The sequence below is a fragment of the Dysidea avara genome, chromosome 11 (assembly GCF_963678975.1).
Source record: "Dysidea avara chromosome 11, odDysAvar1.4, whole genome shotgun sequence".
NCBI lineage: Eukaryota > Metazoa > Porifera > Demospongiae > Dictyoceratida > Dysideidae > Dysidea > Dysidea avara.
The window spans coordinates 15,180,871-15,241,818 of record NC_089282.1 but is presented as its reverse complement, the minus strand read 5'-3'; the positions used below and the strand labels follow the sequence as shown (position 1 = coordinate 15,241,818).

The window sequence follows — 60,948 nt, the reverse complement described above, 5'->3', positions numbered from 1 at the left end:
AAAGGAGTTTGAAAATGAATATAATTTTAAGGAAACTGTAGGCAGTTATTGTAACAGAAGTCTGTTCTGAGGGGAAAATAAAATTATCAATAGGATGAGAAACTTATCAGCTAGTCATAGGTGATATAAATCATTTTGACATTACTTTACACGTTTAACAGAGTAGGGTACTGATTATAAGCAATCTTTGTCATTACCTGTGTGTTAATTTTTTTAATTTCTAACAACTTTATAGTGTTATTTACACTTTTACACAAACACTGATTATTTATTGTAATATTTACACAGTTAGTTACAAATTGTAGCCATCTATCTATGTGTTGACCAAAGATTTACACTATATACCACACTGCACAATTGACTAAAATAAAAAATTATAGTTCTTCCAAGCACTCAATGATCCAGCTGCTGCTTGTGTGCAATATTAAACCTCCCACAGATACAGTTTAGTGACCAACAGATACAGATTCACCTGGCCATGGATTCATATAGCCATAATGTCTTGTGTAGGTGTTGAATATACATATCCCTATGGTATGTCAATTGTGCTCCTTCCCACACCGCCATCACCATAAAATCACATATGCCAATTATGAAGCAGCCATGAGAAACTCAATTCTCCAATAGCACAGGGTAATCACCAAACTGGTATTTCCTGTATACTAATTGCCTGGTACTATTAATAATTATCACTGACAATCGTTGGGACAATTATAATTATTCTATATTACTCTGGTTTGTGTTGAATAAAATTGTTGCATTTTATTAAAATAGGAAGATATACAGATGGCATTATATTTTATAGTATATTTCTATACACTGTTATAGCTATTGAACTAGCTTGTACAACTATTTGTATATTTTAAAAGTGCTTTATATTTTAAATATTACAGTCATGTTGCTTGTGTGCATTGAGCAGTCAAATAAGTCAGGTACTTCAGCAATGTCATTATTAAGGCTCAGAATTGTTTTGTTGGTTCAGAACTTGTTGGCTCGGAACTTGGTGGCTCAGAGCTTGTTGGCTCAGAATTTGTTACAGGGTTCAAGTCCGACATAGTTAGTCCAAACATTGCAAGAACTTCTTCAGCTGTAGCTGACTCGAGACCTTTTGGCATTAAATCTTCATCATCACCTGATCCACCTTCAAACAATGTCACTGTGTATTTCGTTCCCACTTTCAAGCCTTTGTCCTTATCAAATGCTTCAAAAGCAGGTAGTGCTGGCACATCAGATCTTTTAACAGGTTTACACTCAACAACAACTAGCAGCAGCAGACTAGAACACAATAAAATACTTGCCAACTTCATTTGTACCACTTTAGAAAGATGAAACTTTTTTAATGAACAACTTCCACCAAGCAGCAGCAACTGATGAAAGTAGTAAAACTGGACTAATTTATACTACCAGCATATCCGTGGTTTGTATTATGTAATGCAGTTATACAGGAAGGAAGTGGTATCACTCCCCCACTTGTTGAATATGGACTTCCTATGCAGTTACCTCACAGAAGAGTTACTGATGACAATGAAACCCCTAACTTCTAGTTACAACTCACTTGTTTAGCAACTGGCAGCTGGCCTACATCAATAGGCTGGGATAGAATTATCTCTGTCCTTGCCATATAATATGGTTTACAATAAAAAGTTATCTCTTTATAGCTACATGTACACAAAGCTTTGTCTGAGAGGGAAACAACTCAACACATATTTTATAGACCTAGTATCATGTAGTTCCACTTTTCGGTTTTCTATTTTTCCTTTTGTGCAGTAGCACAGTATGGCATAGCGTGATGAAATTTGTACAAGTTTAGTGATGAAACCACAGAAGAGAATGTGACACTACATGTAATCATTAGCAGTGTAGAACATGCAAACACTATTGAGTATTCGGCCTCTTTCAAAGGTAGCCACACGGCTCTGTTTACAATACAGACACTTAAACCATAGGCAGCTTTATACAATAGCACATTCAATTAGCAAGTGAATTCCTAATACTCAACTGTCAATGTATATACCTCAAAAAGAACACCCCTAAAATAGTGGACAATCTCTTTACATATAAAGGACATCTGCCTGTTTGAGTCCCAAATCAGTAATTTAACTAAGGACACCTGACAAAAATCCTATTATGATCTCAATGGTGTTCGTTGCACTGTTAACTCACAAAAATCAACACCGAATGAGTATATTACAGAGTAACAAATCAACACCACGACAGTCTAAATCCATTTTTTACAGTAGACAATCACAAACATAGAGACCACAATAATTAGCAAGTCAATAGACTCAATGGCCATTCGATTTAAAATAAAAATAAATAAAAATACAGTGGCTGGTAAATATGTAGAATACTCAATGCACACAATTATACAAAAAAGTATTAAGTTGGTGCTTGTTCATCTTCAGTGTTTAGTAGAACATACTTCTTTTCATTTTGTTTCTTACTATACACAGAATATGGGACAAGTCTGACAAAGGTCACTAGTATGGTGACTATTCCTACTGCAACAATTCCGATACACAATAAGAATGTGGCCAATGGTCCTTCCTCATGGTATAATCTTGCTAGTACCAATGGTCCTATACTACGTCCTGCACTTCCTGATACTGAAATGAACCCCATCATCAGACCCTGTGATGTAACGCATCTATTACATGTCTTGTTTGCTCCTTATCTTATACGACACAGACAAAACAAATCACAAAGGCAACCCTACTGTTAATTAGTCTCCCACACACAACTCAGTGTAATGATTATAGCAATGGTGTCACAGTAAAAAAATTGTGCACATCACTGTGTTTCTATACCTGTTTTGTGTGCCATGTGTGTGAGCGTTGTTGGTGCATGTACACAATGTGTGTAATGCATGTGAATGTTGTGTAGGTATGTGTACGTGTAGTGTGTGTATAATATGATATGCTTATACAACACACCTGTGGCCAAGGTCCTAGGATCATGGAAAAGATTGTATAACAGAGTAGACTGCTGGAACAGTAACCAATAGTGATCACAGGTAGTCCAATAACATATTGGAAAAAGTAGACTTTATGCTCATGATGACACCATGGCTGCTTGGAAGGATTGCATCCAGGCAATATAGTTGTATTACTATGGCCAATATCTCCAAACCAGTCAGTTGAGTTAGACACAGACCCTCCTACAGATAAAAAAAGCATTTCAAAACTATGACCATATATAAACAAAGACTGATAAAATTACTTAAATGGTTTCACATTAATTAATAGCTTCAGGGCTGATTAGTCATACGAGCTAGGGAGTATTACCAAGAGCTCATAATATATATATATATATATATATATATATATATAGTATATATACTGACTGAGGAGAGTGTCCTACTCTCATATACCCCTGTAGAACGGTAATCATGCAACATTTCTGAATTTGCCTGTTTCTCTGATGTCATTAATTGAACATAATATCAATTGTACACGTACCTAACAATGACGCTAGCAACCGAACTAACTCAATCTCTCGCTATTTTTCAAGCATGTCTTCATGGGTTTCTTGATAGGCCATTTACAAATATGGCTGTTCTGAGTGTCACAAGTGTGGCACAGTGCCAATAGTTCTTGTACTTTATGGCTGCTCATACATCACTAACTCCAATAGCGTGTCATAACTTTATGATTCACCCTTCTACAGGTGTATATATGAATAGGACGCTCTCCTCAGTATGTACATATAATGAACTCTTGGTATTACTTGTCTCTATCTCTGATAGTTTATTACACAACACACCTATCGGTGGATGTCCACGAAAAGGCAGCCATATCAGAAAACCCATTATCATAATAACCATACCACAAAGAAGCACCAACTTTGCTGGAATCCTGTAAAAGTCAATGGTAGCTGTATCAGTAGTAACATCAACAAACTATACTTACTACATTCATACAACTCATGAGCATCAACACACAACTGGAATACCATAGATTCTACATCAATTTGATGCCAAAACAAGATGCTTTACATTGTTCAAGATAAGAACTTCGCATATGCAACTGTCAAACAGTTTAGATTGTTATTATATACATGAATATTTTTTAAAAAAGAAACCTTACTCAGAATACTTATTTATTACAACAACAGGTGTCAAGTTGAATATTTTGAATTTGTTATTGCATGTACAGTCAACACCTAAACCAGATGACCACACAGTACCAGTTCTCCCACACTTTGGAGCAAAAACACAAGCAGAGAAGATCCCCAAAGAGTAACCACCGGTTCAACAATCCCTCCTATACGTTGACATGGGTAGGTGTGTTATAATTGAACATGTACACTGTATGGTTTCTAAAGCCTTTACACTAACGACCACAAATATAACCACATTTGGGTATGTACCATTGTGTATGCCACAGCTCTGTTAATTAAGTTAACAACTTTTGAATGTTAAAATTAAATTTTGCAACTTGGTAGAAGCCAAAAAGGGCAACGCTTGAAAAAACAAGTGATAGTATAATAATTATCACTTGAGGTTAACTAAACAGTTTATAAAATATTAACAACACAAAAAGTGTTTTTAAGATTCATCACCATAATAGTCAGACTGGAAAAAAATAAACATCTTTACCACTAAAGTAAGGAATGGTAATGTGTATATAAACACAGCAAATTTGTAAATTGAAGACATGTAGATATAATGTGATAACAGAGATTACTTCTACTTCACAAAATGTGTTACTTACCATTTTAGAAGGACCCTAGTGCCCACAAAAGCTGCAATAGCTATTATGGAGTTTATAGTTGAGATAAGATTGACATTGAAAGCAGCTTCTTTGTTGGTCCAAGCGTACATATCTTCTCCGATAGGGGCCAGTAGCCTGCGGCATAGAAAAAAGAACTTGCAGTGCTTGAATTACTTAACTGATAATATCCTTTTTACAAATTATTAAATTTGATAACTAATAATGCTGGTATAAACCAATACTGTATATTGATTGTATAGAAAATTAATTAACTTTTTTTTAAAAATTATTTGAACAGAAACTTTTCAAGAGTCAATTAAGATTACAAGATGTTTAAGCTCTACCAGCACACTAAGTGATAACAAATGAAATGTAACTGAATTGTAAAAGATTTTAATTCACCATTTTCCTGATAAGAATTAATACACAAACCTGACCGACTGAACCTATGTGGTGTGTACAATGTAATACACACAAACAATCAAATCCCATACGTTTCTAGAACAGCAAACACTGTCAAAATGAGAAAGAACAGGAAGATACAAGACCAGGCAGCAATCCGGTCATATTTCACCAGACCCTTGGTTGCCGGTTCTTTGATAGAAACTGTCATATCATTAATACTTTCTGTAAAGTAACACACACGTATGCATAATTATAAATAAAGTTACATGTATACTCATCAATTGAGCAATAATTTGGAATTCATGAAATATATGAAATACTACTGAGAAAACATGACTCATACAACTAACAGGAAATAATAGTTTCCTTTTGTCGGTAGACTTGAGCAAATAATCACAGCCGGGTAACCATACACTCTACTTTAGTCAACTAAAATTTTTTCTGCAGTACTACAATCCTATAAAGATTGCAAACAATATAGCAATGATTCAACTCACCATCTTGGCCCAATCTGTGCAACTTGGAGCCACAATTTTCCTCCTTCTTTACACACAAGTAGAACAACTGTTTAAGTGGTATTTTCTTTTTAGTGCCATGTACATTAAACTCTCTGAACAGCACCACCAGTAGTACACCATTGAAAATGCACAACAATGCAATGAGGAAGCCAGGACCAGTGTACAGATTAAACCGTAGATCAATAGCCTTCCACATAACACCAGTGTTACCAAGTGGTTGAAACACTAATCCTAGAGCTATTATGTGTAAAAAACAAAGTAAAAATGGATATATGTATGTCCAAGTAGAATATCGTATACGTATATACAAATTTTCAAGATACACAATTTTTTGTGGATTAACAAATTTCAGGATTTTCGGTTTATTTTTACAGACCATGCATCACGTTACTTACCTATTACATAGCATGGAGCTGATGGTAATAATTGTTAACTTTTGAGGATGAAAATATTAGACAGATAGGTAACCATGAAATCCACAAAGAATATATCTCTCAAAAATTTGTACATACATATATGGTACAATTATTGTGTTAAACTGATAGCAGTTCTTAAGATTACAAAAATGTGTCCACAACTAAACTAGTTGGAACTATGAAGTTACAAAATTATTAAAAACCATTTAAGTGGAAAATTAAGTAACCGATTGAGTGGGCTAAAAGTATTTCTTTGTAGGATGCTTAGTTAACTAACAACACAACAAGAGTAAGGACTCAGCTTATATGTTGTACATACGTATATGAGAGAGCATATCAATTTTGTACCTGGTCCCAGGATAAATCCTAGTCCTTGCACAGAAGACAAAGCTGACATAGCTGTGCTACGTTCTTTCTCATTAGTAGCTGCTGACACGTAAGACCTCGCCACAGCAATATTCCCTATAGCAAATGCAAAAATCCATAGTACACCCTGTATGTTATAGAATGCATGGTAAAATCCCTGGGACATCTGTAATTACCCTAAGAGATATTTGATCTTGCAAGCATGCAAAGAAAGACTAAACAATTGTAACAAGCTATGACATCATAAAAATCATTAGACATATTACCTGTTCCAATGCCTATGATTAACCTGCTGAACAGCAGCACCCATTTTCCATCATGAACAGCTTCAGCATAAGTGTACAGTATTCCACCAATCATGCAAATTATTAGTGAGACAATGACAGGTTCAACAACCGGTCGATGGTTGGACCAGATACCAAATATGGGTGAGGATATCATCTGGCCAAAACTACAAGCAGCTATAATGTAGCCAAGAAAATCAGCAGTTGCCTTATGGTCAATCTGTGATCAGAAATATATTATTGTACACAAATAGTATGTATATTACAAGTGTCAATACTTAACATATTTACATCTTGAAGTTACATCACTTAAGTATCACAATACTTTATGTCCATTGGGTTGCATCACTTCATAGACAGAAACCGTCTAAATGATTATAACTTCCTCAACACAACAATTTACTGCTTTTCTCTCTTTATATGAGTTGCATAGCTTTCTCACAGGTGTTTGATAGGATAGCACACACATGCGCACACACACACACACACACGCACGCACACACACACACACACACACACGCAGTCACGCACGCACACACACATGCATACAACCAACGTGTGCATGCACGCACATACACACACGCACGCGCACATACACACACGCGCGCGCACACAACACACACACATATGCATACACACACATACTGCATTACTTCTAAATAAATTGTTTATGTACACAGAGACCAATACTGAAACATACTAACCTGCTGAAAGTAGGGCCACACTGATCCAAATATAATGGAGAAACCTACAGTATTAAAGAAACACATCAATTCCTATCACTAACAGTACTATTGTTATAAGTTAAAGAACTAAATTATTAGTTTACAAACTCCATTCACTATCCACTTCCTTATTGTCTTATGTTATTCAACAATGAATTATGTTTTTGTTATTTACCAGTAACATTGCACTATCCTTCTTGAAACATATACCTACTTCCTAAATATAATTGGCTGGCAGTTTTGCTGTACAAAGAACAGCATAAAAAATAGGCTCCAATTATTCTGAAGAAATTTTCATGGATTCTTGACAAGATCAGAAAGTTACATTCACTTCTAACCCAGTGTGATTTTACAATGAATTTATTGAATACTTACTAAAGACTCGACAGCCTTACAAATTGGAATCACACAGACTATAGACTAATGCCTCAAGCACCACCCATGCCGCAGGAATATTGTCACCAATTCAGATGCAAAGGCAGTCTAATTTAATCTGCACCATCGGTCAGTACCACCTAATCTTACTACTACAACTGAATCCTAGTCATGCTAAATTTTTCCCTTTGATGCCTGACCAAGGATGAGGTTATGAATAATGTCAGAACGTTAACAACATTGTGGTAGTTTATTACAAAACATTGTATGATATAAATCATCTTAGTGGTATACAAAATGATACAGCAGTGAGTAGATGTTGTGACAACAATAATGCATCATTTCTCAACAGCATACTGAATCAAATTACAAAAATATATTTTACTAATAGGTTTTAATACAGGTTAAAGACTTCCTTCAGTGCCATTTGCAAGGTTCTGATTCCAAATATCATGCATAATATTTACCAGCAGTCAGTCAGTCGGTCGGTCGGTCGGTCGGTCGGTCAGCCAGTCAGTCAGTCAGTCAGTCAGCCAGTGAAATGACGCTCTTTTTTGACTTGTCTCAAAAATTTTCTGATTCAGTCAAATGACACTCTTTCACTCTATCTCATTGATAGATGGTGCTTGTCCTACAAAACTGCTACTAGCTATTATGTTTTTAGTTCACACTTGCACTACCTTTACCACAATAAAAAGTTTTAATTAAAAGAGGAAACTGTTTGTAGGGATTCACATTAAGCAGTCAAAGTGTCCAGTGTTGGCATAAAGGCAACCAAAATTAAATGACTATCACAAAGTTGTAACACAATATATTTGGTGGTAATTGTTGGCACAAGGTGAGGACTTTGTAGTAGTACAAGACTGGCTGCAATATTAGTAGTATACATTTCAAAATATTTAGCAGAATTAAAATCACACTCTCTTGGTAACAATTTGATCTTGAGACATGTGATGGACGACATACAGTTTAGTTGTGAAATAGAAGACAACAAAATGAGCTTTCAAACTAATGCAATTTGATCTTGATACATGGATGGACGACATACTGTGAAATAGAAGACAACAAAACGAACTTTCAAACTAACGCATCACTATAGAAAAGCTATTTCCATCCAACTTAACATGGTCATCTATAAGAAATTTAGTTTAAGAGCTGCATTTGTTTCCGGTACGTTGTCCCATATTCTCATGACTTCTAGTTACATCTTTAGCAGGCAGTGTAGGATGTACTGTATAGCTAGAAGAAGTTAGAAAACTTTGAGCACTCAAATTTGTTACATCAAGATTTTGGAGAGAAAAGGTTTGGAAAAATAGAAATGTTGCCCATTTGCAAGCTTCTATTTTACATTAACCAGCCAGCTTTGATATATTGGGATGCTCCAACATCTACTGATAGTCCAGCAGGGAGTTTAGTGTTCTTCAAGATATTTACCATATACAGCTGTTACCCATTAGCAGGAAGAATATAACATGGTGTATTTCCTCCTCATGTCAGGTTGAAAGGAAACAAGGATAGGAAGCGGGGGAGTTTGTGATTTGGAGGGACCTTTGAGGAACTGCCAATGGTCTAAGGGGACAGCCACTACTACTCACCTCTCACTGACCTTATGGTGATCAATTTAACTTGAGAATATTCCCGTACAAGCTGAACAAACTAGGAAACAAATATGAATTGTTGTATAAGGCAAACCATAGTCTCACTATGACATACGTATGTCAGATTTATGGTATCCCAGGATACAGGTCTAGAAAATTCATTCTCATTGTGGTTTTTCACTTCAGTTTCCACATATTGAGGATGTTGATGATGTTGAGTAGCACGCACAAAATAAAGTGTGCATATAGCATACTAAAAAATACTGTACATGAAATTTCTATGGTATTGCATGTTGTGTAATTTAGCCTCAACTGTGAAAACATTCCACTATTATTGCCTATTTGCCTTCCAGGTACACGGCAATAATTTTTCTGAGTCATCTCACTACTAAACACAGACTGTACGTGGGGTATGTTCTTTACTTTAACATCTTCTCGTGTTCTTAAACAAAGGCACTCCAAATTCCTTGTAGTTTCTCAATTATACAATGGCTTCTACTTCCTTAAGGCTTTATTTAGACTAACTATGTACAAGAACCGCAGTATTGTATTTTATAAAAACGTTGTCTTCTTTAGTCAGAGTACTGCATATTGCCTCAATCCTACTTGTATAACTTTCTAAATATTGTAGCCACAATATCATTGCAATATAGCAATACAATTTAAACTTTTAGGTAGAAATGAGGTGCTTGTATTTGCCAACAAAACTGTAAAACATACTGAAAGGAAATATCAGCAAAAAAATGCAACTATTCTTTTGTTATGAACGTAACAAAGTTGTCTTAGTTTCTATGATGAAATAATTTCTTGCACAGCTAAAAATGCTTTTACTAGAGAAATATGATAAGTTCATCACTACATAGTCAAAAGCATATCTTCTCTTTCACTTTTCTGTCTTCTCCAATCTTTTGTCTACAGCAATCTTTGATCTCTCCTATTTCACATTTGAGTGCTATGGCTTTGTTTCACACCCATCAATAGTCACTAATTCTAACATCATATAAACACCCACTTGACTCGTCTGACAGTCACATATAATCCACAATGGAAGTCATGAGTTCTAACATTATGCAACTTGATTATTTTAACAATGAAACATCCAGGCTTCTCTATACAGGCTCCTACTTTCATAGAAAGATTGTTCTTGTATGTCTGGGAAACGTATCATCACAAATCTGTACACTTACAATAAAATTTCCTACTTCATAAGAACTCACTACTAACCTGCACTATCTAATCTAAACATGGTAGCAAGTTTGCTTGGCTTGCTAAGCAAAATGATTTCTCTTCCAAGTAGAATAGCTTGGCAATGTTGACAGGCAACCACGCCCTAGCAATGTCAGTGATATTATGAAAATATGGCGGCCACTAAAGTTTGCTCATCATTGCAGTAGGGAGAAACAACATAATGTTATTATCTATTACCAAGAGTTTATTATGGACTCTTGCTATTACTGAATCCACAAGAGTTAACAACCTTTAGTCATAATAATCAACACACAAAACTATGAGGATAGAGTAGGGACTATTACACATTCAGGAGAAGATAATTTTATTACCATGGTCTTGACTGGAACTTATTTACACAAAGTTCTTACACCTTTTAAATGGATTTGTTTGCAAGTACATGTGATTTAAGTAATTATAATTACTGATCCATTCATTTTAATTTAATTTTCTGCCTAATACATAGTTTGGAGGAATGCGTGACACACCTTGTTAGTAGAGGAGGATACAAGGTCTAGAAACTCCCGATTCACTTTACATGATGTTTACTGTCACGAAACCTGTCATTAATAGGGCGACGTATGGGAACAAACTTTATGGCTTTAATAACAAAGCGGCCATATCATCACTTAAAATATGCACCACTCAAAATACGTACATTATAGACTTTAACTGTCAACTGCACATGGTCGCTATGACAAAGTTGCTTTATTATCAACATGGCAGTTTGTACCTATTATAAGACAATGACAAACAAGCTCTGGTAGTCTTGTACAGCTAACATATTTTATGTGACTGCATTACAAAATGTCGGTGTACAAGGAATGTACGTGGATGGTATCCTAAAACAGAGATTGGTATGCTGGTTACATCAAGTAGAGAAGAGAACTAGTACATACTGAAGATATAAGTCCAGTACTGATGTAAAAACTTACAAAGATGATTTTATGAAGGGAAAAGTTACTTAAATCCCCAATAGGGAAAATGCAAATCTATTATTGAACCAGTGGAGTCACTATAAGTGATCACGAAATAATTAGGATGTTGATTAGCATAGTCATCAGCGATGGATACCTTTAGGTGGCTTCTGTGCACAATATAATCACAGTACATGTAGTCTGTGCTTTCCTGCTAAAAATATCAAACAGAAACCAGCTTTCCTTGGTTAGGCACAATCAAACCCAAATGTACATATATACCTTCAAGAAACCTATAGCATTTCCTGTAAGTTTCAATCTCACAGAATTTTCTACTGACTGATTGAATGTAAATACCGAAGCTTATAAGCTCCTGATTGATGCAATACTACCTACAGACCAGGATAATCAATAACTAATGCTACAGGCTTGATTTTGACAGTTAGACGTCACACAAACAGACAACACTATCATGATAACACCAGTGGTCACTATAGTTAGCAGTAAGAGAGACAATCTAATGACTATCTGCTACTGAATCCATAACAGTGAATACAGTTACATCAAAACTATCAGCATCAAAAGATAATTTCATTACCATGGTCTGCACCCGGATGGAACTTATTCCTCTTACACTTGCACACGTTGTCATGAGATGATACAAGCACCTATCGATTTACTTTAATTAAATTCTGTCCATGGCATATATATGTAGCTCATAGGAACACACAACACACATGTGACAGTCACATGTTTTGTTGCGCAGAAGAGAACTATTATAAGATGTAGAAATTCCTGACGTGATGTTTATTGCCATAAAAGCCTATCATTAATTGGGCCACATATGGGAACAAACATTATGGCCTCAATATATACTGAAGAAGCCATATCAATGAGAGCAAAATGTGCACCTTAAATATGACTCACTATGATATATCTATACATCCTTCATGGTGATGGTAGAAAATGTGTTTTGTACTGTGACAAAAGAGTAGTTTTTGCTTCCTGTATCAATATATCAAAATGCACTAGCGTAACCATGGAGCAGTGACTAAATTATTTGGTGGAAGAGATTCTCAGTTCAACAGTCCCGGCTGCTGTAATCAGCCCAATAGGATTTGGGTTAGTGTCATAAGCTAGCAAAATTGAAGGTGTTGAATGACTTGGACAAAAATTTCTAGTGTTGCACCGATAATCGGTTCAATCATCGGTATCGGCCGATATTGGCTACTAGCCGATTAATCGGTTTTGATTAAATCAAGGCCGATGTTAATCTCCACTGCACTGTGTAGTATAATGATGTGGGGGAGGCTAGACATAAGTTATTTGGCATTTTAATCAAGTTATGTGTTAATGGTTTAGCGGTGACTACAAACCATGCCCATAATAAACTGTCAGGGTATAGGCCAAGCCCAACAATAAACTGAGGTTTTTAGGTTTCTATGTAGTACCAGCCACTTGTCTCAACTGTATAGCAGTAGTAAAATGTATTTACCATGAGTAACTTTTACTTGTGGTATACATCTAACTTTACATTTTAGCCTAGAATGAACTGTATATCAATGGTTATGTCACTAATATGAGCCATTTAATAATGATGAGGATGAGTGTTAGTGTTATTAGTGTATATCGGATCGGTTATCGGTATCGGCTAATTCTGTTGCTTAATATCAGTTATCGGAATAATCGGCTAATTTGGATATCGGTGCAACACTAAAAATTTCTACTAAGCTGAAAGTCAGAAACTATGACTGCTAAATAAGCAAAAAAATTAAGTCACTGCTTATTCTCAGTGTCTTTTGACTACATTAGGTATTAGAGATGTTGGAGGTTCCACTGACACAATAATGGCATTCCAGTAACCATAGCCAAGTGACATCAGATTGCATGGGGAACTGGCAAGGGAGCATGGAAAATAAGTCCATTGTTCACCATGAAAGTAGTGGAGGGCCAGAAAGCCAATGTGAAGATTCAAACCAATAACAATTTGTGTTGTACATGCCTACTAGATCACTGTCCAATCTCACTGCCAGTTCTCCAGTAGCCAATGCTTAACTACACTGTATGTATTGTAATGGGAACATCAACACAAGCTAAAGGTCTCTTATAGCCTAAAGAATTGTCAGTAAAGCCACCATCACTTCATTTCTGCCTCACCCCACAAGTCAGCTGTTCAAGCCAAGTTGGGGTTACCCCAGTAGTGACCCCACAAGTACCATATCCTCAAGTCTACCTCTGCAAAAAGAGCTGCTCATTGCATAGGGGAACTAATCAAACAAAACATGTGGCAGCTCATTGTTTGATGAAAGGCTTTACATTCAAAAGCAGATAATCTTGTTACCATAGTCTCAACTGGGACTAAATCTTTCTAACAAAATTTTGACATTTGTATACCTTTTTAAACGGATTTGTCTACACTATAATTACTGATCCTAATCAAATGCTCCGTCTAATTCATAGCTTGAATGGAGACATACATGTGACAGCGTGACATCAATCCACTTATCTTGTTAGCAGAGGAAGATACGAAGTCCAGAAACTGATTCACTTTACATGATGTTTATTGCTGTCAAATCTGTTGTTAATAGGGCCACGTATGGGAACAAACATTGTGAAATGTCATCAATAGGGCCACAAACATTATGGCCTCAATATATACTGAAGCAACCACATCAATGAGAGCAAAATGTGTGCCTAAAAATATGACTCACTATGATATATCTATACATCCTTCATGGTGATTATATTACCCAATAGAAATTGTGCTTTGTACTGTGATAAAACACAGTTGTTGTACCAGTTAAGCGTCAATATATCAAAATGTCAGATGAAATGCTTTAATGTCTCTGAGATACTAGAGGTAATCATGGAGTAGTGACTAAATTATTTGGTGGAAGAGATTCAACAGTCCTGGCTCCTGTTATCAGCCTAATATGATTTATAAGCCAGCAAAATTGAAGGTGTTGAATGACTTGGACAAAAATTTCTACCAAGCTGGAATGTCAGAAACTGTGAACACTAAAATTGAAGAAACCTTAAATATCTAAAGAATTGTCAATACTTCCACAAAAGCCACCATCATTATTTCATTTCTGCCTCACCCCACAAGTCAACTGTGTTGTCCTTATCCTTACTGACCAAACAAGTACCACGCCCTATATCTTCAGCAAGCCTACCTCTGCAAAAACAGCTGCTCATTGCAATTGGGAAACTGATCAAACAGAAATTCAACTTTTATTAGACCGTGGTAGCCAGCTTTCTTTCCTATATTAGCAACACACTGCAAGAAAAAACTGAGATTGAAATCAGTAAAGAGAGGACGGTTGCGATAAAAAAACTTATAACAAGCTCATTGTTTGATAAAAGGCTTTACATTCATAAGCAGATAATCTTATTATTATGGTCTTGAATGGAACTAAATTCTCCTAACAAAATTTTCCTAACAAAAGTCTGATATTTGTAAATGGATTTGTCTGTACTATAATTACTGGTCCAATTACTTAATCAATTGCTCTGTCTAATTCATAGCTTGGAGGAACCTATGACATACACGTGACAGTGTGATATCAATACACATATCTTGTTGGTAGAGGAGGATACAAGTTCATGTTTATTGATGTGAAATCTGTTGTTAATAGGGCCAAGCATGGGAACAAACATTGTGAAATGTCATTAATAGGGCTACGTATGGGAGCAAACATCACAACATGTTATCAATAATAGGGGACAAACATCGTGACATGTCATCAAAATGGCCACATATGGGAACAAACATTTATGACAAGCCTTTACCAGGGTCACGTATGGGAACAAACATTTACGACAAGCCATTACTAGGGTCACATAATTATGGGAACAAACATCGTGAAATGTCATCAATAGGACCACATATGAGAACAAACATTTATGACAAGCCATTACCAGGGTCATGTATGAGAACAAACATTGTGAAATGTCATCAATAGGGCCACATATGGGAACAAACACTTATGACAAGCCATCACTAGGGCCACATATGAGAACAAACCTTATCACATCAGCAATGTAGCAGCCATGAAGACAAAAAGTACATTGTAAAATGTGTGGATTTAGAAAACTACAACATTACTACCAAAATGGCAGTTTGCAATCTACTGCAAGGCAGTGATAAAGTCAAGTTTTGGTTGTCTTGCAGTTAATGTTTTTCATATGCAAAATGCTACATGGAAAACGTGCTTTACAGTTTGGATTGGTCACAGTGTACAGTAATTATTGGATGCTGAACTAGTGCCGGCAACATCAAAAATGAGAGAGGACTAAAGAAGGAAGGTAAGCTCTGTACAGTATATTTATTACTTCAGAAATGCCACAAGCAAAAAGCTACTGTGGAGGAATAAGTCACTTGCACAAATGAAGCACTATTATGCAAAAGCCATTGGGGAAATTGAATGAACATATTGCCTCCAGATCCATAGTGCCAGGTGACAACACTTGGATCAGCTTTGCTGCTTTGTTCTTTGGTTCCAATTTGTGAATAGTGTAGTAACTTAGTCTTTGTGTGACAACACGTGGACCTTAGTCCTGTAAGCATTAGCCTTTTATAGCATCCTACCATATAGGCAAGAGTTCATATTACCTGGTCAAAACACACTGTGTTCAAAGATTATGCAACAACTATCAACACCAAATCACTACTGAAAGGTGTCAATTCTATTAGAGAAAAGCACTAAGAATACTTCCCTTGATAAATCAACACCTATTGAAGCCAGGTGACAAATTTGTATGGAATTATACTGAAGTATACTAAAGTATTCAAGATAAAATGAACACAGTGTGTTTTGACCAGGTTGGATAATCTCTCTCCTCTATATTATGAACTCTTGTATACACATAGGGTTACTAACCACATGATCTGTGAAGGCTCATTACTTTAAGGAGCCAAGAAGCTACTAGTCTAAATCCAAGGGACCCGCAAAAGCGTGAAATGTTGTAGATTGCTGGTAAAATCTGGACTAGTTAACAATAACTAAGATCTTATTGAAATCTCACTTGAAATCTTAAAAATTTCGAAAATCTCATTCCCAAGTTTGTCAATCCCTTGTCTAAATCATTGGAGTTTCGCTAGATGTAATACACTACAGAAAGAAAAGAATTTATTGCCATCGTTTTTGTACATCAAGAGTTTATCAAGGAGTGAGGATGGCCAAGACAAACAACAAATATTGCATAACTTTTGAATAAAGTGCTAGCGGAACAATCCACACATTTCATTTGTTAAACTCATCAAGAGAAGCCTAATGGCACCTTGTTTTTAACCTATGAATAAAGTACACAGCAACTAAAGTGGTAACAACAAATTTGCACAGAGCAGCACAAGACAACTACAGTAACCCTTGGTGCTCCGAGGGTTAATTATTGCTCATAAAATACTTTATAGGCAAAAAAAACAAAGCTATGTATGAAGCAGAAACCTATTGGAGTCACTACATATGCAAGTTATATATGATCAATTAGGATGTTTATCAATAATACCCAATAGAAATCATTAACTGGTTTTTGTGCATATCAGTAAACATAATATGTGACCGGATTTGCGAAAAGGGTCTTCCACACACATCCAATTCTATGAACTCAGAAGACCATAACTCAGTATTCATGAAACATATTAACCTGAAATGTTCTCCAACTACTAAGCTATATTGGTTCTCAGTACTGACCAAATTTCAAATAAATAGCCATTTCCAATCTGAAGTTATGAGTTGTCAAAGTTGGTAAATTGGATGTGTGTGGAAGACCCCATTTCGCAAATCCGGTCACATATGTTCTAATCCATACCAGTAGCCTGTGAGCGCCAGAGGTTCAAAGGAGTGTGAAACTTCCCTGAGGCTGTGTGCAAACAGCTGTCGAATTCCATCAGCAGCAAAACTAACTTGTAAAGGAAGTTACTAATGTCACCATCCACCAACACCACCCTGCTAAGCATTACTGTTACTACTGTAGTACAGGCTTCTATTATTAAACAAATCCATAGCTATGGCAGCTGTGCGAGATGAACTCCAGTAAGAGGAAGGAGCCCTGCCTGAGGAAGAAGGAAGTGCTAGCAATTGGAAAACACTTGTGTGAAGTGGATGGATACTGCAATAATGAAAGAACTCAGCGCTTAAGGACTCCTAGGTATAGCTATTGTAGAGAGTTAGAACAGCAAGAAATTTGAATTATGTTGTAGCTACGTAAGCAAACAAATTACAGGTGCTTAATTAATTTACGAATGAAACATGCTACACAGTCTGTTCACTATAAACAGACAATTCCATCAAGGTATTGTGCTTTCTCTGTAATGTACACAGAGAACAATAAGAAATGATGACAGCAAACTTTATTTCTACTGTATCATAAACAAGTGTCTGTAACTCAAGTGCCCTTTACTGTATGGACACAAATCTTACTCTCCATGCAAGGGCATCAGAGTAGGTGCGACCAGTGAGGCTAGAGCTCCACCACTTTTTGGCTGAAATAATAAAAATGGTTAAATTTGATGAAGCCAAAACTGAAAGTAGAAAATGTGTACTAATTATGTATAGGGAGCATTTATCACAACAATCGATAGAAACAACACTTATCTAACCTGTCTTTCACCCAGAACACTAGAACAGTTTCATAAATCATATCCACTCCACCCGTGTTAAGCGCCTCTAAAATAATCACCATGGCTTTGTTTCTTGTTTTAGCTACTTTGGAAACATTCCTTACAGTTTAACTCTTTATTAATGGACTCTAGTGATAAGGTTTAAGAGACAAAGGTACACTTGTTAGCTATAGCTATACCTAATTAACACCTTGCACACAATATTACAGCCCAAAATTGCCTCCAAATAGCATCTAAAAAGGTGAAATTTCCTGGGGAGCATCCCCCCCAGACTTCCTTAGATTAGCAGCATTAGGAATGAGCTTTACCACTGTCACTTTTACTCTGACACTCATTCCATGAAGAGGGAAATCCAACAGTGCATAGGATATGAGTATGCTTCACTGTATTCTGAAACAACATAATCTATTTATGCATAGCCACACATATTTGTATTTCAATGCACTTCTATAGAAATATAGAATTTTACGAACATGGCAGATTTGCACTCAGCCAGTAACTAATAGTAGGGACCAGGGGGGTTGCATTTTCCCATAGAACATTGACAACTACAAACTAAGCCAGTCTCAGTATATTGGTTGGGCACAATCAAGCCTTATATAATGCTCCAAAGAGTTTTCATGAAATAAAGAGCTTGCTTAAAAAATGAGTATTACAAAAAATGCTTAGCAACTGTTGCTAGTCAGTTATATGTGTGGACAGATTTCAATGGTAAAGAATGTGACAAATACCCTTGCTTTCTCACCTCAAGCTACCCACAATGAGTATTATTGTCAGATACAGCACATGCACCCATGCACACACACACTTCAGAAAACAACGTTAAGGAAATCAGTTCTGCACATATTTAGTATCAGTCATTATTGAGTTAATTCTGTGATGTACTCTGTAAAACCAATTTTAAATTTATCAGCCATATGTGAAGACTACAGCCACTAAGTACAGAATGGCACCTGTTTGCTAGAATATTTGTTTGCATAGCCAAAAGCTTGCAAAGGTTTAATATTCATGAGTGATCTACCAAAAATTAGTACTGCGTTTGTTTATACTAAAATATTTGTTCCTAACCTTTGTGCAAACATGAATGTGTGCATGTGTGTGATTGTACCAATTCTACATCCACGTGCAACTGTACATATATCCATGATAGGGTGAAACATAGCTGAAAATGAAAAAGAACGGCCTCTTCATTTTCAATTATTGATAGTCGTTGTGTGTGTTCAAGCACCAAAATTATGTATTGAGGTACATATGTAAGGGTTCACCAGTCATAATATGTTAAACAAAAGCAAACAAACAAGTAGCAATTTGGAATTTTAAATTCCACAGAAATAAGAATTAAGTAACAAAACAAGGGAGGTCATCCACACCTGCAGCTACAGTACATCTATTTAATCCCTACTTCAGTACTGGATATACTATTTACAAGCTATAAGACTAAGAGTACACTAGTACAGTTACAATTGTAGGCAAGCCTTATGTATTTAACTCCAGGCAACCCAGGGTGTAGATATACAATGGATAATAGTGGGGACCTGTGTCATAAAGAAACCTTCTGCACTAAAAAGTGATATGTATGCATGATGTACACCCTGTTGTTCACTTGCAAGGAAACAAGGGAACCCTCACCCTGCCTGGTCTCCAAACTCTCCACCACACAGTGAAGAGGTAGGAGTAGCACTTTTAGCATCAAGTGGTGTGCTATCAGGCCCACCATAGGCTGGGAGGGGGAGGAGGAAGGAGGGGGGTTGGCAGTATGGGCACATGACGTATGCACACACACCCACTCACATATGCACAACACAACACACTCATTATGTATCTCATACTACAACAGCAAGTCACTAGATTTACTGATCTCTTGTTCTACCACTGTATTCTGCCCCAAAACTCACTTATAGAACTACAAAGCATAGTAAACAACATAATGATGATGGAGATATATCTTTTGTTAAATATCCAATTCTTGGGTTTCATAACAATCTCATCATCTTGCCTGTATGGGAAGAGAAGAACATTAAAATTTAATGTACCCTGAGCATGTATAAAATTATGTGTATTATGCACATGCGTTTATACTGACTATCAATTGTCCATCAAATCATGTGTATCAGGCTTGCGTACTATCCACTCTTTTGTATGGCAGTGAATGTTGGACACCATTTCGTCGTCATTTGAAAAGATTAGATGGCTTTCACCACAGGTGCATCAAAACGATGTTGGGTATTTCTAACAGACAATAATGGGAGGAGTACAATAAGAAGACGATGGGGAGAAGTAGAGACTATAGCCACCAAGTTGAGAAGACATCGATTAGAGTGGGTGGGACATGTGGCGAGAATGGATGATCATTGAGTTTGTTTGTTTGTTTGTTTGGGTAGCTACCTCAAGTGTGGCCATTTCATGGACCCAAGAGAAGATGGAGAGATGTGCTGAAGTTAGATTTGCAATCTCTTGGAATCAGTGATGCATGATAGAGCAATGGATAGGAAGCAGTGGTGACAATTGTATCTTCAATCGATAGACATGATGAGCAGGAATACCTACGTACAGCTCAGATGTGGACTGTGCAGTGTGCAATATGCCAGAGGTATTTTCAGACTGATGGTGGTAAGGCTCATCACAAGTGTAGTGACAAGTTCCGCTGTGGTGGAGGACCATGTGACCAGAACGGGCAGTGTCAAGCCTACTCTAAGACCCATGTGGTTAACATTCACTGCCAGAGTCTGTTGGTACATTGAATGAATTACCCTTTTTACTAATTCTTGATCCTAAGAATGTGATGACTATTTAACAGACTGTGTAAGTAGCTGACCAGCCAAATTTGGTCTGATAGTGTAGGTACATACAGAGTCCACTTGCAGGTTGACTCAAGAGAAGGTTTAATTTCTACCAGTACAAGGAATTTGAGTTGCAACGCACTCATTGTAGCTGCTACAGTAGACAAAAAGGCATGTCTTAGGCCTAAGCGACAGCAAAGAGTGAATAAATCAAGCCCATAGTTACCTGTAGTCGAGTTATGCTTGGCTGAAGGTATCAATGGCTATTAGAAAACTGAGATCAATTTTATATAAAAACTTACTGGAAGTCGCTCTGAAGGCATTTTTGGGTTCGACTATGCCCAACCAATCCCAAGCTGTCGTAAAGGCTGAGTGAGAAAACCCAAACCATTATCACTGTTCCTTTTTGCTAATTTGACTTTATGTAGATTAATTTTTTTTTGGACAGGCCCAGTTACTGTTATTGTTTGAGTAAGAAAACTTGCTTCAATAACCCAGCTGTGAATGGGTACCTGGCATTAACTGGGGAAGCCTATGCCAACTGTCCATGTCTAACATAACAGCAAGATTTAGGTGGACTTTGAGTACCCACACCTTTATCTATGAGATATGGTACAGCCTCCTGCAGGGTATCGTACAGGAGGATTTGTCTGCACTGACTCATAACACCTGGGTAGTGCACAAGTGGCCTGGTGTTTCACTGTATAGGTCTAACCGTTTGTACATAGCAGCCGAGAGCTTTGTTTTGCTTTGTTGGTGAGCGTGTGTTTGTGTGCATGTGCATGTGTGTGTGTGTGTGTGTGTGTGTGTGTGTGTGTGTGTGTGTGTGTGTGTGTGTGTGTGTGTGTGTGTGTGTGTGTGTGTGTGGTGTGTGTGGTGTGTGTGCTTGCGTGCATATAGAAGTACACACAACAACACTCACTGTATGGCACCATACTGATTGGGTGAACCAGATGATGCAAGAAGTTCGGATGACGCATCATCATTGATGGGTTGATACTGCGATGTCATCACTAGAAAGAACCAGTAGTAATAACAGATTCATTCATAACAAACAACAATTGTAAGAGAACAGAAAAATAAACCTAAATGATACAAACAGCTGAACAGTCAACTATCTGTCTATATGTCATATTGTCTTGAAAGTGATGTTCTCAAAGGAGCTGTTCTCAAAATGTAATGCATAATAAACACACTAGTGTCAAGCTATAACACAATGTAAACTTTATGTGATCCAGTAAGCTTTGTAACCGGCTTAAATTAAGTCACAAGTGTAAACAGGAGTACCTTGTTTGCCACGCACAACACAAAAAGGGTCATGCAAGCTATCTACCTAGTTAATAGACTGAAATCTACCCAACCAGTTAGCGGATGAGAAGTTTATGTCGCTTTGTTATAACTTTTCTCACTATTTATAATTTCTAGAAGCACGGTCAATCAGGAATCTATGTACAATAAGGTTTTTAAAGGGTAAAAAAAATTCTTGGGGGGAGGGGGGTTCAGGATCCAATCTTGCATTTACATTACTTAAACAATGCTCTTGAAGATTGACGTTTCTCCCTTGAAAAAATCTGCTATACAGTCTAATTGTTTCTCATTCCCACCTGCATCACTTTTTCACCACAAAACTCATTATTGTAGTTCAAGGTTGAGTATTATTTTGCAACACAGAAATCAGCAGTAAAATGTCAGCATTGAGAGATACGTTGCAACAGCTAGCTAGTGATTTGGATTTTCTCCAATAATGAAAGATGGTCTCCCAGCCACATGCAAGTCCCCGGACAAAAATCTGGCTAAATTTTCCTGGGCAATAAAGTACACTTCAATATCTCAGTCATCACACAAAAGAAATACAGCAGCTAAAGCTTTAAACAAAACCTTAGTAACTACTCACCTGAAGTAAAAACATTACCATGATTTGCCCTGTGATGAAATAAGCTGCAGTTTTAGTTGAACCTTACCACCTAAGCAATATCCAACAGTTGGAGCGTAGAGCTGTTAGATGGCTGGGTCTTAAATAAATTTAGTAGATACAGCTCAGTAACTAACATGTTACAACAGCTTTTTGTGCCAGTATGCCGTAAGGTAATCCTTACAAGACCAATATGTCATAGGGAATTAGGATCACATGATAAGCCCTATGACCTTTAATACAGCTTCCTCATACGCCGTAGTTTACACCAACAAACAACTTGCTAACTTGTAGTCATAAAACCATACCCATATATTATCTATGATGGTACCATAGATTATCGAGAGAGTCTATGATGGTACGCTACAAGACTGCTGGAATATTTACCACACCCATGCGGATAACTAAAACACTTCTCGCAAATGTCACGACACGTACACAGTCTTACCTTCAACGTCTAAATATAGCCTTTAAACAATTGCAATCGTTAGATAGAACTTGTCCCAATCTGTGGCTGTCGACTCGGTGGCTGTAGATTGGAGTTAGCGTCACATAAACCAATGGATTGTGGGATTCGGTTATTATTGAGTAGACTGGCGGCGGCCGCATTTTAGCGCGCGTTTCTAAGAAGAAATGGACCTCGAATGGGAGAGAGTTATTTGTGGGCAGATTTTTCGACAGCCATTTTAAGGTGGGAATGTTGTTATGTGACCCGAGATGACTTGGGACATAGACTGTCTAGGGATCCGGTTAGAGATTTGGTATATGGTATTCTTGTTAGATTTACAACCCTTCTACAGTGTAACTAAGCACTGTAATTAGTTGTTGTTGTTGTTGTTGTTGTTGTTGTTGTTGTGTGTGTGTGTGTGTGTGTGTGTGTGTGTGTGTGTGTGTGTGTTAGTCTCATGCTCAGACTGCTTTGTGTTTGGGTGAGGAAAAGGCACTATAACCCCTACCTCCAATCCCTCCACTAAATTGGTCATCGCTTGCAAATAAAAATCAAGATACTCTAATAGAACAGTCAATTAGCAATCACTTTTGTAATTCTTTTAAACTGCAACATAGTGACATTACTATCTAATGTGTGAAAAATTTTCAGGGAGGCAAACTCCTAGACTCCCACTTACTCCCAGACCCGTACTATATGTTTCTACTATATGCTTTAAATCCACTGTGGTGCTTTCATTGCCTTCACTCTTTGGCCTGCTCCACTACCCGAACATGTGGTGTGTGCACATGGTAAGATACATGCATGCATACTAGGCTACATTAAGATTCTACATTTTTGGATTGGATACTTTTTTTTTGAAATAACATGCACATTAGTGTAACACCTGAGATTGTAAATGATCTCATGAACCCATATATTTTTGCCTGAGCTGTCAATGTTGAAAGAAGTGTGTCAATTAATTAATTAATTAATCACTTAAGAATGCTATAAATCTGGATGAAGTAAGACTTGGTATTTTTTTGTGCCATATGTAAGGGTAGCAGATTTTTTTTATTGTGCTTGTCAATTTTAGGTTTAGTGCCTATTAGAAAGCTTTCCTGTAGCCTAAAAATCAATAAGTGCACTAGAGGTAAGGTCTGGGTGATGAGATTGCAATTATGCATTTATCAATATTAAGTCCAGGAGATTTACATATTTGAAAATTCAAATCTGGAACTCAAATCCCCCCTTCCAGTAAGACATTATGAGTATTGAAGCTCAAAATGCCTGACTATTTGGGGCATGGTTAGCAATTGATTTTGGTGGGGCTTACACTATTCCTTGGATTCATTATGTTTTAAGACAGTTGTGGGGTTACAGAAGGCAGACCTAATACATGTATGATGAATGCAAAATACACAGGGCTGTAATTGTGGACCCCTTACAAATTCTGTTGTATATACCCTAGCAATTTTGGATGGAACTTTTCACTTTGTTTTTTATTTCAGAATGAGTGCAAGAGGACGTAGACGACTTCGTCTCAGCTCTAGGAAGCATTACGAGCGGGACAAGTACCGGAAGAAGAAAGCAATTGCTGCCAAATTGGCAGCGGAAGACATTGACTCAACTTGTAAACTCTCCATTCCTTTGATGGTTATCAACCAGGCACCATCCAAGACTATTGAGGGTTTACATAACAGATTGAAAATCATGCAAGCTATACCTGATGGTTAGTTTATGGCATATATAGAGCTCTAATTTTCAATCATAACTTTGATAGAATGGATAGATGGTTCTCATGACAAACGCTTATGTGTTTACAAGCTGCAAAGCTGTGCTGCAGGAGTAGAAGTATCGTATTGTTTGACGATTAAAGATGATTTTTCATGGCACCTTTATTATCGTGGACAATTGGCAAAATGCTCACTACTTCATGATGTCCCTAAAATTATAAATTCAGGTCAGTACACAGGTGTATTGGGTCTTGTATACTATATTTTCTTCTTATCTAGTGTCTGCTGTGGCCGATCTATTAAGACATATTTCATCTTGTGGTGTATGTAATGGAAGTTCCGATGATGGGTTGTGATGATGTACTATTTGCTGGTTAAATTGGTGGGAATTATATTATTCTCGACATTAGCCATTGTATTGTTGGCATCATGGTTTGGCAGTTGCTGTCAATTTTTTCCAATTCACTACATTAAAATTCTCACCACTAAAACACGTACACAGTACAGTGCAACCTAACAATCCTCTGCTGAACCAGTCTGCAATAGTTAAGTTTTAGCACTTTTTAAGTAAAAAGATTTGACATCCCACACAATTTATATCTCTACATAATCAATCGCATCATATAGTGAATCACACAACACTTTGTACCGGCTTTGACTATAAGATAAAACATACTTGTAAAAAATGTTTCATGACATTCTGGTGTTGTCTTTATGTTGTGACTCTAATATTGTTTATTAGCTGAATAATAGTGTTCCTGATTGTCTGAAGGTTTGTCACAATCCAACATATATAGCTTTCTACTGTGACGTTGTGAGCATTTGTGTGATCAGAGGAATGAATCTATTCATCATCTTCTGTTCATATACAGAATAAGGTACTAGTCTGGTATAGAATGCTATAGTAGTGATCACACTACTCCAATACAAATGAGAAATGTGACCCTAAGACCTTCCTCATGATAGACAGTGATGGTCCAAGGATATGACCAAAACTTGCTGATATTCTAGATCTGCTACTTCACTAACCCTAAATGCCCACATCACTTATATGCTTACATGTACAATGGTATACCCTATATAGCTAATGCTCACATACTTTATAAAAGTAACATCACTATGCATGCTACCATGCAGGACATGGTTCCTAATGCATTAATTTTGTTGAAAAGTCTACAGTGGTCTTGTTACTGTAAAATGAAATAACAAATATTATCATAATCTACATTAAAGGGTATTGAAAATCGATGTGATTGTATACCCAAGTCCATGACTGAAAAGCTTCACTCTAGCAGTATATAAGATCATACTCAGTTTTGTATCACCCACATCTATTGCCTATATTCTTCAATAAAAAAGTTGAAATTCAACGCACTAACTACATGCATCATTTCCAGTAGTAAAGTTTCTTAAATATTATTATGCATATTCTATAGTTGACTGATCTATTAGAGTATCTCAATCTCTTAACACAAAATTCAAGAGGGCTCGTGTCCCATCTGTAAATCATTCCGATAGATAAGTTTTTATGTTACTATAATTTGTTGTGCTGCATTGCATGCTGTTATTAACTCACTTTCAAGGTTAGTATGAAGTTCCTACTGAAAGCTTAGGAATCAAATCGAAGGTAGTTTCCTGAAATCCTTGCAAGTCTATGCCTCCTTAGTCTTAATTGAGTGGTACATCCAAGTGGTTTCCATGAAAATAATGTATGGGTACTTCTTCTTTTGTATTTAATTTAGTAGCAAAAGGTACTCACTACAAGTGCATCAGACAATACTTATCAATAAACAATTTTAAAAAAAATTTAAAAAATAGACAATTAAGCACTCCTAGGCCTGACCCCACATTTCAGATTGGATGGGTGATCCACAGTCAAAGCTGTAAATAAAGTAGCAAAATCATTGAACTAGCAAGTCACGTCTCAGTGTACATAGTTTGTAAGTGTACTCGTGTAGTGTACATGTACTATTATACAGTTCTGCCTTTTAACTAGCCTGCATCCTTTCATAAGGATCATGTACTTTACAACTACATTATAGTTAGACGTCAAGAACCAGGGTTCTACGGGATTTAGAAAACTCGAAGGCACTACTAAGGGCCTGAGGGTTTTCTAAATCCCGTAGAACCCAGTGGTTCTTGACGTCTAACTTATTTAGACTACAACTCGTTATTGTACCTTGAGTTGACAGCTGCTTGTAAATGGGAAATGTATGGCTAATTACTAGAAACAAGCCCTCTACACCTCCCTACATGGCGGGACCTCAGCGTGGCTGTTGCTACCCGTTTAAACGCCCATGCGTTGCCAATGTTACAGGCGCGTGCTATGTATCGAAGTACTGGACTCAGCGACTGGACTACAACTCATTGTTGCTGTTGTTGTGCCTCGACAGCTGCTTGTAAGCAAGTAATGTAGTGTTGATTAGTACAGACAAGCCCATTACACCTCCCTCTAATTCAGTACGGCTGTTACTAGTCATTTAAATGCCCATGCGTTGCCAATGTTACAGGCGCGTAATTATCGTGTTTCGTATCGCCTCAGAGCGTGGTCTCTATTGGACATGACCGTGGCTCTACGAGATTTAGAGACCACGTTTTCAGCCAATCAAATTTCAGTATCAAACTTGTTGTAGTCTAAAACTATATGGTCTAATGTTAACCTTTCACTGGCAATGACTATACATATAAGTTATGATGACAGAGAATGGTGTGTTGTAAATGAAGTAGTATATACAAGCTTCATTTTGTCCCTGTATACTGACTGACTGATATCATCCAATATGTGTAATCCTGGTAACTGCTGCACATTAATTGCTATCAAAGCGTTTCTAATTCTTGATCACAAAAATGAACTATACTTGATCACAAAAATGAACTATACTCTAAATGGTTGCCAGACTGGGTGTTTTTATGCAGTAGTGAGATAAATTCTATTTGTAAGTTCCATATGCACACATGATTACGTATATGTTAAAGCATAGCCGCGAGTGCTATATGAAAAATAAAGTACGAGGCGCGCGGCCGAGATGCTAATAAAGCACGAGGCGAAGCCGAGTGCTTTATTAGCATCGAGGCCAAGCGCCGAGTACTTTATTTTTCATATAGCACGAGCAAGGCTATGCTTTAAATGATTTATGGAACTTTCTAGTCGTGTAGCTTCACCATACACTAGGACTCGTAATTAACAAGCGTTGCACGAACTATTAGCAGCCTGAACGCACACAAACTAGTTTAACAAAGAAACTCACGCGTATTTCACCATAGTTTGGCATAGTAGACGTTCATCGCGTCTTTTGGCAGGTTTTGCTCGAAACCCACAATCGATTCTATTGTGAGTCACATGGTGAAGTATTTCCGTGATATGTCCAGGAGTTGTCCGTTTACATTAACAAACGTAACAGCAACGTTACCTTCTCCCACCCATCATCGAAGCATTTAGGTATGTCTATAAAAGTAATCCAGTGGTAGAACTCGTATTGGCTGGGGTGATTGATCACTCAGTGTGGCGAGGCTATCAGCCTTCACCGGCTTGGGTGATTAGTCGTACTGGCGTGAGCCCCGTAGGCTATTAACCTACACTAAGGCCCCTTGGCAACTGTACTTTATTGCCCACAAAGAGTGCTTTATTGCACCACAAAGAGTGCTTTATTGAACGAATAAAGCACTCTTTGTGGTCGATGAAGCAGTTGGCCGGCTGAGAGTGTACTTTATGAAATTTAAAGTACACTTTTCCCTTTGATCTCGCCCACGCAAAGTTCTATAAATACATATAAGAGATCCACTTCAGGCCTTCTTCACACCAATAAAAAAAACCTGGCATAGTAAAGGTCACATTAATAACATCATAACAATAAATGGCAACATATAACCAGACTGATCAGTATTGTACCACTATGTGGTCACAAAAAAGGGGTCATCTGCATACCCCAAGTGGTAGTTTCGAAAACCTGTGTGAAAGAATCTTGTTTGCTCTTTTGTAACATTATGAAACCACCAACATTAAATACTCTCCGGTTGTGATACTTTTGTCTTAAAGCATGTTCAAGCTTCACAAACTCTTCTTCACATTTTCTCACAAAGCGTAACTCAAGTATACTATAAAATGTTATCAGTTTGGGAGAGTTTTCTATTAACACATTAATACCCTCGACAGATGCTGATGCTACAGACAGAAACACATGTACCAGTCCACCATGAGCTGAAACTGAAATCATAAAGCTATCAAGGACATCAATATTTCTAGATTCAATACACAACTGTTGCAAGTTATTGTTACATGCGAATGACAGTGGAGGTGGAGTTCTTAAAAAAGGACCAAAAACCCGAAAGCATTTGAGCTCTTTACAACTAGTAATGATATCTTGCACTAATGGAAAATGCTGACCGTTACATACTTTTAAACATTTAAGTGATGGAAAGTGACACAAAAAGAGTAAATCTTTATCTGACAAGTCATTACAACTTTTACAACTGTTACTGAAACTACCAGTACACAACCCTACCAGACTTGAACATTTTTCATACAAACACATCATCTTCTCCTTGTACTCAGCCACACATGGGCATACAACACAATACTTAGCTGAGAGGTGAGTCAGTCTTAGCCTGCTCAATATTTCCCATAATTGAATTTGGCTTTCTATCTCACTAACTGATATACGCAGTAGGTCAAGTTCTCGCAAGTTGTGACAGTGACTAGCAATAGCACGTAAACCTTGCAAACTACTCAAACACTGAGTACAATTATTCAACACAAGTTGTTGGAGGTTAGGACATGAAATTGCAAGACGCTCTAGATGACTGGGAAGGAACAAGGTACGCCCTGCAACATTAAAATGGGTCAGAAAACGAAGACTGGTAATGGTACTGTTGAGTTGTGGACTATGCAGTGATGTAGTAGATGCCTTGTACACCACCTTGCCATCTCTACAACAATCTGTTAATTGTAAACAATCCAATCCATGTATATCACACTGCTTAGCTTGTACAAATGGAAGATCAGCCATTTGGCCAAAGCGTAGCTGAAAAGTTGGTACAATAGGATAAATATTTAGCCGTATATTATGCTTATAAACTCTAAAGTTAGCAGTACAACCAACTGGTACTTTGGAATTCCATTGCTGCCAATTATTTACCAAGTCTTGAATGGTTTTTTGAGAAGTAAACAAATCAGTAAAGGATACCATATTTAAATTAGCTGGTCTAAACCCCATATCCAGCACCCACTCATTTACCCACACAGAAAAGGACCTAAATTGTAGCCCTGTATACAATGTTAGCTCTTTTAAATTTGATCCTATCAAAAGGATTGGTGTGATGTTGTCAGCGTCCCAACAAATATCTAACGTGTGTAAATGTTTCATGTGTCGTGCAGCCTCTCCTAGTTGTGTTAGTTGGTCAGGACTCAATTTCATTACTACTGGTAGACTAACATGTGTTACATTGTTGCAGTATTGTAACATGTCACCTAATTTTGGTGTCAAGTATCCGGGAAATGCTAGTCGTTTGATGTGTTCGCCACACCTCTGCAACATGTTCATCACACAAAGTTCCTCGCTAGTGTCATAATATTCCCACACAAATTCACGCCATAGTGACGGTGTTTCGCTGGCATTTCGCAGTCTCTGTGAAACATATCGTAGCTTTGCTCTGTCTCGTGACGATAGAAATGATATGACGATGACGATTAGTTCTGTGGGGAGAGATAAGAAGGTAGCTTCCACGATAGTCTGGTCTCGTTCCATTTACGATCCCGTATCACTGATTCCTTGTCGTCCTTCTGGGTGGACGGAGTCCCCCTGGTGGAGCCATAGATCCTTTGGTGGAGCCAATCGATTAGAGATAATAATTAATTAAGCGCCTCATCCATCTCGTGTGGCAGGCGGTTCGCGCGTTATCATCAGGTAATTATCGGTAATACCTGATAACTGGTAGCGCGCCCCAGCTAGTGTACTCATTGTAGAGGTTATACGTCGGATATTGGCCTTTCAATAACGGATTCTCGAGAGGATTCTCGAGCTGGCTAGTAGGGATGGTGAGATGTCAACACGTAACTGAACAAATATTTTACCCCTATGAACCTGGCCAGATGGAACATCATTACTGATCCTAGATGTGCTCTTTGTCAAGCTCCTCAACCCACAACAAACCATATTTTGACTGGCTGTCCTGCTGCTCTAGATCAAGGCAGGTATACCTGGAGACATGATTCAGTTTTACAGGTCCTTGTTCATGGGCTCCAACAGCATTTACCTGAAACATTCAAACTTTACGCTGCATGACCTTCCAGGTTATCTAGCTAGTTCCAGCCCCCCTAGTACCATCCCAACCAATCTTTCCTCCACCCTCAGCAGGCCTGACTTGGTATTGGTTTCTAATGATTCCATTTGTTTGTTCGAATTGACAGTACCAACTAATACCCAGCAACATCTTCTTGCTGCTAGAGCTAGAAAGGAAGATCGATATAGCTCCTTGCAATATGACCTCCAGCTTTCTGGGTTAACTGTCAATCTTGTTCCAATTGAAATTGGTTGTTTAGGCCACTTTTTGTCAGAAACAATTGCTCAAATGGCTACTGTTTGTGAAGTGCCAAAGAAAACCATAAGATCCTTGTTTGAGCAGGCAGCTGTGTCCTGTTCTTACAGAATTTTTAATTTTAGAGCCTCCCCGGGCTGGATCTTTAAGTATTACATATATGTAGATAGTTTTTTTTTTTTGTTTTTTTTTTGTGTATTGTAATTTAATTTACCTTTAGTTAATGTAAGTCTTGCCAGGGCTCCTGTACTGATCCATCAGCACATGGTACCCCTGTGTCTAGGCCCCTGTATGCTTGTAATGTATATTTTGTCTTAATCATTAAGACGTTTATTCTCTCTTGGCTGGATAGCTACCAAGTTGCCTGCTTGAGTCCTGGCCGGTGAGTGAAATGATCGCCAGACCGGAGTGCTGTAAAAATGAAAGCTTATTCAGTCCTCGATTCAGTCGTGCATGTGTGCTGTATTTTGATGTACTTGACATGCACACACATCCTTAATTAGGTTTGTGCATAACTGAATAGATGTGTCGAGTCAGGACTTGAATAGGCTTTCATTAGATAATGCACTTATCAGTGTTTCCCCACTACTATGAACACGGGCAGAGGTGGGGGATAAGTGGCCATGGAGATTTGAACATTAAAAAGTTCTAATCCCCACTACCTGGTGGTCTTGCTATCCTACTATTCCCATGGTCTTTCACTGGGAGATAAGTGGGGATTCAGCATGGTAAATGGCAGTCTCGTTTTAATACCAGATGCTGTAGCTACCAATTTAAGTGACACCAAACCAATTTTCAGTCTTCATGCTCAGCTTGGAACTACATCACTCAACATATCTTTTAACAGCTTGCTTTTGCTCGTGATCTAGTAGACAGCACGCGAGCCTTGCCGAAAGAGATAGAACTTACTATGAGAAATCCAAGGATAAAATCTCGGGCTCAACGAGATATCAGCTGTGATTAAATGTCTCACTACCTGGGGCAAGATTAGCGGTTGATTCCCCCACCTCTGTTTGTGTTCGTAGTAGTGGGGCAAAGCATTGATAGGTGCATAATGTCTATGTACTGATTCAATCCTCAGTGCACCAAGGAGTGCATACGTAATCCTCAGTGCATACGTGTACGTTATCTCCATGACCAGTAAGTTCCCTGCAGTGTTACAATGCTGCGATCAGTATGTGGTTGTGTATTCAAGAGACCGCAGAATTGCCGACCGTTAACTACACAAGGGGGTGGTACTCCAAAGTATTGTGTACTACTATGCTTATGATCTATATTCTTGGTCAAAGTGCACAACGGGCCTTGACATTAAAAGGACACTTAACTCTTAATTATTATCATAAAACTCACATTCACACTCAGTATTTCCAACGCGTATGTACTTGATAGCTGTCCTTTGAACTACTACAAAATTCTTTTTGACATTGACTTTGACCTAGGATGACAATCAGACTACACAATACATTGTAGTGCTACTCTCTTGGTATAGTTATGAGTTGCAGCATTCTTAAATTTGTACATGAGATTAGCTATTATAACTGTACCTTATGCACAAACAAGTATCTTCCATAGCAGGCCTTCATCTAGTAGTCAGGGGGAGGGGAGGGCAAAGGGAAGTTTTATGAGAGTATGGGGGAGGGAAGTAGTGTAAAGATCCATGTACTATCATGTATGCACATGGCATTTTGTCTGGGGGCATGCTTAAAGGAATTTTTTTTATTTTACACTCTTGGGATACTATTGGTGCATCCTCAGGTACATGAGAATAAAATTCCACTGCGTTTTGTTGCTCCTGGTGCATTCTCAAGTATCTGAGAATACCTTGCCGCTCCAGGCTATGCATTTAGGTGTATTCTCAAAATTTATATGATGCTCCAGAAATTTTTGATATTTAACTCTCTTAGATTGCTTCCAGTGCATTCTCAGGTACACGTTGCTCCAGGAAATTTTCTGTATTTTAGATTTCTCAGATTACTTCTGATACATTCTGAGGCACTTTGATTTAAACTATTGAAAGGGGTGAGAGTTTGTCAAGGAGATCAGGGGCGGATCCATGAGCTGGCAAGGGGAGGGGCACAAACAGGCTAAGTTGTATGAGGTGGGGGAGCACAGATTCTCTTGTTAACCTTGTAGTAACAAATAATCACCTCCCAGTAGTGTCTCACTGTTGATTTTTACCATTTAGAAAGCTGTGTATACAGTCTTAAAAGCTGCTACAAACGTTATTAAGGACTTAAACACAAGCTCCATGATTTATTTTCAGCAGCACTTAACACATTTTAAGGTGCTGGGTGACAGTTTTATTTATTTATTATTCACTGTCCCCCTAGGGACCCACTACTGAAAGCCTGTGTAGCAGCTCATTTGACTTTGATTTAAGGTGAGTTTGTAATAAATGGTTATGATATATATACAGTGTACTTCTTAAGTGATCACTTGATTGTGGCCTGAGAAAGTTTAGCAATTTATTTAAAAGATATAATTATGACTCCTCCACAAAGGGAAGGAGAGGGGTGCATTTGTCCCAAATGCTCCATGCATTGGTTAGGGGGAGGAGGGAGGGCACAATCTTTTTGTATTAACATTTAGACTCTAGTACTAAACTTTCAAACCTTACTAGCTAAAAACCCTTCTATTCAGAATTAGGTACAAGCTAGTATACAAATGAAATTATAAAATTTTGATTTCAAAATTAGTCATTGTGTTTACATGTAATTCTGTTGTTTCATCAATAAACAATAAAAAACAACCATACATGATTGCAAAGTTGCATAGACTAAAATGTGTGGTCAGAGTGGATATAAATAGTAAATATTATTCCCCATATGTAACATAATATACCTTTTGAAGAGGGCGATGTGTGAAAACAGGACATGTGGGCACGTATGTTGGCCTACATTTTTGTACTTTCAAGTTCATCACTCTTAACATACATATTATTCTATTCCAGTAATGAAAGGTGTGTGATGGTGTGTATAGTTTGTGCCCACATGCCTTATTTTTGCATCAGGGGTACAGTCACATAAACACAAATAAAATTACTTGTACAAGAACATAGTAAGTATATATAGTAGCACGTTATTCAATTTAAGGAGTCCATGGGGAGGTGATTTTTTTAAAGTGGTATTGTAGCACGGAAAGGATTGTTGATAATTAAATTATATATTCAAATTTGTGAGTATTGCAGTCCCAAGTCCCAGCCCTACATCTGACATTCTCTATAAGTGGAAATTTCCTTCAAAAGTTTCTATACATGCGATGGGCCCTGGTAATGAATAGGAGTCGTATTCCTTGCTTGAAATAGAGAGCTTGTGCCACGTAAATTAATATCCATGACCTTCCAAATTACATGTTAACAGTCCATTGTGCCATGTGATCTGTATAGAATTTCTAGCATGCTGTATATATTATATTGATGTGACCTGCATTTCTAACATGCTAGATGCACAAGGGAGTGTCATGTAGGGAAGTGCTGCAGATATAGATCTGCAGCCACGGTCAAAGTTTTAACCAAGCAAAATTTCTCATTGACCTGTAACTTGCAGTACTTATTGTGTTTGACCTGTGGCTTAATAGTTTCTTGACCACTGTTTATTTTATAATTTTGTATGCCTGCCTTTGTAACACAGTATAACAACTTCTTGGTGCATGCTACCAACAACTGTGAGAAAAACATCTTTGTATCACATGTGAAATGTCTAGATCTACCAATGGAAAATCTAGAACATTCTATGTCTGTTTTATCAAAAGTTCTCAGATAAAATCCATAATATTTTGCAACTTCTGTCTTCCATAATCATCATGGTGTCAGTAGCTAGGTAAGAGGAAATTGAGTAGCTTTGGGGGTAATTTCAATGTAATAAAGAAGTGAAATAAGTTAAGCTGTAAAAAGGATGCGGCCTTCAAAGCCTGCATAAAAATCAAAGGTGGTGTGTACAATGATCTTAATGCCCATCAATTTCAATAATGGCCAGGGGAGACCAGAAATTGTGACAGCAAGTCAATAGACTCAATAGCCATTCAATTATAAATAAAGTAGCTGGTAGAAAAAGGGTAGTCTTTTTCAACTACCCTGGTAAATATGTAGAATACTCAATGCACACAATTATACAAAGAAGTATTAAGTTGGTGCTTGTTCATCTTCAGTATTTAGTAGAACATACTTCTTTACATTTTGTTTCTTACTATACACAGAATACGGGACAAGTCTGGAAAAGGTCACTAGTATGATGACTATTCCTAGTGCAACAATTCCAATACACAATAAGAATGTGGCCAATGGTCCTTCCTCGTGGTATAATCTTGTTAGTACCAGTGGTCCTATACTGCGTCCAGCACTTCCAAATACTGAAATGAACCCCATCATCAGACCCTATAATGTAGCACATCTATTACATGTCTTGTTTGCTCCTTATCTTATACGACACAGACAAAACAAATCACAAAGGCAACCCTACTGTTAATTAGCCTCCCACACACACTATTATACAACTCAGTGAAATTCCTAGTAATAATTGGTGTTGCAGTAAAAAAAATTGTGCACAAGAATACTATGTTTCTGTACCTATTTTGTGTGTAAGTGTTGTTGGTGCATGTACATAATGTGCGTAATGCAGTGTAGATATGTGCATGTGTAGTGTGTGTATAATATGATATGCTTACACAACACACCTGTGGCCAAGGTCCTAGGATCATGGAGAAGATTGTATAACAGAGTAGACTGCTGGAACAGTAACCAATAGTGATCACAGGTAGTCCAATAACATATTGGAAAAAGTAGACTTTATGCTCATGACGACACCATGGCTGCTTGGAAGGATTGCATCCAGGCAATATAGTTGTATTACTATGGCCGATATCTCCAAACCAGTCAGTTGAATTAGACACAGACCCTCCTACAGATAAAAAATGAATTTCAAAACTATGATCATGTATAAACAAGGGCTCTTAAATGGTTTCACATTTAATAGCTTCAGGGCTGGTTATAGTCCTACATGCTAGGGAGAATTACCAAGAGCTCATAATATATATATATATGTATACTGACTGAGGAGAGTGTCCTACTCACATATACCCTGTTAGAACGGTAATCATACAACATTTCTGAATTTGCCTGTTTCTCTGATGTCATTAATTGAACATAATATCAATTGTACACATACCTAACAATGATGCTAGCAACCGAACTAACTCAAGCTCTCACTATTTTTCAAACATGTCTTCATGGGTTTAGACAACTTGATTGGCATGGCCATTCACAAATATGGCTGTTCTGAGTGTCACAAGTGTGGCATAGTGCCAACAGTTCTTGTACTTTATGGCTGCTCATACATCACTAACTCCAATAGCTTGTCATAACTTTATGATTCACCCTTCTACAGGTGTATATATGAATAGGACGCTCTCCTCAGTATGTACATATATTATGAACTCTTGGTATTACTTGACTCTATCTCTGATAGTTTATTACACAACACACCTATCGGTGGATGTCCACGATAAGGCAGCCATATCAGAAAACCCATTATCATAATAACCATACCACAAAGAAGCAACAACTTTGCTGGAATCCTGTAAAAGTCAATGGTAACTGTATCAGTGGTAACATCAACTTACATTCAACAAACTATACTTATTACATTCATACAACTCATGAGCATCAACACACAACTGGAATACCACAGATTTTTTACATCAATTTGATGCCAATACAAGATGCTTTACATTGTTCAAGGTAAGAACTTTGCATATGCAACTGTCAAACAGTTTAGATTGTTATTATATACGTAGAATTTTTTTTAAAAGAAATCTTGCTTGAGAATACTTATTTATTACAACAACAGGTGTCAAGTTGAATATTTTGAATTTGTTATTGTATATACAGTCAGCACCTAAACCAGATGACCACACAGTACCAGTTCTCCCACACTTTGGAGCAAAAACACGAGCAGAGAAGATCCCCAAAGAGTAACCGCTGGTTCAACAATCCCTCCTATACGTTGACATGGGTAGGTGTTACAATTGAGCATGTATGGTTTCTAAAGCCTTTACACTAACGACCACAAATATAACAATATTTGGGTATGTACCATTGTGTATGCCACGGCTCCTTTAATTAAGTTAACAACTTTTGAAGGTTAAAATTAAATTTCACAACTTGGTAGAAGTCAAAAAGGGCAACACTTGAAAAAACAAGTGAAAGTATAATCTAATCCAAAACAGCCAAGCTATAAAAAAAGTGCGGCCCTTAAAAAGGCTATGGTGAATAAAAAAGATGTGAAATCCAAGGTGGTGGCCAAGAAATGGCTGTGATGGTACGTTAATGGTAAAAAAATTAATAGTGACAATTCAGGTGAATTTGGTGCCGCTTAAGGGGTCTTGGCACAAAATTCACCTGAATTATCGTTATTAAAATTTTTACCATTAACCTACCATCACAGCCATTTCTTGGCTGCCACCTTGGATTTCACATCTTTTTTCACCATAGCCTTTTTGAGGGCTGTACTTTTTATTACAGCTTGGCTGTTTTGGGTTAGATTTCACTTCTTTTTGCATTTGTATACCCCAAAGCTGGCCTGTGGCCGGCTTTGGGGCTTTTAAAACCTATCTTTTTTTTCTTTACCACAGGAAGAAGAAAAAAATAAAAAATATTTTAACTTATCCTGATTTTATCAGTAAATGTACAAATTATGTAATAGCTATACCATGGGCAAGAGTGCTTTGTCTGATATATACACACAAGCCTGAGAGCAAGTGTGTATATACAGGCAAAGCACGAGTGCCCATGGTATAACTAATATGTTCTACTTTAGCATGTAGACTTACCTAATTGGAAAAATCTTTAGTTGCTATACCCTTCTCTTATATAGGGAACCAAGTAAGCTGTGATTGTGGGATTGAATTTTGCCAAACAAACTGTGATTGTGGGATTCAATTTTAATACATCAAACAGTAGTTTGATTTTATAGTGTTACTTTAATTGCTACATTTACAAAACAAACTACTGTTAATGTATTAAAATTGAATCCCACAATCACAGGTTGTTTGGAAGAATTCAATCCCACAATCACAGCTTGCTTGATTCCCTATATAAGAGAAGAGGATAACAGTATAACATCAAAGAAATCTGATGATTTCTGGATATAGTGTGCACACCAGCCACACCTATACCACTCTGCCCATGCAGAGTGGTATGCAATGTCTCAGGTTAACAAGATATACACGTATATCTCGTTAAGGCAGTGAGTAATGAGATATACAGGCAGTGAATAACGAGATATGTACCACTCTGCGTGGGCAGTTTAAAGGCACCGCCAGTGCCATAATTTGTATATTGCACTGCTGCAGACCGCAGCGAGTGCATTATAACTTATAACGCACTGGTTGCAGTTTTTTAGACCACAACGAGTGCATTATATGTTATAATGCACCGACCGCAGTGCAATATACAGATATTGCACTGGCTGCGGTTTTGTGCAGCATAGCACAAGTGCCGGTGATGAAGACCAATACGACACCTCACCTAATAGGTGGAAAGACACTTCACAGATCACTCGAATTCTTTTATAGCCTGACATGTAAAGGTCGATTGTGGGCCATAACGTCACCAATACGTATAATGTTTACAAGCAGCCAATGGCAACCGAAAAAGCCAACGCCGGTGGCCACAACTCTAGTCTACATATATATAAACGTACTTATACACCTTACTAGTCTGGTGCCATCTTAGCCCAGATTAAACTGTAGTCCACTTCAACAATGACTCAATAAAACAAATATATTCTAAATAATACTAACCTTTACATTCGATTGTGGTAACCAGTTTTGTCATGCCACCTGATTCGAGTTTAGCCAGTGTGAATAGTAAGAATTAGACTAGCATCGTTTAGTAGTTAGGTTTTGTTTACTTAAAACGTCTATTTAGCTACTTTTTTCGCTCGAGAGAATCACTATGGCGATTAGTCTGGCGCTTAGTCTATATGGCGATTGAGTGATCGCGCTGGCATGCTGAGCACTACATGATGAGAGTCGAACAGCAAATGCAGGTTAGTGATATAACCCATAGCGTACTAGCTTTCAATATCTCAGGTGGCTGCAGTACTGCAGGGGGAACGTCATTGCAACGTCCGGCTTGGTTACCCACAATCGATGTTAGAAACCTGGCCTTTATAAGTGTTATAGCTGTCTTGTGAGACTCTCCCCACCTATTAGGTGAGTGGTACATAACAGTTATACAACATTCACTCGTGCTCTGCCTGTATAAACGCACTTGCCTTCGGGCCTAATGGCCCTCAGGCTCATGTGTTTATATCAGGCAGAGCACTCGTGGCCGTTGTATAACTATATAATACGCACTGGTAGCAGTGCGTATATCTCGTTAACATTTTGAATCAGTGCGATATGTGATTTATATGCACTGGCTTTCCTTTGATCTGAGGTGTGAAAGTGGTACATATATATATATATATATATATATAAAATATATATTTATTACATGTAAATTATTCCCTATGGATAACATGTTTGCAGCTGATCTCTCTACTGGGTGACTTGAAATGTAGCTGAATTCTCTACAGGGTGATTTGCTTGTGGATGAACTCTCTACAGGTGATTTGTTTCTAGCTGATCTCTCTACAGGGTGACTTATTTCTAGCTGAACTCTCTATAGGGTTATCTGTTTGTAATTGAACTCCCTGCAGGGTGATTTGTTTGTAGCTGAATTCTCTACAGGATGATCTGTTCGTAGCTGAACTCTCTACAGGGTGATTTGTTTGCAGCTGAACTCTCTACGAGATGGTTTCTTTGTAGCTGAACTCTCTACAAGGTGACTTCTTCTAGCTGATCTCTCTGCAGGGTGACTTGTTTCTAGATGAATTCTCTACAGGGTGACTTGTATTAGATGATCTCTCTACAGGGTGACTTATTTCTAGATGAACTCTTTTTACAGTGTGACTTACCTGTAGCTGAATTGTCTATCAGATTAACTGTTTGTAGCTGAATTCCCACAGAATAACTTGCAATGTAATATAATTCTATAATGGAGTAAGTTATAAACGTAGCTGAATGCTCTATTAGGGTAACTGTTCTGATTAGAGTATCTCGATCTCGCATTTGCTACACGTAGTTGCCTTTCGAATCATAACTCAGTGGTTTGTAATCCGATTCTTCTGTACTACTGCAAGGACTTTCTATGATGATTATTCCAGCTACACACCGATTTTCAGTTTATTGCTCTAAGCGGTTTGCCTGGTAGGCATGAAAACTAATAGATTTTTTATTCATAAAAATCGATCGCTTAATTTTGACACAGGTTGAGTTTTGTGTCATATCTCCATGGTCTTTATCTCAATTCCTTTCAAACCACAAAAAGGCACTCCTACGATGGTTACTTCATCTACATATCAATTTTCAACTCATTCCTCCAAGGAGTTTACCCTGTAGGCGTGTCAGACCTTCAACCTTATTTTATGCAAATAATCGGTCATAACTCCGTGAATGTTCATCGGATTCCTACCAAAGTTGGTACTGAGATCCGCCGTAATGAGCCCTTTAAATGTACCCAATTTCAGCCCAATCCGAGCACGCATTCGTTTTTATGGTGGATTTTGTGAAGTGTGCAAAATGAAGATGAAGAAAAAAAAAGAAGAAATTAAAACGAAATTTTGTTTGCTCGTATCTCAGAAATGGCTGGGATGGTTTTCTTCAAATTTGGTATGTAGACTCTCCTAACTGGCCGGCACTTCTGTAGCAAATTTGGTTCCAATCGGATTAGGGATCACAGAGCTACATCAGTGTGAAAATTGTGTTTTCTTTCTTGTTAATATACTCACGGTGTGGCATCTTGGGCTGCACGACACACGTAATTATCACTTGAACAGTTTATAAAATATTAACAACACAAAAAGTGTTTTTATGACCCATCACCACAATAATCAGACTAAACATCTTTTATCACTGATAGGGTCCGCAATCCAAAAAATTAACTTTCACAAATCAATCCCCCTACCATTGTGGGATGTTCATTGTACTATCCCATTGCTAGATCCACCATGAAACCGGAGGCACGATTGTTGTCTTCACAGAACTATCGATTTTAGTATTTCGTGAGATGCAAAAATTATTTTTTAAATTTCGTGCTCCACACAAAGAACAGGATAGAACTTGCTGCTTAGCTAGGTATTATCTAGAGTTAATGTAGTTAACAAGTACGCACAGTAATAAGCAAATGATTCATTGGGTTACCGGCACAGGGTTGCTTTCTCTCAAAAAGCAGAAAACAAAACGCGAATTTTCAAATTCAAACCGCCCTACCAGCCAAGATAAGAAAAGCCAACTCTTCCTCATAGTAATGTGATAAGGTTGGATGCATAGTCTGTCTATTCTGTTAGTCTGGAAAGGATCTGAGACTTCTCACCATCTGGGTGAAGAACGTCAAAATTTTCGTGCGTCATTTCAAGGGATTCTATCAATGGTACCGAAGTGCTTTCCAGTACTTCTGATGCCACACTGGTCACTTAGTTTTGTTTAGAATGATGATAAAAGATGGTTCAAAACGTTTGGTAGTAGTAGTAGTTGGTATTTCTGTGATTTCATATGATGCAGTATACCAGCAGCTCCACCCAGCTCGAATCAAAAATGAAAGATTTTGTGCATTTTTCGGTTTGTTTTGGGATGTTTTGAAGCATAATGGTGATGTAGGGTGATCTAGGGAAGATTTGAAGCTACTGTGAAGCGTGAGAGGTGAAGTCAAATTTGGACGATTTTGCTGCCTCCCTTGATGCATAGCTTAGAGCGAGGCGTGGAAGCTGTGGATGAAACAATAATTGACAACCGCTATTACCAAACGTTCAGGGACATCTTTTGCCATAGTTTTGGTTTATAATTGATGATTGTTGTGGCTGCAGAAGCGATGGAAATGGCTAGAAAGCACGACACAATTCTTTGATGCTGCAGAAAATTTTGATGCTCGTCACCCAGATGGTGAGAAGTCTCAGATCTTTTCTAAACTAACAGCATAGACAGACTATGCACCCAACCGTATCGAAACACTATGAGGAATAGTTGGCTTCTCTTGCCCTGGGTGGTAGGGCAGTTTGAATTCGAAACTTCGTATTTCTTTGTCTGTTTTTTCAAAGAAAGCAACCCTATGCCGGGCGCCCAGCAAATCATTTACTTATTTCTGTGCGTAGTTTTCAACTACAACAACTCTGGACACGATTTGGCTAAGTAGAAAGTTTCATCCGGTCCTTTGTGTGGAGCACGAAATTTTAAAAATAAATCTTGCATCTTGTGAGATACTGAAAATGATATTTCTGTGAAGCCAACAATCGTGCCTCCAGTTTCATGGTGGATCAAGCAATGGGATACTACAATGAACATCCAACAATGGTAGGGGGATTGATTTGTAGAAGTTGATTTTTTGGATTGCGGACCCTATCACTGAGGGTAACTAAAGTAAGGAATGGCAATGTGTATATAAACACAGAAAATTTGTAAATTGAAGATATGTATAGTTTGAAGAGACATACAATGTGATAACAGAGATTACTTCTGCTTCATAAAATGTATTACTTACCATTTTAGAAGGACCCTAGCACCCACAAAAGTTGCAATAATTATTATGGAGTCTATAGCTAAGATAAGATTGACATTGAAAGCAGCTTCTTTGTTGGTCCAAGCATACATATCTTCTCCAATAGGGGCCAGTAGCCTGCAGCACAGAAAAAAGAAATTGCAGTGCTTGAATTGCTTAATTGATAATATTCTTTTTACAAATTATTAAATTTGATAACTAATATAATGCTGGTATAAACCAATACTGTATATTGATTGTATAGAAAATTAATTAACTTTTTTTTAAAAATTATTTGAACAGAAACTTTTCAAGAGTCAATTAAGATTACAAGATGTTTAAGCTCTACCAGCACACTAAGTGATAACAAATGAAATGTAACTGAATTGTAAAAGATTTTAATTTACCATTTTCCTTATAAGAATTAATACACAAACCTGACCGACTGAATCTATGTGGTGTGTACGATGTAATACACACAAACAATCAAATCCCGTACGTTTCTAGAACAGCAAACACTGTCAAAATGAGAGAGAACAGGAAGATACAAGACCAGGCAGCAATCCGGTCATATTTCACCAGACCCTTGGTTGCTGGTTCTTTGATAGAAACTGTCATGTCATTAATGTCTTCTGTAAAGTAACACACACGAATGCATAATTATAAATAAAGTCACATGTATTCATCAACTGAGCAATAATTCGGAATTCATGAAATATATGAAATACTACTGAGAAAACATGACTCATGCATACAACTAACAGGAAATAAAAGTTTCCTTTTGTTGGTAGACTTGAATAATCACAGGTAACCATACACTCTGTACTTTAGTCAACTAAAAACTTCTCCGCAGTACTGCTACCAAATACAGACATAAGTACAATCCTATGTAGATTACAAACGATATAGCGATAATTCAACTCACCATCTTGGCTCAATCTGTGCAACTTGGAGCCACAGTCTTCCTCTACACACAAGTAGAACAACTGTTTAAGTGGTATTTCCTTTTTAGTGCCATGTACATTAAACTCTCTGAACAGCACCACCAGTAGTACACCATTGAAAATGCACAACAATGCAATGAGGAAGCCAGGACCGGTGTACAGATTAAACCGTAGTTCAATAACCTTCCACACAACACCAGTGTTACCAAGTGGTTGAAACACTAATCCCAGAGCTACCATGTGTAAATAACAAAGTAGAAATAGATATATGTATGTATGTCCAAGTAGAATACCATATATATACAATTTTTCAAGATACACAATCTTTGCGGATTAACAAATTTCAGAATTTTCGGTTTATTTTTACGGATCATGCATCAGGTTACTTACCTATTACATAACACAGAGCTGATGGTAATAATTGTTAACTTTTGGGGATGAAAATATTACAGACAGATAAGCAACCATAAAATCCACAAAAAAATATATCTCCCTCAAAAATTTGTACATGTATGGTACAATTATTGTATTAAACTTATAGCAGTTCTTAAGATCACAAAAATGTGTCCACAGCTAAACTAGTTGGAACTATGAAGCCACAAAATTATTAAAAACCACTTTAGTGGAAAATTAAGTAACCTATTGAGTGGGCTAAAAGTATTTCTTTGTAGGATGCTTAGTTAACTAACAACACAACAAGAGTAAGGACTCAGCTTATATGTTGTACATACGTATATGAGAGAGCATATCAATTGTGTACCTGGTCCCAGGATAAATCCTAGTCCTTGCATGGAAGACAAAGCTGACATAGCCGTGCTACGTTCTTTCTCATTAGTAGCTGCTGACACGTAAGACCTCGCCACAGCAATATTTCCTATAGTAAATACAAAAATTCATAGTGCACCCTGTATGTTATAGAATGTGTGGTAAAATCCCTGGGACATCTGTAATTACCCTAAAAGACATTTGATCTTGCAAGCATGCAAAGAAAGACTAAACAATTGTAACAAGCTATGACATCATAAAAAATCATTAGACATAATACCTGTTCCAATGCCTATGATTAACCTGCTGAACAGCAGCACCCATTTTCCATTATGAACAGCTTCAGCATAAGTGTACAGTATTCCACCAATCATACAAATTATTAGTGAGACAATGACAGGCTCAACAACCGGTCGATGGTTGGACCAGATACCAAATATGGGTGAGAATATCATCTGGCCAAAACTACAAGCAGCTATGATGTAGCCAAGAAAATCAGTAGTTGCCTTATGGTCAATCTGTGATCAGAAATATTATATTATTGTACACAAATAGTATGTATATTACAAAGTGTCAATACTTAACATGTTTACATTTATGAAGTTAGTGTCAATACTTTATGTCCATTGGGTTGCATCACTTCATAGACAGAAACCTCAACACAACAATTTACTGCTTTTCTCTCTTTATATGAGTTGCATAGTTTTCTCACAGGTGTTTAATAGGATAGCACACACATGCGCACACACACGCACGCACACACATGCATACAACCAACGTGTGCATGCACGCACGCACATACACACACGCGCACATACACACACACGCGCGCACACACACATGCATACACACACATACTGCATTACTTCTAATTAAATTGTTTATGTACACAGAGACCAATACTGAAACATACTAACCTGCTGAAAGTAGGGCCACACTGATCCAAATATAATGGAGAAACCTACAGTATTAAAGAAACACATCAATTCCTATCACTAACAGTACTATTGTTATAAGTTAAAAGAACTAAATTATTAGTTTACAAACTCCATTCACTATCCACTTCCTTATTGTCTTATGTTACTCAGCAATAAATTATGTTTTGTTATTTACCAGTAACATCGCACTATCCTTCTTGAAACATTATACCCACTTCCTAAATATAATTGGCTGGTAGTTTTACTGTATAAAGAACAGCATAAAAATAGTTCTGAAGAAATGTTCATGGATTCTTGACAAGATCAGAAAATTACATTCACTTCTAACCCATTGTGATTTTACAATGAATTTATCGAATACTTACTAAAGACCCGACAGCCTTACAAATTGGAATCACACAGACTAGGCTAATGCCTCAAGCACCAGGAATATACTGTCGCCAATTATTCCTGTTTTCTCTACACAGATGCAAAGGTGTAATTTGTACCATGGGTCAGTACCACCTAGCCCTACTAGTACAACTGAATCCTAACCATGCTAAATTTTTCCCTTTGATGCCTGACCACAGATGAGGCTGTGAATAATGTCAGAGCATTAACAACACAAGGGAACCCTCACCCTGCCTGGTCTCCAGACTCTCCACCATACAGTGAGAGGTAGGAGTGGTACTTTTATCATCAAGTGGTGCGTTACCAGGCCCACCATAGGCTGGGAGGGAGAGAGGTTGGCAGCATGGGCACACGGTGTGTGTACACACACTCACACACAAACATAAACACAATACACATACATGTATAAAGTTAAACCTCGCACTACTACAACAAGTCACTAGACTTGCTGATCTCTTGTTGTACCACATTTCCCCACGACATACTACCCCAAAACTCACTTATGGAGCTACAAAGCATTGTAAACAACATAATGATAATGGAGATATATCTTTTGTTTAATATCCATTTCTTAGGCTTCATAACAACCTCATCATCTTGCCTGTATGGCAGAGAAGAACATTAAATGTACTCTGAATAAGTTTATTTGATGTTTGCAAAGTTATTTTAGCAAGCATGTACAAAATTTTGTGCGTGCATACATGTGTGTATGTGTGTGCATGCATGCATGTGCGTGTGTGTGTATGCATTGTGCATGCGTGCGTGTGTGTGTGAAAATATTCAGTAAACCATATTAGCCAACCCAGTGGTGAATCAACAATAGTAATAAAAGTGATAGCCTAATGGCCAACCCACAGGCATTATATATTTATATTGCACTCTAAGATCCATGAGGTTAAAATTTACTGTCCAGTGTCTGTATCTCACCCTTTCTCTTAATCTAAGAATGTGATGACTATAATAGTATTTAACAGACTGTGTTGGTAGCTGACCAGCCAAATTCGGTCCTGTAGTGTAGGTCAAGAGTGGATTTAGGGGGGTGCTTGGGGTGCTGAAGCACCCCCCTCCAAAATTTTACCATGTGCAAGCTAGGAAGCTTCTAGAAGTTGCAGTATAGATGCAATTGCATCTTATACGTATGCACGGGCAATAAAAAGATGGAAAGAGAAGGGAGATTTGCTAATCTTTGCTTAGAATTACTAAGAGGGGTTTAAATTATACTTTTGGTGTGAGACTTAACCTAAAAGCTGCTAAAAATCGAAATACTCTAACAGAATAGTCAACTACTCTAATAGAACATCCATCATAATGTTTTTTTCAAGAAGTTGCCAGTGTGTATGTGCACTGCTATCTTACCATTGCTCCATACATCCTGCCATATATATTAATGATTTTCTGAGAACAACTTCTCTCAAATAATTTAATAAATTATAGTGGGTATTTTCAGTTGTTGCTACATTGATGCTTGGGTTAGCACGCTTAAGTTAAACAGTTAATTTCTTAGCATGTATACAGTTTAACGGTTAGCATGACTGTAGTATCTGAGAACTGTTTGTTTTTGCTTTATCAGTACCAAAGTTCCATGCTGCATTTATCTGAATCTAGCATCAATTGAAGCTAATAAAATTTTAGGGTTTGCACTCCCAAACTCCTTGAAGCTCAGCTTTGTAAGCTCAAATGATACCACAGCATTTATGTTGTCACCTTATAAGGGGTTAGTTGTGGCCAAAAACTAGTTGTATATGTAAGTGACTTTCAACTCTGGTTGTAAAAATTAATATGGTGATGGGGCCATATAGTTGAAAAAGTCAGATTGAAATAGTAACAGAACAGTCTGTGGATATACTACAAAGTTGAAGTTATTTTTGTACGCATTTTAAATCTCTACAGTGACCTTAAGATCCAATCCTGTGTATGTCTTTGACAGTCCACTACTATGTATTGCCTTATAATCCAATAGCATTAAAAGTGTAGTTCTGTTTTTCTAAAATTGCTTACAATTGAACTCATCCATCTTGTGCCCCCACAATCTTTCAGTACAATAGAGTATTTGGTTAAAAATAGCTTCCAGATTCAATATTGACAGCTATATTCCAAAAATTTCCAGAGGAAGCATCACCTCAGGCCCCCCTAACTGGAAAATTCTACATATGTGTACTCTACACACTGCATGGTGAGTGTATACTTGCCCTCTCAAGCCCTCTCTTCATGGTTACTGTTTGGCCATTATAGTTTGAGCCATGAGACTGTAAAGCACACTAGCTATACTTTAAACCAAGCAATACACTAAATTTAGCGATCTTATAATTATATTGATGAATTTACCATATAAATTTTATTAATTCGTGAATTGATGTAATAAATTAGCAAACAACCAAACTCTAAAATTGCTAAATTTAATGTACCGCTAAATTAAGGTATTTCAAACACAAAATTAATGGCAAGTATTGATCATGTATAGCTGCATCCTTCTCGTTCCTGTTCTTTATGTAAAGAATATATTTTTAGTTACTGGCTGTGCCCTTATATGACAGCTAGTATTACAATTGTTCTGGAATAATAGTGTCATTTCATCATTATTACACTAGGCGACTCACAATGCTTTACAAGTATTGTGAATCACTTAAATAAAGTGGCATCATTTTCAGTCAAAAATATTGCCAAATTTAAATAATGAATTTGCAAAAATTTTCTGTGGGGGCATGCCCCCAGACCCCCCTAGATATTCACACACTATAATTAGTTGTATTAACCAGTTGTCACTTTTCTTAGCCAACCAACTATTGTGTTAGCACCCTCTTCTGAAATCCTAGATCCACCCCTGTAGGTACAGAGTCCACTTGCAGGTTACCTTCCTTAGCCTTGACTCAAGAGAATATTTAGAGTCACTCTGAAGGAATTCTTGGGTTTGACTATGCCCAAACTGTCATAAAGGCTGGTATTTTTGGGTGAGAAAGCCCAAAACCATCACCACTACTCTTTTTAATGACACATGCTAATTAGACTCAATGTAGGTTAATTTTATTGGCCAGGTTCAATAACCAGTTACTGTTGTTTTTATTTCTTTGAGCAAGAAACTTTACCACAGTACCCAGCTGTAAATGGGAACCTGGTATTAATTGCGGAAGCCAATGCCAACTGTCCATGTCTAACATAATGGGCAAGATTTAGGTGGGACTTTGAGTGCCCACACCTTTACCCAAGACATATGGTACAGCCTCCTGCAGGATATCATACAGGAGGATTTGCCTGCACTGACTCATAACGCCTGAGTAGTACACAGGTGGCCTGGTGTTTCACTGGATAGGTCTAACTGTTTGTACATGACAGCCAAAAGCTTTGCTTCGTTTTGCTGGTGTGCATGTGTGTGTGTGTTCATACTTGTGTGTAGTGTGCATGCATACAAGCAAGCATGTGTGTGTAGTGTGTGTGTGTGTGCGTGTATGTGTGTACGTGTGTGTGTGTATGTGTGCACGCGTGTGTGTGTGTGTGCATATAGAAGTACACACAACAACACTCACTCCGTGGCACCATACTGATTTGGTGAACCAGATGATGCAAGAAGTTTGGGTGACGTGTCATCACTGATGGGTTGATACTGTGATGTCATCACTAGAAAGAACCAGTAGTAATAACAGATTCATTCATAGCAAACAACATTTGTAAGAGAACAGAAAATAAATGCACATACAAAGCAAATAATATGAACAGCTGAGCAGTCAACTATCTGTTTGCATGTCATATTGTCTTGAAAGTGATTTACCCAAAAGAGCAGTTCTCAAAATGAAATGCATAGTAAATACACTGGTGACAAGCAACAACACAATGCAAATTTTGTGTGATTCAGTGAACTGTGTAACCGGCTTGAATATAAGTCACAGGTGTAAATACGAGCACCTTGTTTGCCACACGTACACATGCACGCACACACATGCATGCACACACACGCATGCACACACACACACACACACACGCATGCACACACATGCACACACACACACACACACACACACACACACACACACACACACACACACACACACACACACACACACACACACACACACACACACACACACACACACACACACACATTAATTAGTTTCTCATTCCCCTCCTGCATCTTAATTGTTTCTTAACTACACCAACAATTTTGTGGCTGAATGAAGCCTTTAAGTTCTTTAGTAACTAGCTAGAGAAAACTAAACACTCTGAGTCATGCAAGCTAGTTATCTAAAATTCAACCACAGTCAAGAATAAGTGGATGAGAAATATAATTAAGAAACTAAGCTTTTTATTGTAATCTTTTCCCACTATCTAATTGTTACCAGATGTATGGTCAGTCAGGGTTAAAACCAGTCAGGAATCCACATACCTACTGCATAGCAGGTTTTTTTTTAGAGGGTAAAAATTTTAAGGGGCAATGCTATTTTGATTGAGTTCTAACTTTTGAGTGGGAAAATTTTCACGGATAGCTGCTGATCCAAGAAAATCATGAAAAATTTCTCCCTTGAAAAAAAATCTACTATAAGGCCTGATTGTTTCTCATTCCCACCTGCATCACTTCTCTACCACAAATCCCATTACTGCTGTTATTAATCACATGAGCATATAGTTTGATGCTAAAAAGGTTGACTATCATTTTGCAACGTAGAAAACGTTTCTTGCTGCTCAACAAAGGTACTAAAATGTAACCATTGGGCTATATCACAGAAGGCTTTAGATATGTAGCAACAGCTAGTCTTCGATTGCAGTGGTTTGGAATTGGAGCATTTTAACTCCCAGTCACATGAAAATTCTGAATGAAAATCAAGATTGTCTGGCTAAATTTGCCTGGGCAATAAAGTACACTTTAATGGGATATGTACCATCATGATCTTCATCACCTATTGTATACAACTGTAAACTAGTCTAACAACATCCAATAAATACTCTTATCTTGGAATCTTATTAAACTATCTTAATAAACAGTACAGCAGCTAAAACCACCAAAACTTTAAGCGAAACCTTAGTAACTGTTCACCTGAAGTAAAAGCGTCAGTTTTTTTACCATGATTTTCCCTGTAATGAAATATGCTGCAGTTTTATGGGACCCTTACCACCTAACAATATCCAACACTGGGAGAAAGTGTAGCGTAGAGCTGTTAGATGGATCTTTAATTGTAGATATAGCTCAGTCACTAATATGTTACATCAGCTTATTATGCCAAGTCTCCAAGTATGCCGTAAGATATTCAGATTACAGACACTATTTAAAATCACCAACCACGAGTATTCTTTATCAATCCCAGCCTACCATTTACATATGGATAGAACCACTAGACAATATCATTCCAGACGTTACTTTCTCCCACATCCATCCACCTAGCAAGGCTTCTACTTAGAACAGATTTGTGATTGGAATGCACTCCCACCCAAAATAACATTGACCAATAAAATACAGCAACGTAACAAGTCAAGTATTTGTAATTGTTTCCTGACCTAATCAGTAGCACTGAGTGCTGCCCAGTAAATAAAATAATCCTTATATAACCAAAATTTAAAATATGTCATAGGGAATTAGGATAAAACCCTATGACCTTTAATACAGCTGTAGTTCAACACCAACAAACAACTTGCCAATTTTATGTATGTAGCCATAGAACCATCATACCCATGATGTACTGTACACTACACGTGACGGGACTTACCACACCCATGCAGATACCGTATAGCCTAAATATTTCGAGGGACGACAAATGGAGGTTAATAGCTTAACTGTGGTTAGCACAAAAAGAATCACGCACGCCTCCAGCCAGTTACGCACGTGATGCAGAAGGCGCCATTTGTTGGCTCGTGTGATCGAACTTCAACTCGTCGTGCGTAAAAGTGCGAGACGGAGAGCAATGATATTTCATCTCTACCTCAAACGGAATGATATCGTGATGAATAATAGGGTATCAACTTCTACTTTTACCCCGCGAACCACAGTGATAACCGTCAGAATGTGACCAGGAAGATTCTCAAGAAAGTTTCCGGCACTAGTTTGATCAATAGTGCTCTAGCCGCGGTGGCACACACAGATCACAACTGATTCTATCGGTAGATGCTCCAGTATCGTCTCGCCGAGTGAGTTATCACCTACCACCAGAAGTCCCCACTAACCAGTCATCGATCATTCTCCTCCCTTCACACAGGAAGGGAGTGAAATATAGTACATCCTGGAGGTAGGCGTAGAGGGTACCTGGCCTTTTAGGGTAAGGTTGCTGGAATTTTCTTTTGAAAGGAATTTATGGATTGGTTGACCACAAATTAAGCTGGTTGGATTCCACATTTTAAAGTATAGCCCCTAGGAGGGAGGGAAAAGGGGAATGATAGCTAGGCCTGGTTCAGTTGGGGACAGGTGGATTGGCAGCTACATCAGTAGCACTCAAACATCAGCTACGTCGGTAGCACTCACATCAGCTACGTCGGTAGCACTCACATCAGCTACGTCGGTAGCACTCACATCAGCTACGTCGGTAGCACTCAAACATCAGCTACTTTAGTAGCACTCACATCAGCTACATCAGTAGCACTCAAACATCAGCTACGTCGGTAGCACTCAAACACCAGCTACATCGGTAGCACTCAGTCAAACATCAGCTATGTCAGTAGCACTCACATCAGCTACGTCAATAGCATTTACATCAGCTACGTCAGTAGCACTCACATCAGCTACGTCAGTAGCACTCACATCAGCTACGTCAGTAGCACTCACATCAGCTACGTCAGTAGCACTCACATCAGCTACGTCAGTAGCACTCACATCAGCTACGTCAGTAGCACTCACATCATCAGCTACATCAGTAGCACTCACATCAGCTATGTTGGTAGCACTCAAACACCAGCTACTTCAGTAGCACTCAAACACCAGCTACTTCAGTAGCACTCAAACACCAGCTACTTCAGTAGCACTCAAACATCAGCTACATTGGTAGCACTCAAACACCAGCTATGTCGGTAGCACTCAAACACCAGCTATGTCGGTAGCACTCAAACACCAGCCATGTCGGTAGCACTCAAACACCAGCTATGTCGGTAGCACTCAAACATCAGCTATGTCGGTAGCACTCAAACATCAGCTACGTTGGTAGCACTCAAACACCAGCTACGTCGGTAGCACTCAAACATCAGCTACGTTGGTAGCACTCAAACACCAGCTACGTCGGTAGCACTCAAACATCAGCTACGTCGGTAGCACTCAAACATCAGCTACGTTGGTAGCACTCAAACACCAGCTACGTCGGTGGCACTCAAACATCAGCTACGTCAGTAGCACTCACATCAGCTACGTCGGTAGCACTCAAACATCAGCTGACTACATCAGTGGTAAAAAAATAAAATGAAAAATGGGACAGCCATAGTACTGCTATACATTATTATCATGCACTGTAGCAACAGCCACACATCAGCTATATTGTTAAATAGGAACATGTCACAGCGGAGGTGGTAGAAACTTCAGCAGGGCAGCTACATATCAGCTATATCATCACCTGACTGCATCATGATCAGGACAGCTACACCAGTAGCACTGTATAGTCTATACTGTTAGCATCAGACTATATCAATTACAATGGAGGTAGCAGAAACATCACCAGCGTAGCCACGCACCCTCACTACATCTATTGCAGCTTCAGTGGACATGACAGCTACATCAGTAGCACTGTGCAGTCACATATATCAGGTATATTGTTACATCTTACTGCATCAATTGTAGTAGATGTGACATCTGGCTTTGTCATGATCCTACATCCACACATCAGATAGATTGCTACGAATAATGTACAGCAGAAGTGTCAGGAATTTCAACTGCATACTGAAAACACCTGTCGCATTAGTTGCAGACGTAACAGCCATGCCAGGATAGATAATCCTGACCACATCACGATTGCGGCTACACATTAGTTGTGTTATTTGTACCTGCACCATTGACAGATCTTACAGATAGTAACAGCACAGGGCAGCTATGAGCTTTCTCACCTGACTGCATCACTATCACTCAGTATCAGTCACAGTGGGTGAGACAACTATGTCAGTAATGCAGTACAGTGGCCATAGCAATCACATGAGGTTGGGCTTTGGTCTCTACAAAATCTTACATACTTAGCATGTCCAACCATGTGCTCTAAAGACTCCTCTTCACCCACACTGATCATAAAGGCCTAGTTCCTGCTTCAGCTATAACGATAGCACCTGACAGTGTCATTTGCAGTATATTTGACAGTTATACAGTGGTATAGCACAGTTCACTACAGATATGTATCAGCTATACATGACAACATCGATGGCAGTAAACAAAATGGCTACTCAGTTGCCTATACAGTAGCATATCAGTTACTGCACTTAAGCATGGTACAGTGACACATCAGCTGATCACTACCACTAAATGGCAGGACTTGCAGCAGCTGTGGCCACAGTTTAAGCACGCTTCAGCTACACCGAGAGCATATGACTATACCTGCTAAGTGACCAGCACAGTGTAGTCAGTCATCAACTTGGGCGTTAGCACCAGACTATATTATTTGCTGTAGCTAGATGTGGCAGCGATGTTCAGTAGCACATGTACAGTACACACATATCAGCTATATCAATAACCAATAATCAAGATGACCAGCTGCGACTAGTACAGCTCACTTGCTGGGAACACCTTGACTAGAACTCCTAGCAATCAAAAAAGAAAACTGAACAAAAAAAAAAAACAGACTAGAATATTCTATATCCAGCTAGTCAGGATGTGACAGATAAGCAGCACACTATAACAGCTATGGTGACCACTGAACAAAGCAACCGAGTGAGTCTAGATCTAGTAGCACTACCTCAGGCAACAAGACAAAGTTGTACTAAGGGAGTTGATCATTACCACATGCCAGCGGTATCATGCACTAGTTCACACCAGGCATGGTTAACACACATACCTACACTATAAATAGAGATGTGAGATTGCCCTAAGCAGTATCAGATTAGTGACACGTAGACACATCAGACTGGGCTGTGCCTCAATTCTCCGGATATGGGAACACGTCAATTATGATTGTGTCAAGAGTGCACAAATAGGTGAGCCAATATTAGTCACTATGACTGCACTGCGAGCTGGGGACAGAGCGCAACTGCACATCAGCTAGGTCATCACATGACTACAGTGCAAAAATCCAACAGGCCATGCAGCCACTAAAACGCACTTGCATACACACGTACATTATAGATTAATAACAAGCTATAGCTACAGCTACTGATACTGCCAACTTTGCACCACGCTGGTGACACACCTATAGCAAGCAGTCTTAGCATAAATCATAACTATGACCATAAAACTTCAATCAAACAAAGACTGTAGCGTCACGCAGCTAAGTATCGATGAAGCTGGGGTAGTCCGCTGACAGCGGATTGCTCGCCAGACCAGGGCATGGCACTGATACAACATCACTCACTTAACGTTTTGAAATATATTCCTTTCTATACCGGCCAGTATCAACAACCAAGAGCAATTTGCAGCTCCTAAACTTCGCTGCTGGCACGGTTCTACATAGAGGTGGCCAGGTAGCCATGAATAGGCAGACACACGTGCTAACCCTATGGCGCTAACGCTTAAAAGTGCCTATCAAAGGCGACAAGACCTCATCTGGGCGATAGGAAAACCAAGCTCAAACAAGATGATCATTTTTGACAAGGTTTAAACTACTCCAACTAGCCACTTAGAACCCCCTGCTACCCCATTATGGGCTTTCTTTGGGCTATGGAACTCTCGTCCAGATAGAGCGTATTCACGAAGAAATTACAGACGAGGCGCTTAAAATACGTGTGATAAGAAGCCCAATGCTACAATACAAAAAATATCACGTTTTCGTTCCTTCCACCAGACCTGGTACAGCAGCAGCCAATTCGTGGCTATGTGGTAATCACCAATAGATGGGCAATAGCATACTAGAAGTACAACTTCGTAGCTGGTTTACTTTCTGATATCGCAATAGAACGCCCCATCTGCTCGCCCACGCACGTCACGATATGGCGAGTACTGTGGTGAATATTTCAAAAAGTAGACCAGCTACTCCATTGTGCTTCTAGCATGTCATTATCCATTAACAGACCGTTGCCATACTGCCACGAATTGATTTTCTCTCTACCTCTGGTGTCAACAAACTACGGGCCAAAACGAAACAATTCTTCCGCGCTTCTTTTCACCATCACAAATTCACTGAACAACCACTTAATGGCAGTTTGGTAGTCGCCTATCAATGGAGAATAAAGTACTACAAGGATATGAGTGTAATTAGTATAATTTCTGAAAAAAGTACCATGGAGCCCGCCGAGTCGCTACACAAGATGAAGCGTTCCACTGCTACATCAGGAAGTAGACCAGCTACGAGTTCATGCTTCTAGTATGTTGTTACCCATTCATTGGTGGTTACCACATAATCACGAAATAGCTGCTCCTATACAAGGTCTGTTAGAAAGAACGAATACGCAATTATTTTCTATTGCACCATTGGGGCTTTATCCACACGTCTCAAATAAACGCCGCAAGTGTCTTAAATAAACGCCGCATTTGTGACGTCACGTGAATACGCTCTATAGGCTCGAGTTAGCTGCAGGGGCCAAAAATCCTACATCGAGCCATACAGATTACAACAAAGGCTCGAAGACGCAATAGCAGCTACGTGCTTGTCACCGACCTGCGTTGAGAGAGGATCACGTGCACCCGATCACGTGATTAAACCTGACCACCTGCCAAAAAAAATATAGTTAATAGTGATACTACCAGCATCTACTAAATGTAATTCGATGAATACTTAATACCACCAACAACAACAATACGTGATTCGATAAATATGTGCTAAATTTTTCGAGGCTGAGCTATGTTGCTAAAAATAAAAATTTCGCGGAATTGCAAACACTCCAAAATGTATTAGACTATATGGAGGTCTAAATATTTCAAGGATAAAATTTTCGCTGGTAGCCTAACCCCCAAAACCGCGAAATTAGCGAAGATTTTCCTTCTTGAAATATTAGGCTAGCTATAATGCTTCTCGAAAATGTCTCGACACGTATACAGTCTTACCTTCGACGTCTAATAATTGTAATTGTTAGATAGTAACTTGTCTCAAGTCTTAACACGTGATCACGGGAGTTGGTTGGCAACTGACTCACTATCTTCTTTGACCGAAAAAGTGACTCGTTCAACTCGATTCAGCTCCAGAGACGAGGAAGTGATAAGTTTTTTGTTGTTGCCATGCCGGTAATTAGAGGAATCACTGAGGCGCGACCGCGAGCACTACTTGACTTCACCTGAAACCACACCAATCAACGATTGTGATACTTGTATTACTTGTGATAGACCAATTATCAATGACTATCTAGAGTGTGTGTGGTGTGAAAGACATCAGCACCGAAGTTGTGCAAGGATAAGTCAGTGTTGATGCCCTTTGCGACCTGTCACGCTGTAGGTGGTCCCCCGCCGCAAATAGTCATAAGTAGTAGTAGTATGGTGTAGTTTTCAGTATTAGCACTACCGCGCCTCAAGTAGTCCGGCCGGACCATGTAAAGTTGCTGCAGATGGTCTGCCCTGCTACAGCTGGTCCCCCCCCCCCCCCCCCCCCCCCAATGAAATCTCCACTGCATGACTATCAGCTTCCCCGTCAGTACTAGTTCAACGTCTTGATCAAAACGCACTGCCCTCCACGAAATACGAGTCCTGAAGCAGTGAAGCGAAATTTGAGTAACGCATGGCCTATTCTTAAACAAATAAAATTATGAAGATTGCATTGTTTTGCATTTGCACGTGGTTGTTAATTCGTGTAACGCGTTGTGGGCACCGGTGTCCGCCCTTTCGATCTCCCTTTCAAAAGTACTATAACAAAACATATACTCTAATAGAGCAGTCAGTCAAACCCTTAAATAGAACAGTCACCACTATAACATGGCTTAGTGTCATCCACATACGGTTGCCAGCAGTATGTGACAGGATAACACTAAGATAAGAGGCTACAAATAAAGCTTCTGGGAACCTCCATCACTTTGGTGTAACTTGTAATGCTCAATTTACCATCTCCACTTACCAGATCTAGAGGCCAGACGGACACATCAACTGAACAGTTGGCTATAGTTTTCTCAGTTCTATAATAAAACATGATTGTTTAATCTCTATACTCTGATTTAGGCTGGAGTATGGGCTAGACAGCTGGTCTACCAATAGTGAAAACCATTAATTCACTTGGATATAGGCTTGGTCAGTGATTGGAAACTACTAGCTGCATGTTTCACACCTCATACACGGCTTCAATAGCTATATAGACAATAATCTTTTTGAAAATGCCGGCATGCACTAAAATGTTGGTTTTGTCGAAACTGGTATATACAGGCAGGCTATAGTTGAAGGGTTCTATTCTAGTCTTAGTGTGTAAACTTTAAACTCTCCATTAATGATACTAGAACTAATGCAGTATGGATTGTATGGTAACCTTAAGTGGTTCTTACAAGCCAATAAATTAGTAAGTGACATGTGCTAGCTTAATTGAATCACCGCACACAATGGTTTTATTGTTCTATACCGGCCATATTTTATACCTTATTTACTTGGTTAAACACTGTAACATTTATTACCTCAGTTTTTAAAAATCAATGTGGTGGCTATTCAACTTAGCCACCTCTCGATGTTCAAAAACAATGTTTAAATTTGAGCATAATAGGCTGGAATTTTTAGCACTGCTCAAACGCATAATAAGCTATTTTCAAAGCATAATTAGCTCAAGCCTAGCAGAGAATAATCAAAGCTAATGTAAAAAGGCTGTCTTTCTGGCAATGAGCCTAAGCAGTAAATGCAACTTGGCTAGTTGGTAATAAGAAATCATTTGTTCAGTTATGTAGATTCTTCATTTTAAAACTTTTTAATCACTTTTAATGTGGTTTTGAGTCACTTGGAGCAACTGATTGTGACAACTTACCAACAAGGATTAACATTTTAGGACTTACTTATGTAGAAAATCAGGTACATTTACAGCAGATACTGTATACTCAGTAATGTTACTTAGCAGTTGTCAACAGACGTGCGTGCGTGCGTGTGGAATCAATAGAGGTCACTGATAAAGACAAGAGTAGACATGCAATATAAAATAATATTATTAATTAAGTGTGAGTAAGTTATTGATCACATACATGCATGATCATTGTAAACAATTATCCTTGAAAACGATATCTGGTGTTTTTATTGCTTGATATTATGATATTCCCTTATACTCCTTGACTGTGCAGATATGGTCAATAGCTGTAAAGAGCTCAAGTACTTTAATTATAGATAGTGAAATTGCATTTCCAGTTTACAACTGCTACATAGCTATTGATTCAGATGGCATCAGCTCATTGTGGACTGCATTAGTGTTGTGCATGAGGTCATGCAGTAAGTGTGTTACTGTACTTGTATGAAAATCCGGCTCCTAATTTAGTCATGCTTCATGTCAATAACATAAAATTACCTTTCCAAGAACCTCTTATCATTACATTTACGTGATGTGTATTAAGCCATTATACTTTTCATCATCACTTAGATAGCACTGTAGCTGTAATGCTTGAATGTGGATACATTATGTGCTCGGGCATCACAGTTGATAAACCTCCAGTAGCCTCTTGCTGTGCCAGTCAACTTCAATACTGTGAACACTAATAGTTAGCTACTAATGATAGTAATACTAATGTGCATGTTATTTTAATCATACAATTTAGACATCCAATCCAAAAATGTAGAATCTTTTCTGTAGCCTTGTGTGCATGCATGTATCCTACTTACTATGCATGCATGCACACACACACACACACACACACACACACACACACACACACACACACACACACACACACACACACACACACACACACACACACACACACACACACACACACACAGAGGCATACTCCAACAAATTTTAGATCATACTGCTTTTTATGTGGACTACATTGATCAAGAGTTGTATAGAGTGACAATCATGCCAGCAGATTATTATTATAGACCTAAAGAAGTAATGGCATACGCAAGATCACATGCACAAGATATCCTTAACAGGCTAAATGTACCGGTGTAAGAATTTGTAAACTGACACATGAACCCATTCGGTCCAATATATTTTTGCCTGAGCTGTCAAAGTTGAAAGAAATGAGTCAGTTAATCACCTCTAAGAATGCTATAAGTCTGGATGAAGTAACAGCACTTAAGACATGGTCCTCTAAAGACTGATTTTTTATACACAAGGGTAGCAGGTTTTGTTCATTACGCTTGTCAAGTTTAGGTTATAGGTTATAATTAGCACCTACTGGAAAGCTTTCACATAGCCTAAAATCATTAAGTAGGGTCTGGGTGATGAGATTGCTGTTATGTATCTATCAATATTAAGCCCCACTACTATAATATAAATATGGGCAAAAGGTGCAATAAATAAAACCTAGGTGATTTACACATATTAAAATTCAAATCTCCACCATCTGGGACTCAAATCCTTACTTATCTCCTACCCTCCCTTCCCCCCATCCATGCAGTAATAAATTTATGGCATTGAAGCTCAAAATGGGCTCGAAAGGATTATAGCTTTCCTGACTATTTGGGACATGGTTAGCGATCAATTCTAGTGGGGCTTAATGACATAGGCTTACAGAAGGTGAATGAGTGTAAGCTTCAATCATTTAAACATGTAAACCAATGGCTCTTTTTGTCAGACCTAATCCATGCATGACAAATGCAAAATACACTGGGCTGTAATTGTGGGCCCTTCGAATTCTG

General features: G+C 38.1%; 3 protein-coding genes across 7 annotated transcripts; 1 reads left to right on the top strand and 2 right to left on the bottom strand.

Moving 5' to 3' along the window:
• Nucleotides 1-736: 736 nt before the first annotated feature.
• LOC136239628 (major facilitator superfamily domain-containing protein 8-like) lies at nt 737-28,389 on the bottom strand. 5 transcript variants are annotated; one of them, XR_010693539.1, is made up of 14 exons: nt 28,272-28,389; nt 26,600-26,781; nt 21,871-21,961; nt 20,064-20,164; nt 7,406-7,449; nt 6,684-6,921; nt 6,400-6,513; nt 5,615-5,872; nt 5,207-5,339; nt 4,713-4,847; nt 3,763-3,854; nt 2,934-3,157; nt 1,556-2,631; nt 737-1,500 (listed from the first exon to the last, which is right to left on the bottom strand). XR_010693539.1 is itself a non-coding variant. In XM_066030398.1 (13 exons), coding segments are annotated over exons 2-13 (1,683 nt in total). In that variant the 5' UTR covers nt 26,601-26,781; nt 28,272-28,389; the 3' UTR covers nt 737-2,379. The 5 variants fall into 5 exon arrangements, 4 of the variants coding, with proteins under 4 accessions (XP_065886470.1, XP_065886472.1, XP_065886473.1 ...); XM_066030398.1 differs by having other exon boundaries at nt 737-2,631; XM_066030400.1 differs by lacking the exon at nt 28,272-28,389 and adding an exon at nt 27,203-27,460 and having other exon boundaries at nt 737-2,631.
• On the top strand, nt 23,421-25,655 carry LOC136239630 (uncharacterized). The gene is made up of 4 exons (XM_066030404.1): nt 23,421-23,551; nt 24,799-25,019; nt 25,071-25,250; nt 25,303-25,655. The coding sequence occupies exons 1-4, from the start codon at nt 23,505-23,507 to the stop codon at nt 25,377-25,379; spliced, it is 525 nt and encodes a 174-aa protein (XP_065886476.1). The 5' UTR covers nt 23,421-23,504; the 3' UTR covers nt 25,380-25,655.
• Nucleotides 28,390-35,597: 7,208 nt separating the features above from the next.
• On the bottom strand, nt 35,598-51,875 carry LOC136239629 (major facilitator superfamily domain-containing protein 8-like). The gene is made up of 12 exons (XM_066030403.1): nt 51,857-51,875; nt 49,688-49,778; nt 46,667-46,767; nt 45,756-45,799; nt 45,119-45,356; nt 44,834-44,947; nt 44,055-44,306; nt 43,629-43,761; nt 43,133-43,267; nt 37,037-37,128; nt 36,229-36,452; nt 35,598-35,929 (listed from the first exon to the last, which is right to left on the bottom strand). The coding sequence occupies exons 2-12, from the start codon at nt 49,774-49,776 to the stop codon at nt 35,678-35,680; spliced, it is 1,674 nt and encodes a 557-aa protein (XP_065886475.1). The 5' UTR covers nt 49,777-49,778; nt 51,857-51,875; the 3' UTR covers nt 35,598-35,677.
• Nucleotides 51,876-60,948: the final 9,073 nt, after the last annotated feature.

What these genes read in the sequence shown, in the direction of transcription:
- LOC136239630 (XM_066030404.1), top strand. Translation starts at nt 23,505, where the DNA reads ATGGGAGAGAGTTATTTGTGGGCAGATTTTTCGACAGCCATTTTAAG. An exon ending in CATGCAAGCTATACCTGATG is followed by an intron (nt 25,020 to 25,070) that starts GTTAGTTTATGG and finishes TAACTTTGATAG; the next exon opens with AATGGATAGATGGTTCTCAT. An exon ending in CCCTAAAATTATAAATTCAG is followed by an intron (nt 25,251 to 25,302) that starts GTCAGTACACAG and finishes CTTCTTATCTAG; the next exon opens with TGTCTGCTGTGGCCGATCTA.
- LOC136239628 (XM_066030398.1), bottom strand. An exon ending in TATGCTTTGTAGTTCTATAA is followed by an intron (nt 7,450 to 20,063) that starts GTGAGTTTTGGG and finishes TTAATACTGTAG; the next exon opens with GTTTCTCCATTATATTTGGA. An exon ending in GTGTTTGCTGTTCTAGAAAC is followed by an intron (nt 4,848 to 5,206) that starts GTATGGGATTTG and finishes TCTATGCCGCAG; the next exon opens with GCTACTGGCCCCTATCGGAG.
- LOC136239629 (XM_066030403.1), bottom strand. Translation starts at nt 49,776, where the DNA reads ATGACATCACAGTATCAACCCATCAGTGATGACACGTCACCCAAACTT. An exon ending in AGGATTTATCCTGGGACCAG is followed by an intron (nt 44,307 to 44,833) that starts GTACACAATTGA and finishes TACACATGGTAG; the next exon opens with CTCTGGGATTAGTGTTTCAA. An exon ending in TCCTAGGACCTTGGCCACAG is followed by an intron (nt 35,930 to 36,228) that starts GTGTGTTGTGTA and finishes GCTACATTATAG; the next exon opens with GGTCTGATGATGGGGTTCAT.